Source organism: Epinephelus moara, chromosome 8 (assembly GCF_006386435.1).
Source record: "Epinephelus moara isolate mb chromosome 8, YSFRI_EMoa_1.0, whole genome shotgun sequence".
NCBI classification, from domain to species: domain Eukaryota; kingdom Metazoa; phylum Chordata; class Actinopteri; order Perciformes; family Serranidae; genus Epinephelus; species Epinephelus moara.
Window position 1 is genome coordinate 20,794,603 of NC_065513.1, and position 55,561 is coordinate 20,850,163.

General features: G+C 41.5%; 3 protein-coding genes across 6 annotated transcripts in view; 1 reads left to right on the plus strand and 2 right to left on the minus strand.

The window, feature by feature from the left end:
• The window catches only part of pole (polymerase (DNA directed), epsilon), a 24,270-nt gene extending 14,385 nt beyond the window's left edge, over positions 1–9,885 (minus strand). Inside the window, exons 1-26 of the mRNA XM_050050928.1 lie at positions 9,636–9,885; positions 9,376–9,511; positions 9,207–9,287; positions 9,063–9,107; positions 8,888–8,980; positions 8,190–8,344; positions 7,972–8,116; positions 7,809–7,889; positions 7,598–7,705; positions 7,084–7,194; positions 6,863–6,948; positions 6,641–6,760; positions 5,887–6,019; positions 5,673–5,786; positions 5,369–5,581; positions 5,172–5,279; positions 4,961–5,089; positions 4,774–4,876; positions 4,510–4,656; positions 4,257–4,402; positions 2,749–2,897; positions 2,527–2,619; positions 1,848–2,150; positions 1,510–1,705; positions 1,140–1,354; positions 482–533 (exon numbers count right to left, since the gene is read on the minus strand). Of these exons, the coding sequence (XP_049906885.1) occupies positions 482–533; positions 1,140–1,354; positions 1,510–1,705; positions 1,848–2,150; positions 2,527–2,619; positions 2,749–2,897; positions 4,257–4,402; positions 4,510–4,656; positions 4,774–4,876; positions 4,961–5,089; positions 5,172–5,279; positions 5,369–5,581; positions 5,673–5,786; positions 5,887–6,019; positions 6,641–6,760; positions 6,863–6,948; positions 7,084–7,194; positions 7,598–7,705; positions 7,809–7,889; positions 7,972–8,116; positions 8,190–8,344; positions 8,888–8,980; positions 9,063–9,107; positions 9,207–9,287; positions 9,376–9,511; positions 9,636–9,703 (3,330 nt within the window). The 5' untranslated portion in view covers positions 9,704–9,885. The remainder of the gene's footprint in view (positions 1–481; positions 534–1,139; positions 1,355–1,509; positions 1,706–1,847; positions 2,151–2,526; positions 2,620–2,748; positions 2,898–4,256; positions 4,403–4,509; positions 4,657–4,773; positions 4,877–4,960; positions 5,090–5,171; positions 5,280–5,368; positions 5,582–5,672; positions 5,787–5,886; positions 6,020–6,640; positions 6,761–6,862; positions 6,949–7,083; positions 7,195–7,597; positions 7,706–7,808; positions 7,890–7,971; positions 8,117–8,189; positions 8,345–8,887; positions 8,981–9,062; positions 9,108–9,206; positions 9,288–9,375; positions 9,512–9,635) is intronic.
• A 2,169-nt stretch (positions 9,886–12,054) lies between these two features.
• acacb (acetyl-CoA carboxylase beta) lies at positions 12,055–41,924 on the plus strand. Of its 3 annotated transcripts, XM_050050156.1 has the most exons (54): positions 12,055–12,329; positions 14,318–14,888; positions 18,037–18,169; positions 20,027–20,165; positions 20,315–20,424; positions 20,553–20,634; positions 20,717–20,815; positions 21,591–21,700; positions 21,825–21,935; positions 22,819–23,028; positions 23,134–23,304; positions 23,389–23,550; positions 23,646–23,809; positions 24,633–24,783; positions 25,236–25,339; positions 25,433–25,514; positions 25,597–25,742; positions 25,826–25,976; positions 26,339–26,473; positions 27,754–27,900; positions 27,982–28,170; positions 28,270–28,370; positions 28,468–28,556; positions 28,656–28,780; positions 28,874–28,987; positions 29,937–30,050; positions 30,137–30,226; positions 30,313–30,431; positions 30,961–30,984; positions 32,671–32,811; positions 32,929–33,028; positions 33,128–33,235; positions 33,330–33,386; positions 33,980–34,021; positions 34,135–34,350; positions 34,485–34,640; positions 34,744–34,947; positions 35,347–35,502; positions 35,588–35,710; positions 35,799–36,068; positions 36,189–36,286; positions 36,413–36,533; positions 36,616–36,726; positions 37,588–37,731; positions 37,830–37,950; positions 38,043–38,139; positions 38,226–38,322; positions 38,410–38,545; positions 38,638–38,815; positions 38,937–39,049; positions 39,181–39,335; positions 39,455–39,625; positions 40,430–40,566; positions 40,739–41,924. In XM_050050156.1, the coding sequence occupies exons 2-54, from the start codon at positions 14,338–14,340 to the stop codon at positions 40,863–40,865; spliced, it is 7,302 nt and encodes a 2,433-aa protein (XP_049906113.1). In that variant the 5' UTR covers positions 12,055–12,329; positions 14,318–14,337; the 3' UTR covers positions 40,866–41,924. The 3 variants fall into 3 exon arrangements, with proteins under 3 accessions (XP_049906113.1, XP_049906114.1, XP_049906115.1); XM_050050157.1 differs by lacking the exon at positions 30,961–30,984; XM_050050158.1 differs by lacking the exons at positions 12,055–12,329; positions 14,318–14,888 and adding an exon at positions 15,444–15,980.
• Positions 41,925–41,938: 14 nt separating this feature from the next.
• foxn4 (forkhead box N4) lies at positions 41,939–50,442 on the minus strand. Of its 2 annotated transcripts, none has more exons than XM_050050159.1 (10): positions 49,607–50,442; positions 48,917–49,017; positions 46,368–46,639; positions 44,958–45,073; positions 44,758–44,868; positions 44,477–44,604; positions 44,250–44,346; positions 43,946–44,153; positions 43,439–43,831; positions 41,939–42,877 (listed from the first exon to the last, which is right to left on the minus strand). In XM_050050159.1, exons 2-10 carry the CDS (start codon positions 48,994–48,996, stop codon positions 42,627–42,629), a joined length of 1,656 nt encoding a protein of 551 aa, XP_049906116.1. In that variant the 5' UTR covers positions 48,997–49,017; positions 49,607–50,442; the 3' UTR covers positions 41,939–42,626. The 2 variants fall into 2 exon arrangements, with proteins under 2 accessions (XP_049906116.1, XP_049906117.1); XM_050050160.1 differs by having other exon boundaries at positions 41,951–42,877; positions 46,473–46,639; positions 49,607–50,437.
• Between the last annotated feature and the right edge of the window lie 5,119 nt (positions 50,443–55,561).

Sequence of the window (55,561 nt, forward strand, 5' to 3'; positions counted from 1 at the left end):
ATGAAGGAAGAGGTTACACGAGGAGAGAAGTAGTAAATTTCACAGTTTGTTAGAAGCGATGGCGCCGGGTCTTACAGGAATGCCATGGGTCATTGCAAGATTGTGCAGGACACAGCATGCCAGGATGATCTTGCACACCTTCTCAGGGGTATAAAGTAGTTTGCCACCGGCTGTATCCGATCCAAACACATCCAACGGCCCTTAAGCACGCCAAAAGTGCGCTCTATGGCGCGTGTGGGCATGTATGTTATTATAGCGCACCTCTTGAGGTGTTTCAGGGTTTGCGTATGGTGTTATCAGCCATGTTTTAAGGCCATATCCCCAGTCACCCAAACAATATAACATTTTAGCATTAACAGAATAGAGACTTACTGAAAATACTAACCACAAACAATTGAAATAAAAGACTAGAACAAAAGATGCTCACCAACAAGCCATCCACTTCTCACAGCCCCTGCCTCCAAACGCATTCCCACTGTACTGTTTTACAAAGTAAATGAGTCGTGGGTGCCTCCTGGCCAGCGGGCCACAGCCTTAAGGATATGGCAGTCGGCATTACAGATCATCTGCACGTTGATGGAATGATAGTTTTTTCTGTTCATGTTGTTAATATTTTAATTGTCACAATGATGAGGGTGAATGTGTATCAATTTCATGGTTATTTAATACATTTGGCCAATATATAAGTAAATTAATGATTTTAAAAAATGTTAATTAAATCTCTTTTTAATGAATGTGGTTTTTTAGACTCTGCATGTACTTAAAAGGTATGTTTGCATTTTCTAAGTCAGTTCGGCCATCCTAATTTGTGCGTCCGCATGGTCTGAGGCAGTTCTAAATTTGTTCGCAGAGTAAGAACAAATTCGGGTAAGAAAATACTGATGAATCCCGGATTTGTGCATCAAACGATCGTACGCACAGTTTAAGCACAGATTTGTGCGTACGCACTGTTTGTGAATGAGGCCCAATGTCACTTTCATGTCATACTCTGCACCCCACGCGGCTCGGAACTTGACACAATGAAATGCCACTAAAGGTCAGAGTTCCCACTTGTAAACTCGGGGCAAATTGGAACAGGCCAGATCTGACCCCTCCACTGTCCCACTTATAAAAGTTTATTTTCAGAGACGTTGTCCTACCTCTCTGTGACAGGTGAACCCTCAGGTTTTCTGGAGATGACGTAGCGACAGCTCAGACCAGCATCTTTCACCATTTGGTCTCCCAGGAACTCAGCCAGTCTCTTAGCCGTGCTGATAGAAGTTGACTTCTGCTCTCCGTAGTCCTCCAGTTTTCTGGACATTGAACGATTTTCCGAAATCAGTTCGAACAGCTCCGTATCTGGCATGTTGGCAGCCTGGAAAACCAGTGAAATAAATCAATGAGCGCTTTGTAAAGAAGATCACTGAGCATTCTCTGCAAATGATAGTATTAAATCACGTCTGAAAGTATGATGTAAATATCTTGTCATACCAGAATTTAATTTAAAACTGTTTGATCACAGGTTTTTACCTTGCTGTACAGAACATCCAGCCAGTAGTCAGCCACTTTGGCCACAGAGGCATACACCTCCTCCAGAGAGGTACCTTTGAGAAAAGCCTCAAACACTGACGACTGAAAAATCTTAATGAGCTGGAGCTCTCCTCTTCTCTTCACTTCAAAACCCTTCAGCTCAGCCAGAGAGCCATCCTCATTGAACACAGCGTACCTAAAACGAACATGGAACGTCCAAGTCATCATCACAAACCCCTCACATTTTAATTTGAACCTTGCCCATTTACTAATGTTGGTAACAAATCTGTCCAATACCATATTTTATCACAGAAAAACAAAATCCTCTATTGCTGTACCTTTTCTTCAGTTTCTTCCCTTCCTCCTTGGAGGCGGGCAGGATCATGGCCAGGTACGGTCCGTCCACCTCAAAGAAGATACTGTTCTCCGACCTGATGTTGTAAGTGATGGATGCTGGGTCGACCAGCTCGTGGTACTGATCGTTGGTGAAGCCCTCCTTCACCATGATGTTCAGCATGGCCCCTGGGTAAGAGATGGTCACCTTGGGCTTCTTCTCATTGCTGGTTTTCACCACAAAGTTCTCAGGGAAGGTGTTGGGGAGGACACACCAGATACCATCAGTGTCCAACTCAAGGGGCCTCCTGAGTCGCAGAAAAGTAGACGTTTAAGATGTGATATGTGTGAAATGGAAATTTATTGCAGTGTTTTTTGGTTTACATAACACGTTGCTGTTCAAATCTTCAGTTATGTAACTATTATTCCGACCTGCAACGTAAACAATATTTGCTACTAAAATACAAGGGGTAGAAAAAAATAGTAAGTAAGTAAGTAAGATCAAAACAATGCTGCAGGAGCTGGAAACAAGCCCAAACATTGGCAAGAATCTGCTGATGAAACGTTGTTAAACAAGATAATGGATCACGTCCAGCTCCATTTCTCCTGACTTGGAGCTGACCTGGCACTGACCAGAAAGGTAATTCCTGTGATGAGGTATCTCATTGTCGATATGACACTCACCCTATTTGTTCGATGAGCTCTCTGGCTTGAGTGATTATGTTGGCTCCTGTGTAGCACACAATGCCAGCCATCTCCATGGAGTACCAGCGCGCCCTGATGGAAACACAAAGGCAGCACAGGCGACATCAGGTCCACAGCAGAGTAACGGTAATCACTACTCAGCAGCAGCAGCAACAGTTAGATTATGAGGATTGAATGATGACAACAGTAGTTGACTCCTACCCTTTCCTCATGACGTAGCCGTAGAAAGAGTTGAGAATACACTTGTGAGCCAACTGGAGAGAATCGTACAGGATCTCCATGTTTTTGCAGCGCTTCATCTCGGCAGCGTCTCCGCTGTCCTGAGCTGCCGATAGTTTCTTCTTCCACACCTAAAGCAAAGGTAGCACAGAAAGCAAGTACTTTACAGCAAGTCATTTTGATATGCAAGAGGAATCTCAAGTAGGCTACAGCAGCACATTTACTGCATTCATAGACTCAGAGCTTGTGGAGCCAGTAACCAGATTATTTTGCTGTTTTTTAAATTACTGATTAAGAGTGTCATGCTGTACTGCAGTACGGCCTGGCTTGGAAGCCTATTGGTGAAATTTATTACTAAGTTTAGTAATTTAAGCTAAGCTTTATATAATTAAATCCAAATTTGTACACCCCTTTCAAATGGCTCACAAGAAGAGCACACTCAGCCTCACTAACAGTATCTCTTCTGACTCCTTGCATGTTTTAAACGGAGAATACCAACTAGTTATAGTGAGTCATAGTCGAGCGAGTTATAGTCCGTCCTTTAAAACACAACAGGCTCAAGAATTCTTATATACACATCAGTCTAAATCAAAATCAGTGTGCAGCTAATCCATCCATCATCCGCTTATGCAGGGCCGGGTCTCAGGGGCAGCAGGCCAGGCAAAGCACCCCAGACATCTCTCTGCCCAGCCAAGCTTTCCAGCTCCTCCTGGCGAACCCCACAGTGTTCTCAAGCCAGATGAGATATGTAATCCCTCCAGCGTGTCCTGGGTCTACCCCGGGCCTCCTACCATTTGGAGTTATCCTGATCAGATGCCTGAACCACCTCAACTGACTCCTATCAACACCAAGGAGCAGCAGCTCTACTCCAAGCTCCCTCCAGATGTCTGAGCTCCTTACCCTATCTCTAAGGCTGAGCCCAGGCACCCCACAGAGGAAACTCAATTTGGCCGCTTGTATCAGAGATCTTATTCTTTCCGTCACTACCCAGAGCTCATGACCATAGGTGAGGGTTGGGACGTAGATGGACCAGTAAAACGAAGCTTCGCTTTCCGGCTCAGCTCCGTCTTCACCACAACGGTCCGGTGCAGCACCCCTATCACTGCAGACGCCGCACCAAACCGCCGATCCATCGCACGCTCCATTCTAGCCTCACTCCTGAACAAGACCCCGAGACACTTGAATTCCCCAACTTGAGGCAGTATCTCTATAATGTTATATGTATAATTGTCATGACTGTTTGATGTGTTCTGTGCATCTATAAAAAGTGTCACATGTGTAACTGTATGTTCAACCGCTGTGTAAATTTCTTGAACGGAGCTGCTGAAGGATCAAAATTAATTTCAGTGCAAACTAACAGTAAGTTATATGGTCATACAGCTTTAAGAAAAAAATAAGGAAGCAAATATATAGAAATATGTAACGAACTGAAAATAGGGTACTAAAAAGGCATGGTGTTTTTTTAAATTGCTGTATATACCAAAACTCACCTTGTGGAGTCCTTTGAACTCGTACCGCCGATCTCTGAAAGCTCTCACAGTGTCGACATAGAAGGAGTTTTCTCTCTGGCAGATGGTGGTGACTCGCTCCTCCAGCCTGGTGATGTGTGTCTTCTTATAGGCCCTCTTACAGTAGTCTGAGACGGACATAAGACAGGTCAAATGATGCTGTGGCAGCCAGTAATTTACAGTGCTTTTAACCAAAATCTAAGGAGTCAGAACAACAACAAAAAACATCAAGTACCTGCCAGACGTTTCTTCTCATGTTTGGCCTGCTCCTCCCTGTTGAGAGTATGAAAGGCCCGAGGTGGACCGTTGGGGAAAAACGGCGGGAACTTTTCAGACTCAAGTTGCTGCTGGATGCGATGGAACTCACTGCGGCTGGCAGGCACTGCACACAGAGGGGAAAGATTCAGCTTTTACAGCATTCAACCCCACATGAACCCTGCAGAGGCAATGTTGGCAGGTTTTGAGTCACATCGCAACACAATTATTCAAATTAACTCACTGATCTCCCCTCTCCATTGCCAGGTCATCCTCCTCTGGCAGGAGGCACCAGGCTTGTTAAAGTCACAGGCAGCACAAGTGGCCTCATCAACAATGGCGGATGGCTGTAAAAGTACAAAATAAAGCATTGAATTTCATGCTTTTTCTATATGTTTTATCCTGTGCCTAGTTCTTTTGATTTTTCTAACCTGCAGGCGGTTGGTGAGAATGATGTTGGGGTACATTGCCCCAACGTCCAGATGGTAGATAAGGGGGCATTCAATCCTGTTCGGGACCTCCTTTAGAGAAATCAGCTTCTTTTTGATCTCCTCACACACCTGTAAAAAAACAACACATTTTTAAACTTAATATTTTAGTAATAATAATATTTTAACTGAATAAAGAGAAAAGCCAACAAACCTCATTGAAATTTGTGACTTGCTCTAACGGAATCTTCTCCTCTTCCTCAATGGCATGTCGCATCGTCTTCTCAACTCTTTGCAACAGGAAGTCAAACGCAGCTGGGTTCTGTCAACACACCAGACCAAACTGTCACACTAAAAACATACAAAAAGTTGTAAAGCAAACAACCAGATGTAATTTGAACTGAGATGTACCATCTTGAAACGACAGGGGATGTCACTTCGAAACACTCCAGACTCCAGCGCCTCCACGTGGCCGCCCACGTAGGTCTCTGAGTCCATGACGTGGCCGTCGTCTGTGAGTTTGTTGAAGACCTGCTCCTGCTTGTTGGGAAAGATGATGTTTGCGTGGAAGGCCTGCACCATGAGCAGAGCTTCACACAGAGTCCCAGAACCTTTACGCAGCACCTGGAAGAAAGGACATGAATATTTAAAAAAAAAAGCATGTTGCGTTTTAGGGGTATTTCAGTCTTCTTTTACACACACACAATATACAAACCTCATCAGGCTCCATGGGGATGATGGTGCACAGAGCGAAGATAAAGGGGTGAACATATTTCATGTACAGGTAATACGTGGCCACGGCATCTGACACAGAGTAGGTGGCTAAAGTCTGACAGAGAAGTAGAAGGAAAAAGTCAATGAAATTGCAACTTTCAAAACATTTAATTCTTTATTTTCTGAGCTGTAAAAACTGATGTCCATTACTATACCTGTGGCTCCTCAGTTGCCATGCGGCACATCTCCTCTGGGTCCAGCTCCACCGGGTCATAGCCCAGTTTAGCCTTCGCGGCAGCCTTCAAATTATGACTTCCTACCGGCAGGTAGCTGTCTCTCTTTACCCACCTGACAGAGAGGAGTAACGGGTTGGAAAGATTAAAAAATGCCAATCCCAAAAAGTCAAAAAAAAAAAAAAAAAAAAAGTAAAACACAATTGAAGAGCTGTCAAGAGCATGCCAAACAAACAGGCGGCAATATTGCTTTTATTAATGTAACCCTAAGCCACGCAAAGAAGAAGATGATGTTGTCCACTCAAAGGCCTGGAAAAAAACAGGTATTACCAGAGGGCTACCTGGTGCAGTGAACAATGTAGCGCACTCTGACACCTCTGCTCCTCAATATATTGGGAAAGTAACTGTTCATTTTTGTGTAAACATATAAAAAGTTGGTCACGTCTGCCATTGCACAAAATATCGCCTCATTTGTGACGTCTCACAAAGGGAGTAATGACACACATTCTGCCTTTACAAACCAAAATCTCTAAACGTCAAACTGAGTTTCTGAAAGTCTTCTGCCTATACTGAGTTTTACAAAAGATCTGTTTTCAGTGCGCATGTGGACCAAAGGCCAAAACACATGGAAAAAGCTATGTTTTGAAAAATACCTGTGACCAGCTGGACAAGGCCTTAATCCAAAATGAACCCTTCCCTCTATGTGTATGTCTAGTAAACCAAAAGGTGTGCAAACCTCAAACAGTCCATGTGGATGGCTTGACTTGACTTATACTCTCCCTGGCTATCCTTCTGGAAACCGATCTCTCTGTGCATGCTCAGTCCATGCAAGGCGGCCCGAGTCTCAACAAAAGGCCTTGAAAGAGTGGAAACAAAAAGAGAGAGATTAAAGGTGAACATCATAGTGTATGAGTACTTAATGTAATAACTTTACAGAGTCAGCAAAAAAACAGCTCACCAGTCAAAGAAGTCTCCGTTGTAGGTTACAAAGATATTTGGCTTGGTTTCTTGAACGTGATCAAACCACCTCTGAATGAGAGCTGCCTGAAGCCAAAGTCAGGTTACCATGTTATAACACTGATGCAACCAAAGAGCGTTATATTTATATACTGAAAATTATTTTCAAGCATTCAATCTTTATTTGCACTGTAGTATATCTGCTGTTAGGCTGCTTTGTACCTCATCATCCTCATTAAAAACAGTGAAAGGCCCCTCATACTCGGGTTTGGGAGTGAACTCAAAATCTTCAATGTTCTCAGAGACGATCTCTCGGTTTGTGATTAAAAAGCCCTTTAAAAGGAAATGACAAAGTAAGTAAAACTGACACATATATGAAAAACAGAATAGTACAAGTTATAAATACAACTCTTAAGATTCCCACACCTTCTTAAGCATCAAATCCAATGCCTTTTCAAAGACTTTGCAGGCCCAATTCCCTCAAATTTAAGGCATAGTTTGAGACATGGATCAAGATTAGTTACTTATACAACACTAAGCATTTAAACAAACTAAAACCGTCATATCAGAAGGATGGAAACCAAAAAAGCATGACTGTAACAAGTCTGAGTCAAGTCTGTGCGTGAATTCTTGCTCAAAACATAGAAATTCAAGCACTTTAAATGACCCAATTCTATTTGTGTCTACATTTAAAAACTTCCAAGATTTCAAGGACACATAGGAACCTTAAACTCACCTGTCCATCAATCATGTAGGAGATCATCATTATCTGATCGCTCTGTGCGTCTGGGAACTTCAGCGGCAGTTTGGTGGTCTCTATGTCGAAAGCCAAAACAACAGGGTCCTAAAAAGAACAAGAAACAATGATTTACTAAAGTCACAGGAGATATGAGCCTGAAGAAACACATATTGCAAACATTGCAACATAATTAATAAAGTCCTCATACTGGTCGCTCCACAAGATCGTCCCTCCGTACAATCTCTGGTGGGTAAGCGCTGCCTCTGAATCGAACATTATACCAGTGAGCCTGAGAGATAAAGACAGTAAAGATCAGAACAGCGAGCACATGTATGTTTTAAAAACATTAGGACGCCAGGATCAATCCTCACCACATGGATCTTGAGGTCGATGGACAACCGCACATGATAGGGCACATCGTACTCTCTCATGTCCACTATGTTGTCCAACTGGTCTGAGATACTCTTTGCCATCCCCTCTTCATCTGCTGACGTCACGTTACCACCTGATAAGGCACTGTGAAACAAACAAAGGTGTCAGCAGAATATTAAACTGGAACCTTATTAGAAACTAATGGGACTGGTGGTACCTTGATAGCATTGAGGTGTAGGTGTCATTGGACTGCTCCCTCTCTCTGTTCTTGCGCACTGCCGGGGAGATCTCACGCTTGACCTTGATAAGGTCGTCCACAGTGTTGAATGACAGCTTGACGTAGCTTCGCTTCAGGCCAACTAGATGGTTCGGCTGAGGAGGACAGTGTTTGTCACTAAAATAGTACAGTAATGTGTTTTTCAAAGTGGCTGTTGTGTTGAAATCGTCTTTTCTGGAAGCTTTTATTCTTGTTATTCAATATGAAACACTTCAAGGAACAGTGTGAAGGATTTAGTGGCATCGGGTAGCGAGAATTGCAGACTAACTTCTCTTGCTTAATTCCTTCACTGCATATTGTTCAGGAAGTTTTTTACCAGGAGCTGCATTAGCTGCAGATGTCTTTACCTCTCCCACCCCAAAAAGTTAGACTGGTAGAACAATAAAGCAGTTTCATGTTACAAATCAGTGTTTCTGTGATGTTGTTTCAGCTGATCTCAGACAGGCCGCTTGCCCAGCACCTGCTAATTTCTGCTCTCCTTTTTTCTCAACAACTTAAGATCTAGTTTTCATTTTCGTTCCTTTATTTTCAGGGGAATATAAACTAAATCATACTCCATTTCTGCCAGTATAGCCCCCTAAATCCTACACACTGGACCTTTAATGCTGTCAAAGGACACTTAAAAACAAAACTCTCACCAGGTCCAGGTCCTCTTTGGGGATTACTTCAAGCTTTGCAACTTTTCCTTGAAACTTCCTCGACAAGTATGAGATGACTTCTCTCTCGCAGTTCTGAAATTGAAATTGTCTTTAAGCAAAGAGTTTTTGAATATGTTTACAGAGCTTAACAACTACACGACAGACACTGACTTACCTTTTTAGTGGCGATGTAAAAATATGGCTTGAATGGGAGGGCCACCTACAGACAGGATATATGTCAGCAGGGATATGTCACAGCAGTGGATGCACATGTTATTATTATTATGTTATTACAAAATTAATCCTCCCCAAAACACACCTTGAACCTGCTTCCATCCTCCTGTATGAAATAGTAGTCCACAGCACTGATCATCCTCTTGTCATCATCCAGGATCTCAGTCTAGAAGTGGTACAGTGTCACATTCATTATCACCTTTTCTCCTAGAGACAATCACAAAGGCCAGATGTTTTTCTGTGTACAGACTTACAGGGTGCATGTTGATCAGCCAGCCTGTTTTCTCCCCCGGCTCCTTCATCCTGTCGAAGCCGAAGCGAGCGTCCATCTCGTCGGTGAACTGGCTGCGCTCCAGCCGCTTGAGGGCGGACATGGCGGATCCATCGTCCCTGATACAAACACACATAACAGCCACATTAAGTTCATGCTTTACTTCTGTTATCTATCATGTACAGTATACTGGGGTATGTAGAGTCATTTTATTGGAAGCATGCAGTCTTTCTTTGAGCTCACTGGTTTTCCTGGTCTCCTCCACTTTGTCCCCGGTCCGCTCTGTACCGTCCACTGTTCTGCAGAACCATCTTCTATCCCCGTCTGTCGGCTTTAACACGGCGAAACAGATTAAATTCCCGCTCGGTCTGTACTCGTCTGTCGGTAAAGCCGCATTTGAAACGGACTTTTAATGTTATTTCAAAGTTTTGTCCTCTGCTTTCCTCTGTCGCTGTCACTGGCGGTTCCTGTGTTTTCTTATTTTGGCGCGTTCCTGCAGTTCCCGCGAGAGCAGCACTGAGCGGAAGAAGAACGAAGATCGTTTATTAAAAAGATGAATCACTCAGACCGAAAAATCCGCACCACTTTTACGTCTGTGGGGACCTAAACGCTACATTCATACATTCATGCTATCTGGGAGTTACTGTAATTACTAGTTTCTGATGTTAAAGGGAAAATTTGATATTTTTCTTTTTCTTAAAAGGTAATTTTCGGGGCTTTTTTGCCTTTAATGACAGGACAGTTGCAGGCTTGGGAGGGGGAGAGAGAGGGGGGACAACATGCAGCAAAGGGCCATGGGCCAAAGTTTAACTCATGGCCACTGTGGCAAGGATGCTGCCTTCACACATGGGTACCTGCTCTTCCCACCGAGCTACAGGGCACCCCAAGCTTTAGTTTATTTCAACCTGGACCCTGTTTTTCTATATTCCAAATTGGTTTTTTTTGTTTTTTTGTCAAAGTGACCCATAGGAATTTAGATATTGGTCCAGTAGGCTATTGAGCAAGAACACTGCAGCAAAATAGGTTGCAATCAAGTCTAATCCTTCAGGGCACAGTCAGTGTATGTCCACAAAAGTCCTTGTTTTTTTGCCACTGACAGGTTTAGTTGTTATTATTTGTGTTCAACAAATAAAATGTTTTTCTTTACCTTTTACTTGATTCAGTCTGTTTGTTATTGTGTCCATCCATCCATCCATCCATCCATCCATTTTAATTCACTTATCCAGGGCCAGTTTGTGGGGGCAGCAGGCCAAGCACAGCACCCCAGATGTCCCTCTCCCCAGCAACACTTTCCAGCTCCTCCTGGGGGACCCATTTCTAGGCCACGTGAGATGTGTAATTCCTCCAGTGTGTCCTGGGTCTACCACAGGGCCTCCTACCAGTGGGACGTGTGGAACGGGAGGCTTCCTGATCAGATGCCCGAACCACCTCAACTGACCCCTTTCATTGCAACACTGAGCTCCCTCCTTACCCTTGCTCTCTAAGGCTGAGACTCGACACCCTTTCGGTCACTACCCAGGGCTCATGACCATAGGTGAGGGTTGGGATGCAGATGGACCAGTAAATTGAAAGCTTCACCTTCCAGCTCAGGGTTAGGGTTAGGGGCTATGCTCAGGGTTAGGGTTAGCCCCATTCTCGGATCCCATCGGCTGTATTCGGTGTCTGACTTCAGGCAGACAGTGATACAGCCTCTGGAGGCAGACCCCCAATTTTTTGGCATTCCGGTTTGATTTGGGCAGAGTAGGCGAATTTCTGTTTCTGACTTCCGTTTATATATAAGTAAATATGCTGAACCATTGCAATGGATTCAGAGTTTGCAGTGACGCCAATTATGATCCGCCTCGTTAGTTCACCGCACAGGGCGTTTAACCTGGCAACAACTGCAGCCGGCTCAAACATGCTTGGTCAATATCACACGGACTACAAACAGCCCACAACCGGAAACCAGGGCTCTTCCGCTCTTCTTCCGGAGGCAAAATCTCCGGGGTTTGCCTATAGACTCTTCATTCATTGAATGTAGAGTCTGTATAGAGACTAGGGTTAGCCCTAACCCTCCAAAGCAGCACCTGCATCACTGCAGATGCTGCACCAAACCACCGATCCATCTCACACTCCATTCTAACTTCACTTGTAAATAAGACCCCGACATACTTGAGCTCCCTCACTTGAGGCAGTTACTCTCTCCCAAGTTTCGTTGTTAAAGTCTTGTGAGTTGAGTTGTTGTAGGAAGACAATGACAAACAGACCAGATTGAGCAAAAGGTACAGAAAATGTTTTATGTTTCTGTAAGATCCTTTCCATACTGTTGTCAGACACTAATTATAACAATCTGAGCCTGTCAGTGGCAAAAAAAAGCACTTTTAGTGGACATACAGAATGCTGATGTTGCCTTACTGCCCTGAAAGATTACATGGTTGCAGCGCCACTGTATAAATTGATGGAGATTTTTTTATACTGATAATACACCTTGGAGTCAGATCAATGTCTTGAATTGTGTGGCAATGTCCCCTCCCCCATTCATCCCATTTTACATGAACGCAGCAGAAGTCTATTTTTGCAGTACATGACATTCTAGTATATAGACGATCTTCGGAGGCTTTCCTCCTTTCTGGGCGGAGCTTAAGTCCCCCCCCCGCCCTGCACATGTTTACTATTCAGAGTAGAGGGGGTAGCGGAAGATAGTAGGGGGGCTGGACTGGTGGTTGGTAGTGGTGACATTTCCTTCTGCTGCTGAACGTTTTAACCGTAAAACCAGTAACAGCGGTGGTGCCCACAGTAAGAGTTCTCGGAGGACACAACCAGCCGGAGAAGAATGCAGTTAAATTAAAGAAAGTTGTTTAAAGTTATGAAGAATAACCAGTGGTGTGGGAGCTAACTGGTTAGCCTGGTGCAGCAATAACAACAACGACTGAGCAGTGTTGTCCCTCATCTGCAGTGGTGAGTGTAAACTGTGTTTTTACAGCAAAATACCACTTTTAAAAGTTTATTTTAGTCATTTACACTTGATGCTCATCGCTGTGACACAAGTGGACTTCATGTTGGATCTCATGAGGTAGGTGCATTTTCCTGATAGGTCGATTAGGGTCAGCATGTATGCAGCTGATCACACTATAACTACCTTTGCCCTGTTTTTATTATTTAATGGAACAGTTAAGTGTTAGATAAAATTATCAGTAGTGGGAGTAACTGTACTCATGTTTCCTGAGGAAAAATTAAAATGTTAAAAAAAAAAAAAAAAAGATACATGCAATAAAAAAAGTGATTATTTATTTGTTTATTTATATTTTTATTGATATTATTTATTCATTATTATCTATTTATCTATTCGTTTTGTTATTATTATTGATAATAATAGTAATATTAATATTAATAAATTAATTGATTACACTTTTTTGCTGAAGATATACTCTTGAATACTGTGCCTAATTTTGTAAGTGACGGCTCAGCCATCCCTTCATTTCTGTCAAAGTCAAAGTGGCTCCAGAGGACAAATGCCTCCTTGTGTCTGTCATCAAATGCCTCTTTTGCATTTTACAGACTCAAGCTGACATGAGAAAGCCATACTGTCTCACACAGATTTCATATTAATATACCCTTTTTCATTTTATGTATTTGGGTGCCTTTAAACGCTCATTAATGCTGTTTGTATGGATGGTTGTGCCTCCTCCTCCTCCTCCTCCTCACTATTCATTCCCTTGGTGCTGACCTTTACCCCATATGAAGCACTTGGCTCTCATGGCAGCTGTCACAGACACGCTGTTTATGGGACACTGGCTGGGAAACGGAGCCTGCGAGGCCTTGCTGGCACAGTTAAACTGCACAGCTATCTTAATTCATTGATTTATCGGGCTTAAAGGGTGGAGCTGGTATGAAAAGGACCCTTTCTACTTGTTTTGTGTACGTCTTTCAAAGTTGAGTCTCACCTATAGATCCTATCTCAAATTACCCAGCATGCCCCTGACCTGAGAGGGCTTTTGACCTCCTATCACTGCAGAAGAAATGTCCTAAGACTAGAATAGTACACAGACAGCAATGCTACAGAGCTTTTCTTTATGTCCTTTTGACAGAGGACTGAATGTCTCTTACTTATTGTGCAACTGATACTGCTTATTTGAGGCTGATAGATTATACATTGGCACAAACAACAACAAACATTTATGAGAAGGATCCCTTAAATAGGGTGGTTATGGAAATTTGATAAAGATGTGTACTGAGTGACACATTTTACTGTTGAAAAATCAACTTTAGATTTATTAGTCAGTAAATCTTAGGTACGTGTGTGATTAATCGACTAGTCGAGTGAACGCTGCTGCTTTCGCTGACCAGCACCAGGAATACTAGTCAGTTAAACTTATAATTAAACTATTATTACATTATATGATTGCGTTCACCCAGTGAAAATGTTGTTATAATCATCAGGCATGTTTCCTGAAGATTTATTTTCCGAGAGAATATTGTTTTCATTAAATGTTGTAATTTTTATTAAGCAAGTTGTCGTCATGTTTTGTAGGATAATATGAAATGTTCGTAACACATAGTGCAAAATGACACAGATTTCAGCAGTTTTTTTAAAGTAGGATTTGGTTATTGAAAAATGTGATTAATGATTTCAAATGGCTATTTTAATAGAAACATTTTTTTTCTGGACAGTGTCTACCCTCATACATTAAATTGATGAAGTCCTGACTGTTTTCATACTTTTAGAATTGTTGACTAGTCTCAGTTTCAACTTCTGTTTAAACATCAGGGAAATTAGCTGTTAGGTTCATCCCTAATCAATACTGCATTTTAATGCTACAACAGCTATTATGATGTGGGGTGACAGATTTCCCATGATGAGCTATTTAAGCTGGCTCACTTATGATGTGTAGATGTTACTGTTATCTGTTGTATGACTCATAATGTCCTCTCTGCTCTTGTTGCAGGCTCAGGAGAATGTCTGTGAATGCTCCCATTTGCAGTTTTGGGAATTATCCTATGGATATCGTTGCTACTGTGGAGGATTAATAAGAAGACGGCAGCGATGCCCGTGAAAGGAGAGGAATCCTCTTCTGGCTGTGGTCTGCCTGCAGCAAAGAAGGACGTGCCTGCTACAAAATCCTCTCATCCAGGCAAACGTTCTCAGTCAACAGCTCCTGCTACCTCAACACACAATGAGGATAACACTACTAAGGCCGGCAATGCCTCTGCGTCTGGTCCTGAATTTAATGCAGTGGACACTGAGCCTCTGCAGGCGTCCTCTGAGGTAAAGACAGGAAAGCCATCACTGCAAAAGACCCCCCAGAGACCTTCAAAAGCACCAATGCTCAGCTCGGGGCCTGAGGGGAGGGAACGCCTCAAGTTCATTCTCGGAGCATCGGAGGATAACTCTTCAGACGAGGAACCTCTGGTCACCAAACCTCCAAGTGGTGCATCTCAAACACAGACCTCCACCCAGAAATCCACTCCCCCGCGGGCGTCCTCTGCAGCGTCACACTCCAGCTCCTCAAGCATTAAGTAAGACTTTGTTTCTGTTTAAGTGAATTTAATGTCAGCAGCTCAGGGTCTGGTACGTTTTTATCACTCCATCATGTGACCACACACAGGTGAAAAGCCTGGGGTGGAACTCTGACATACAGTTCAAATATTAGTCTGAAGAACTCATAAATACTGGGTTAGTTTTGAGATAAAGCATTTTCTCAAAATGTGTGGGTCAAACACGTGGCCACACTGATGTGCCGTTATGCTCCTACAGCTCCACAATCTGTATCTTATCACCTGACCGCGGGGAGCTGACCTGTGTTATTGTCGCATGCCAAACACCCCCGGCTCTATTATTGGAACAAGAGCCCTGACCAAATGACTTTGAAACCTGTGGTGTGACTCTAGGTCACAACACAGCAAACAAAAACACGTTCAAATCCTCCATTAAAATGTTTATTTTTAACTTTAATTTTAATAGTCTGCATAGTGGAGAGTTATTTTTACACCCAGCGATGATATATGATATGAATCATATCATATGATCGTGGGTCGGAGGGGTTGTTTGGTGTACCTACCTATATGAACTTAACATGCTTAGTTGGATTGATCTATCCAAATGGATAAAGCTATGTGTGCTAGCAGGACTTGTGGGAAACATCATGGAGGGGTGGAAGGTAAGAGACTTTTCTCTACAGCACATTGAATCATCTTCCTGCAGTGTGAAGGAAAAGTTTTACAGCAGGAGGAGATGCACTTTTTAAAAATATTTGATGGAAACTAACTTTATTTGTAAAGTTAGTTTCAGCCTTTCCATGCCCAAAAGCCTGGATACTAGTTGCTTTCTTTCATAAATGAAGCATAACAAACACTTCAGTCTTGGTGGCAGCCTGGTCTCTTTGCATATTTAAAAGATACAGCCTGTGATCTGTCACAGGGGATCTGCTGATAATTTTGCTGCAGATGTGGGAGGGGAGAAGGGAGGAGGCACATGAGAGGAGGGATTTTGGGGAGGTTTCTTTGTTTTGGTCTCTCAAATCTAGTTTCACTGCCAAAGAGCAGCAAATTAGGCCACATAATGGGGGAAAATGACTGTCAGGGTCTCAACTTGTTCCCATATCTCCAAAGGTAAGCGCTATTAAAAGCTGGATACCGGTCTTTGTAATTTGATACTTTAGCTGCAGTGTTTACAGTGTAGACGTCAACACATGCCTTATGGTACAGCTGCAGAAATAGTGAGAACATGCACATTACTTTGCACAGAAGTAGAATAAACACTGTAGGAACTTCTACAGACATGTTTGTGAAAAGGGAGAATCACACGTGTGGCCATGGTGTTGTTACATAACTGTGCAGAGCTCGTCTTGGCAAATGTAAGAATGAGGAAATTAAAAAAAAAACTCCAACCCTTTGGAGGAGGGAAGTATCGGACAGACCAGGAAAACTCTGCCCTTATAAAGCACTACAGTAATGAGCTAACCCGTTCTACTTGTACTTATTCCCTAAGTCGTGACTGTAAATAGAAACCCATTGTTTGTTCAGTAAAGTGAATGAACTCCTGCCTGGTGTCCTGGAATAAGATCCCAAAGTGGATCAGAAGTGTGTGACACCGGGTTGGAAGAGGTTATCAAAAAAACAGCTCAGCAACAGAGTGCAACCGGTATATCCTGCATGAACAGTACAGTGAGTGAAGTTTAAAGTTCACAGCAGCTCAGACAAACTTCACAACATAGTTCACTGATGCAACACAGGCGTTTCTCAATGATATCTTAACATGGGGAAGACTTCTATAAAGCCACTTGTGGTGCAGTTGCAACGTGACTTTGGAATGAACAAGGTACGAGACAGCTGATAATCATGGTACGTGAAATTATCCACAGTTACTGCAGTATTTATTCATATTGTGTATTGAAATACACGAAGAAGTTTCTTTGCTTCTGTTGTCTTAATGTGAACAGTGTTTAAAATGTGTCTTATCCTGTGTTAAAGTACTGTGTAATAATAAACTAATTTACTGTGTGTAAATTGTTAAATATATATTAAGTATTTCGAACTGTGAAATCAGTTTTACTGCTTTTGCCTTTTTAATCTTGCAAGAATCTGCAGTCAAACAATAAATCACATGAGATGATCCACTTTTATAACATCAAATTGTAGCTTGTGATGCTAAAACCAAACTCGCCAACTGCTTCAGCTGCTTTAATATGTGATTAGATGACTACATTGACTCTGACAGCCAGATAGCTCTGTGGCTCCTGTCATTGATCACACATTATTGATTGTTAGAGGAAGGAAAGACCTGCAGACTATTAATGAATATTTATTATCACTACTTCATGAATATAATTAGTAGTAGTGAGTCCCACATATATGAAAATAATCTCAAATTAAATCTGAGTTTTGGTTTCACAATGCTGATCACAAATAATCAGACAGCTATAGACTGATAATGAGTATGGAGCAAGATTGAATCTCTTGTTTCTGTCAGCATACTAACTAAATTGCTACCAGGTGTCACTAAACCTCACATGGCTAGTACATTTTAAATGTTTTTGAATATGTGTTTCATCCATTGTTAGTGTTGCTGTAACGGTTGGAAACAGCCTTGCACACCTGACAGGGCTAAAGGTACAGTCTGTATGAATGCATCGGGCTGACAACACATTTACCCTTTTATTGTCCCTGATAATCACTGTACATCCGATAAAAAAAGGACACCGGGAGCGATAGCGTGGGCTTGTTTTCTGCAGCAAATATTTTTTTTTTAGATTGCACTCTTTCCATGGGTTGTTTTCCATGAAGAGCAGTTGTTAAGTTATGTCATTTTGAAGATAAGGTCAGAAATAAATGGGCTGATCCGCACAGCACGTCTTTGTCTGTTGAGAGGAGAGACTGAACTTTGATTTGATTTTCAGTGCTGTTGCTCTCTTATTGTTGTTATTATGTGGTTTGTTCACAGCCCCCGACTCACACTGTTAGGGAGCTGTTTATCACCACAGCTGCAGAGGAGGACTGTAGTCTGTTGTTTTTGTTTACCTGCTGACATGAAGGATGATATGCAGCCTGCAGCTCCCTGGATTATTTAATATATGTTTCAGCTGTAATACAGGACAGAATACATCTCTGTAATTGAGATTTGCTGTGTTATTGGAAAAGACATCTAACCACAAGCTCTCTGCTGTAGGCCTAGCATGTCTGGTCTTCACTTGGTGAAAAAAGGACGTGAACACAGAAAGATGGATCTGCAGAGGGACTTCACCGTGGCCTCTCCTGCTGAGTTTGTCACCAGATTTGGTGGCAACCGTGTAATTGAAAAAGTAAGTATGAAAGTCCATCCTGTATTTTTGAAACTCTACTTTTTCTGTACATTTTCTTTCTTTATTTGGTTTCCCAACATTCACACATTCATCTTTAGTTAGGTACTTTTACAGAGCAAACCATTCTTTTTGCAGATTTTTGCAATTTAGTATTAAAACACAAACATAGAACATGGGGTGTTTTTCATTTAAGATAAATTAATAGAAATAAATAAAATTAGGAAGTCGAATAAACAAATTCAAACAAATGAAGGGCGTTTTGGGGAAAGTGACATTTTCTTCCTCAAGCTTGAGTTCCTGAAGCCTCATTGAGAAGGAAATTACTTCCACAACAACGATTTGATAAACATTATCATCCCAGTTGTCTGTAGATGGGGTGTCTGGCTTAAGCCATTTCTTTGTAATTGCTTCTTTAGCAGCTACACTCAGTGCTCTAAATCAGTATTTTGTTTCAATATTTGTATATGTGAAAAGTGAAAGACCAAACAGGAATACATCCCATAACTTTCATCCCAAATATAATCACCAATTCTGTATAAATCTCTTGCCAAAAAGCATTTACTGTTGGTCAGGCACAAAACAAGTGGTAGTGGTGCCACAATTCCTCCACAGCAGCTGGGCGAGCCTCAGTGGTGAGACTTCTGAGCAGGTGTAATAAAATACCTACTAAGACTCTTCCAGCTGAATGCTCTTAGTACAGTCAAGCTTGATATCCTCCATTAAAAATCACAATATTTTGTTAAGATCTGGGATACAACTATTAGTTTCCTTCCCCCATTTTTTTATGCAGGTGGTTCTTACTATTTTAACCTGCTCAAGTTCCCTGTATAGACTTGAAATTACTGGAATCTCTACTTTTCCTTGCTTTAGAAGAGACACTACAGGTAAATTGGGCAAAACCAGTGGTGTAGTGGAGGGTATACACAGGTATACAGGGTATACCCACATCTTTTTACGGCCATTTACAGTATACCCACCTATCAGCCAAAAAGCCATTAGACTATATAGGAGAGTATGCCCACTTCTTCCTCTGTAACCTACCCATCTACCAAGTAGTACATCCCCCTCATCAGCTACCACTACACCACTGGGCAAAACCTTTAACTAATAGATTTCACCATGAAACTTCCCCAGTTGATCATCTTACATGAAGACAATTTTTCTTATATTGCAAACCTCCTAAAGCTGTCTGTTTTAAATATGCAAATAAGGCAGTATCTAAATAAATATGCTCTAAATTGCATACATTTACAGAACAGAAATCTGAACATTGGATAAAGTCAGGTTCATTTACACATCAGAGTCAAAGGACTTTACAGGGGGAATTTTGGATATCTCTTTATATCTATCATATATATATAAATCAGAAAACTCTCTCAAAAGCCATAAAAAATAAATTTTTGTCATGTTTTTCGGAATGAAATGTCATATAAATAAGGCAGTGCATGATATATTAACAAACCCTTCAGTAAAAACCTTCAGAATATAGACAGGATATAAAACTGAAAAGTTTGGTGTGTGTAAGTGCTGCTGAAGTGGAGATATTTGGCTCAGAGAATGAGAAAAACATCCATTTTGAGAACATCAATAAGACATGACAGCTGAATAGGGTAAACATTTTAACTAATAGATATCACACTGAAACTTCCCAAGTTGATTTCTTACATTAACTCATTTTTTGTGTGTGTTACATGTATGCAAATGAGGCATTATCTAATTAAAAATGCACTTTTTGCATACATTTCCAGAACAGAAATCTAGTCTGAAAGAAGACGTGAAGCAAAATGACTGACTGTTTTCATTGCAGCGTTTCTGTCTTTGTTAAGGCTACACATGCTGTCTCTGTTTCTGTTACAGGTGCTGATCGCTAACAACGGCATAGCTGCAGTCAAATGTATGCGTTCTATCCGTCGCTGGTCCTACGAAATGTTTCGCAATGAAAGGACCATCCGTTTTGTCGTCATGGTAACCCCTGAAGACTTGAAAGCTAATGCAGGTCAGTGTGAACTTCATACTTTTTATTACCCAGCAGTTATCTTGTTGAGTCAGCTGTGTTGTAGAGAGGGACTCCTTGAATGCCTGCACTGAATAATTAATTGTCAGAATTAATTATAACTTGTTATATGTTGCTGTTTTCCCTCACAGAATACATTAAAATGGCAGACCATTATGTGCCTGTACCCGGTGGGCCCAACAATAACAACTACGCCAATGTAGAGCTGATAGTGGACATTGCTAAAAGAATCCCAGTGCAGGTACTCTCCTTCATCGTTTATCTGAGCAACACTGCTCTGTCTGGCCTCTGAATTAAACCTTCTCTTGTTTGACCTTTTCTCTCAGTCGTGATAAATCATTACCTGTCTGTGTGTATCACCATCAACAGGCTGTGTGGGCTGGTTGGGGTCATGCCTCAGAAAATCCCAAACTGCCTGAGCTGCTGGACAAAGCAGGAATATCATTCTTAGGTGAGAATGTTCATTGTTTATTTTATCTCGTTTATTCGCACCTGTGTCGGATCTCATTGTGAAGTGATGTATTTTCTCTCAGGGCCATCCAGTAAGGCCATGTGGGCCCTCGGGGACAAGGTGGCTTCTTCCATTGTGGCTCAGAGTGCTGACATTCCCACTCTACCATGGAGTGGATCAGGTGAGGGTTTATCATCCATGTTGTAGACTTTGTAGCTTCTTTGCAGCAATATCCATATCTGAAGTCTATTGTCATGGCCACATATGAGTCTGGACACACAGAGATGTGAACTGTAACTGCAACTTGACTGTTTGGTGGAGGAGTTTGTTTTTTGTGTGTGTGTGTACAGTATGTAGTGTACAGGATAGGTAAAATACAGAGGACAATGTTTCAATGTGTGTCAGTGTCTGAGTACTGAGAAATGAAACTCATATGCTGTTTGTGCTTCTGTTTAAACAGCACTGTGTCAGGGGTTGACTCAGATTCTGAGTCTATTATCTGAGCTTGTATGGAGGTCTATAATTTATCCATGATGAGAAACATTTTCACAAGCTGCTATTATGTCACAAAAAGTGCTTAGATAGGACATTGTTCAACCAAAGCCCTCGGGACTACATTATGATAATGCTTTTATCAGCAAATAACAATACAAACAACAATGCTGTAGAATAATTGAATCCCTAAAAATTAATGCCTTTTATTAAATCAAAAGACGTGTTGCAGCGCTCAGCTGAGAACGAAAAGGTTTGGCAGAGTCCTTGAGTCATTTTTTGAGCACCGTTAATTACTATGGAAGCTCAAGGGCCCAAAAAGTTGAATTTGTGAGCCTTAATATATAGTAACACAAGCTGTACTCCGTGATGTGGTTAATGTTTAAGTTCATATTTATATTCATTTAAATGCCCATTGCAGTGTTTGTTTTAATGTTCTATCCCTGTGTTTCATGGTGCTCCAGGTCTGAGAGTTGGCTGGGATGAGGAGGACAAAATGCTGGGCAATGTAATCAGCGTTCCTTCAGAGATGTACACAGAAGGCTGTGTTCTCGATGTAGATGACGGGCTGGCAGTAAGCATATATAGGAAATTCATCATAATAATATCTTCACATTTGCTTCTTTTTCCCCCAGAATGAGTCCCCTCAGGGAAGTGTATTTTGCTAAGTTATGTTCTGTTTGGTGTTTTCTTTGCAGGGCGCTGAGAGGATTGGTTATCCGGTTGTTATCAAGGCCTCTGAGGGTGGAGGTGGGAAGGGTATCCGGAAAGTAGAAAGTTCTGAGGATTTCCCAAGTCTGTTTAGACAGGTTTGTGTTATTACATTTTATAGTGTCACCCCCCCCCCCCAAAGGGTTGTTTGTATATCAGTTACTGACCCTGTGTTACGTTGAATTAGTGAAGAAACTTCGTTTTTCTCGCATGTGTCCACACTAAATGAAGAATCCAAAAATGGATAAAATTCTTGATGAATTGAAGTCATAGGGGGCCACGTTTAACAACAGTAAAACTATATCAATCATCCATTACAAACTCTCACACACATTGTGCAGTATAATTCAAATCTCATTTATCCAGTCCTATGCGCAGTACTTCCCAAACAGACGGCCCTTTCTGACAGGAAGCTGAACTGAAAGTGAAACGTATCTGTACTCTGTTTAAAGTCAGACCTTATCGACAGAAACCGGTCATTTTAACTCATTGAACATGTAAGCTGCTGGTCTACCACTGCCTCCATCTGTTAGTTTATTTGTGTTATTGTGACTTTGGTGTTTTAAAGGATTAGTTTGGATTCAGCAAAGTCACACAACACAAATAAACTAACTGATCGAGGCAGTGGTGGACCAGCAGCTCCCGTGTTCAGCGAGGTAAAATTACTGCATTTGTTAATGGAGTCTGGGTTTGAAGAGAGCATAGACAAATTTCACTTTTAGTTCAGTTCTCTGTTGGAAAGGGCTGTGTGTTTGGGAACTACTGAGTATAGACCAGATAAATGAGACTGGGATTATGACTTCAATTCATCAAGAATTTTCTCAATTTTTGGTTTCTTCGTTCACCATAGAAGCAGGTGAAAAAGTATTGTGAGTGAAGTATTCCTATAATGCTTGATTTCTTTGTTATTTAGACCCCACTTTATACAGTTACATTTTAAGTGTAACTCATGCAGCTAAAATGTTTGTTTTTTGATTGCAGGTTCAGACAGAGGTACCCGGCTCGCCTATCTTCATCATGCAGCTGGCTCAGCATGCGAGACACCTTGAGGTCCAGATACTGGCTGATGAGTATGGAAACGCCATCTCTCTTTTTGGACGAGACTGCTCCATCCAGAGAAGGCACCAGAAGATCATAGAGGAGGCTCCTGCCACTATAGCTCCTCCCTCAACATTCGAGCAAATGGAACGGGTCAGTTTATATCGCAGCATGCGTTCATTTTCTCATCTTCATCTTCCTCATTAACTCAGCTTCTCTGGTTGACACTTGACATCTTGTCTCCTCCTTCTGGTCCAGTATGCTGTGCGACTGGCCAAGATGGTGGGCTATGTGAGTGCAGGTACTGTGGAATATCTCTTCTCTGAAGATGGAAGTTTCCATTTCCTGGAGCTGAATCCTCGCTTGCAGGTGGAACATCCCTGTACAGAGATGATTGGAGATGTAAACCTGCCAGCTGCTCAGCTTCAGGTGAAAGAAGAAGAAAAATTAATACAAAATACAAATAACACTATTGCCAGAGATCCAACCCTTTCAGTGTTTCTTCTCTGATAGATTGCGATGGGGATCCCTCTTCATAGAATAAAGGACATCCGCTTACTTTACGGAGAAGCTCCGTGGGGTGACACCGTCATTAACTTTGAGTCTCCAGAGTGTATGCCAAGTCCAAGAGGGCACGTCATAGCTGCTCGCATCACAAGTGAGAACCCTGATGAGGTAGAGCTCAATTTCATCACATTCAAAATCACACTGTTTTGTTCCACTGTTTTGAATTTGCACCACTGACATGACGTCCTTGTGCTCTCTCTCAGGGGTTCAAGCCGAGTTCTGGCACTGTGCAGGAGCTGAACTTCCGCAGCAGTAAAAACGTCTGGGGTTATTTCAGCGTGGGGGCGACTGGGGGCCTGCATGAATTTGCAGACTCCCAGTTTGGACACTGTTTCTCCTGGGGCGAGAACCGCGAAGAAGCCATTTCGTAAGACTCTTCTTTTGTTGTCTTTATGATGCAGTGATATCTGATCTTTAGTAATTAAAGACTATCGGGTGTCTGCTCCAAGTCAACAGCCAGTTATGTAATGTCTGGCCTAATGCTGTAACTGTCCATGATGTAATAAAACAATGTGGAAAATGCAATGACCTGCCAATCAAAATTAAAGTCCTAGAAGGCAGTCGTGTACTTCTGCAACTAATGCTTTAGAGCAAATCCTGGTGGACTTCTTTCACAATGCAAAATGTATAATATAATCAGTAGGTGATTTGAGGGGGACTCACCATCCCCCTTGTTAGCAAAATAACCAAAATGCGTCTCATTTGTTAACCTGCCATCCCTATCAATTCCCCTGGCATTTAACCAATAAATTACTGACAATTATAAAATTTTGATAAAGAGTCTCTATTTTAAACAGCACAGCATTTCCAGCACTAATTTGGCAGACCAGGAAACAGACCAGTAGCTTGCATTAAAAGTCATATGTGATGCTACTAAGCTAACAAATGTGTGCATTCCAGTAAGCATTGCAACTTGAGTGAGTGAGATATACACACACACACAGGAAAGGCGAGACGAGAGACAGCAGTCGAAGAAATGAGAGTCAGAGAAAAGTAATTTTGCGTGTTGAAAACAGAGCTTCAATCAAGAATGGGCAGACTCTTACATGTTCATTCATTCTTTCCACTCCCCCTGATAAATGTTAACAAACCGCTTACTGAATGTACTAATACTTGATGTTAAAACATAAGAAATTAAAAATCACATAGGATACATGTGTTTATTGGGTGTCATATTTCATGTGCCTTAGGAACATGGTGGTGGCTATGAAGGAGCTGAGCATCAGAGGCGACTTCAGGACCACAGTTGAATACCTCATTAAGTTACTGGAGACAGAAAGCTTCAGAAATAATGACATCGACACTGGCTGGCTGGATCATCTCATTGCAGAGAAAGTGCAGGTTGGTGACTGAAGACGTTGTGCCGTAAATCAGTTCTCGACTGGGTACTCGGTCACTGAATTTGTGTGTAGTTTCTTTGTGTCATGAAGCCACATGCTCTTTTTACTAAGGATGAAATGGTGACCGGTTTCACAATAAACCGCGGTAAAATTCCCTGTCGTGTAGTATTACGGCTTCAGATTTTACTTATCACTAAAACTGTGTTTGATTGCTGTGCTTTGAAATACTCATGGCACATACTGTTCAGCATCAACCAAAGTTAGCAACACTCACCCGTCAACAGTGCACATAAAAATATAAAACATGGTGAAGTTGTTTCAGTGTGTGTGTGTCAGTACTTTGAACGTTTTCAACACATTTATTGATACCATGATATCACTGATACCCATTCATTTTGCTCACTCTAATCATGATACAAAATTTTCATACTGTTTCATATCCACCACCTGCAGGCGGAGAGACCAGATACCATGCTGGGTATTGTTTGCGGGGCTTTGCATGTTGCTGATGCTAGTTTCCGAAAGAGCATGTCTGACTTCCTACATTCACTGGAGAGGTCAGTAGATGCATTATACTTTTATTATTAATTTCTCACTATAATTCTTAGTTTATGTTTATATAATTGACTAAAAAACGACTGCGTCTACAGAGGCCAGGTACTTCCTGCAGCCAGTCTCCTCAACTCTGTCAGCGTGGACTTAATATATGAAGGAGTCAAGTATTGCCTTAAGGTACCTGCTTATTCCCTTCACTTGTTCCCTGTTTGACTTTTAAGTTTTTTAATCAATAAGTGGTCTCTTCTGCTGCCTGAAGGTTGCTCGCCAGTCCCCAACAACTTATGTCATCATGATGAACGGCTCCAATGTTGAAATAGATGTCCACAGGCTGAGTGACGGTGGCCTTCTGCTGTCCTATAACGGCAGCAGCCACACCACCTACATGAAGGAGGAAGTGGACAGGTAAGAGCTCTTGAATCTGTAAATCTGGATTAATTTGTTTGTTAGTTTTACTTATTTTTTTCTGAATTACTTTATCCACACAGCTACCGCATCACTGTTGGCAACAAGACCTGTGTATTTGAGAAGGAGAAGGATCCCACAGTGCTGAGGTCGCCCTCTGCTGGTAAACTGCTGCAGTACCTCATTGATGATGCGGGCCATATTTGTGCAGGAGAGACCTTTGCAGAGATTGAGGTGAGCGTGACAGATTTTGGTAGAAATTTATTCCAGAGACATGTTGTCGATGACCGCTGGTCCTGTAGCAACTGAAAGCAGGTGTCTTTCTTGTGTGCATACTTTCGTAATTTTTAGAGGACACTCTAAAAATGAAAATTTGAATTCCTACCCACTGGATGGAGATTTAGACTGCCAAAGGCCTGATCCAACAGGCTCAATAATTCCCATTTAACTACTACGGACTGAAGATACTCTACTGTAGGTTTCCTGTCACTTGATGTATTCATGTTTTTTATGTTTTTGCTCCTGAGTATGTGAGTATATTTCCCCTCAGGGACAACAAAGCTGAAGTTGACTGGCTGTTTGCGCTATGGTTTCAGGTGATGAAGATGGTGATGACATTGAGTGTGCAGCAGTCAGGTTGCGTCCACTTTATAAAGAGACCTGGAGCTGTTCTGGAGCCTGGCTGCGTGATGGCACGTATGGCCCTGGATGACCCCAGCAGTATACTTCGGGTAAATTAATGAAAATGGAATACTTATAGACAGCACATGAATTGTTCTCTTAATTGTGCCTTATCATTTATACCAACAGTATTCTGATGTTCAAGCCATTTTGGGTTGAGTATGTCAAGATTTACTCATTAAAATGGTATATTGAAAGTGTTAAGTGTTGGTTGTTTAAGGGGACAGTTCACCCCATAATCAAAATACATATTTTTCCTCTTACCTTATGGTTTGGTGTGAGTTGCTGAGTGTTGGAGGTATCAGCCGTAGAGATGTCTGCCTTCTCTTGAATATAATTTAACTAGATGGCACTCAGCTTGTGGTGCTCAAAGTGCCAAATAAAAACATTTGAAAAATTCAACAGCAGTGTCTCTTTCCAGAAATCATGTCCTGGTTACTCAAGATAATCTTCACACTTTGTTTTGTACAGTTTCATGTAGAAACTATTTTCTTTCTACTGAACTAGATCCTTCAACTATATCATTGCACAGAAGGAAGCATGCAACTACTCATGGACATGAGGTTCGTACTCATGACAGCACAAGATGTGTACATTAACGGCGTCCTCCTCAGCTGAGCCATAACATTAGCTAGCTCAGCCAGTGTTGTACTCAAGACCAAGATCAGACCAGTGCTAGTCCCACACACCTACGATAAAATATGAAAAATGCAAACCATAGACACTCCTCAAATTGATCTGAAAGATTCCCATAAAAACACCCTGATAACAGATCTCTTTTTTCTTTTCCAGAGATTAATTTTATGTATCAGAATTTTCCTTGTTTTCTATGAGCAAACACAAACAAACACTAAACAGATGACATCTACTTAACCACTTTTATTTAACACTCCTTTTTCGCACAGGCAATTTAGTGATATCCCCACAGCTGTGGTCTTAACTGGTCTTCAAATAAAATTCTGAGTCCTCTTTGTCAGAAATCGAGAGATTTTTCTGTGCGTTGATATGGTTGGCAGGTGTAGTTCAGTAGAAAGAAAACAGTTCCTACATGAAACTGCTCACAACAAGGTCTGTGGATTATCATGCATAACCAGGTCATGATTTACAGGAAAAGACATTGCTTTTGAGAATTTCAAATGTATTTTTTGGCACTTTGAGCACCACATGCACCACAATACCCTTGGCAACTCACACCAAAACAATCTAGACTGATAAATAACACTACAGGTAAGGGGAAAAATATGTATTTTTGATTTTGGGGTGATTGATTTCTGTGTACCATGTTTTAATTTTTTAATTTGTTCTTCTCTGCTTTCACCTCCTGTCATAGGTGGAGCTTAACACAGCCATACTGCCACCCCAGCAACCACTGCCCATTGTTGGGGAAAAGCTTCACCAGGTGTTTCACTGTGTGCTGGAAAACTTGGTTAAAGTCATGGACGGCTACTGCCTCGAAGAGCCCTTTTTCAGCAGCAAGGTACACAGCAGGCTTCCTGCCACAACAGAGAATTATATCAACAGTTCAATTAATTATATGTGTGTGTGTTCATGTCTGCAGCTGAAACAGTGGGTGGCTACACTGATGAAGACCTTAAGGGACCCCTCGCTGCCACTGTTGGAACTCCAGGAGATCATGACGAGCGTGGCAGGTCGCATTCCTCCCAGCGTGGAGAAAGATATCCGTAAAGTCATGGCCCAGTATGCGAGCAACATCACATCTGTCCTCTGCCAGTTCCCGAGCCAAAGGGTGAGAGATGCATACTGCTGGTTTCAGGTGTGCATGTTCTTTCAATATAAATGATCACTCCTGTAAATATAATCAAATGTTTCTCTTTGTTAATTCCAGATCGCAAATATCCTAGACAGCCATGCAGCGACCCTGCAGAGGAAGGCTGATCGAGAGGTGTTCTTCATGAACACTCAGAGTATTGTTCAGTTGGTACAGAGGTCAGTCTTTTCCCTTTTTTGTCAGATGCAGATTGACTAGCAGTAATACTAGGAATGGAATGGAATATTGCATTGATTGACACGTTGTCTGGTCCAGGTACCGCAGTGGAATCCGTGGTTACATGAAGTCTGTGGTTCTCGATCTGCTGAAGCGATACCTGCAAGTAGAGATGCAGTTTCAGCAAGGTGACATTGATACACTAAACTCTAGATGACGCATTTCCCTCAAGAGCTGTGGTTTGTTTGTCACAGCTACCATCATTTTACTCTCGTTCTCACCAACAGCTCACTATGACAAGTGTGTTATCCACCTGAGAGAGCAGCACAAACCTGACATGAGTCCTGTACTGGACTACATCTTCTCTCATGCACAGGTCTCCAAGAAGAACATCCTAGTCACAATGCTCATAGTAAGGGATTCATCAACCTCAACACTGGCATGCATGATTCAAACAATCTTCCAACACTAAGTTTTAGTGAATGACACTTTGTACTCTGTGTAGGACCAACTGTGTGGAAGGGATCCCACGCTAGCAGATGAGCTGATGGCCATTCTGAATGAGCTCACGCAGCTGAGCAAGATGGAGAACTCGAAGGTGGCCCTGAGAGCCAGACAGGTAACATCTAAGACTGCCTGTTACGTGTCAGTTAAACACTATTGTATCGGAATATTTTAATCAAAGTAATCTGGCAGACAGAATACCTCAAGTTTAGGTCAAGATGTATATTTTTTGTGACCATCAGTCTTGCTCGGAAGCCCTGAGAGGCAGTGAGAGAGAAGAGAAAGATATAAATTGGTTTCCTTCCTGTGTTTGTCACATAAAAACAGGTGGAAAAAGGTTTTGCCAGGTAAAAAAATATTTCACTATCTTCAAGAACATAGTTGTTGGATATAATCAGTGTTGGCCAGTAAGGCGTTGTAGTAATAATATTATTTTTACCAGTGACAAGTTTTGTAATGAATTACTAATAAGATTTCAGTAATAAGATTACAGTTCCCCCAAAATAAATACCTTGTTACATGCTTACTTTTGTTGTCACCCCCACTGATTTGAAATTCAATGATGAATCACATCCCTGAATTCATTGTCGTGATTGTCGTGCATGTACTGTAAGTCACAAAGCAGCAAGCTAGCTCGGAAGATGAAAACGTTTACATTCAGCGGCTGTAAATATTCCCATGACTTTGATTTTGTTGGACAGAAAGATGTCAAGAACATTGTTGTTGTAGAAAGTGGTACTAAGACTTTTACCACCATGAAAAACAGGACCTTAAACCTCCTAAAACATTTGCTACAACAGACAGGACAAAAACATGAACCAAAACTGATCCAAAAATTTTAATGGAACCTTTTCACCTGCTTTAAAGTCATAAACACAGGAGAGAAAACAGTTTAGATCAGACTTAGGAGATGGATGACCAGAATTTTTCTATTCACTTCCCCTCAGGGCTTCCGTAGTCTTGTCTAAAATGCCTGAAATGTCAGGAAATAAGGCACCCTTTTTTTTACAATCAGGTTATTTCATATATATAGACATGATATTATGTTAACAAATGTGTCACAGGTCTTGATTGCCTCCCATTTACCATCATACGAACTGAGGCACAACCAGGTGGAGTCCATCTTTCTGTCAGCCATCGACATGTACGGCCACCAGTTTTGTCCAGAAAACTTGAAGGTTAGCCTTTTGTGGAGAAATTTCATTATAATCATCGTTTTTTAACTGCTGTAATATTGAATGAATTTTTTTTTTCTTTGGCACAGAAACTCATTCTCTCTGAAACTTCCATTTTTGATGTTTTGCCCAATTTCTTCTATCACGCCAATCAAGTTGTCTGCATGGCTGCTTTGGAGGTATGGTCAGTAGATTTGCACCTTCTTTCTCATGCATTTCTATTCCATAATTAGCGATAATCACTTGTTCTGGTTTTCACTTTTAGGTGTATGTGCGCAGAGCTTACATCGCCTATGAGCTGAATAGCATCCAGCATCATCAGCTGCAGGATGGAACGTGTGCCGTAGACTTCCAGTTTATGCTGCCAACATCACATCCGAACAGGTAACAGGTTTCCTTCACTAAGCTCCGCTGAGAAGAAATAACACATTGTTACTTGAATTACTGTTTAATCACCACCACTTCCAGAATTGTACAGGTATTGCCTCAAGACAGTAATGTTGGCTGTCATGTTGTCTTCCACTGATCGAGCAGGATTTCCTCAAACCAAATAAAAATGTTTTCATAGAAAAATACCTAATTTTGTGGCTGTTTCTGAACAAATCCAGGCTTTACAAAACATCCTTTAAGTTTCTCCCAGCCTTCACTAGTCTTCTTTATGACATTGATCTGATAGATCAATAAGCATAACTCTATAAAATAGATATCCTGTACCCAGTGGTGCAGGCGGAGAGCCTATAAGCTGCTGCTGTAACTGCTTATGGCTAACACTGAATGCAGAATGCTTTTACCCACTGAACATTAATGTGATTGTGCACCACGTCTTGTTAAGTGCTTTAATCTAATTATAACACCTTGAGGTAGAGTTTGATCATCCACTGCTGATATTCACATGTCAATCATCTGATTTCAGAGGGAGCAACCCTACTCTGAACAGGTAGTGTACAGCTCCTCCCAACCAGCCAAACCACCTGATCATGTGCATGTCTTACAGCAACGCATGCAGAATGCACTGTGTTGCTTCTTTCCTTCTGTCCTATGAAACCAGAAATATCTGCTGCAGGACTCCTCTAACAAGTCCTTCTTAATTCACTTTTTAGCTGAGCTTCTCTTTACATTCACGATACACTTACCAGCCACTTTATTAGGCACACCTTGCTATTATTGTGTTGGACCCCCCTTTTGCTTTCAGAACTGCCTTAATTCTTCGTGGCATAGACTCAACAAGGAGCTGGAAACATTCCTCAGAGGTTTTGGTCCATATTGACATGACAGCATCACAAAGTTGCTGCAGGCTGGATTGAGATCTGGTGACTGTGGAGGCCATTGGAGTACAGTGAACTCATTGTCATGTTCAAGAAACCAGTTTGAGATGATTTGAGCTTTGTGACAGGGTGTGTTATCCTGCTGGAAGTAGCCATCAGAAGATGGGTACACTGTGGTCATAAAGGGATGGACACGGTCAGCAACAATACTCAGGCAGGCTGTGGTGTTTAAACCATGCTCAGTTGGTACTAAGGGGCCCAAAGTGTGCCAAGAAAATCTCCCCCACACCATTACACCACCACCAGCAGCCTGAACCATTGACACAAGGCAGGATGGATCCATGCTTTCGTGTTGTTTACACCAAATTCTGACCCGACCATCTGCAGAAATCAAGACTTATCAGACCAAGTTTTTCCAATCTTCTATTGTCCAATTTTGGTAAGCTTGTGCAAAGTGTGTGGCATTCTGCTGCTGTAGCCCATCTGCTTCATGGTTTGACATACCTTGGTTGTAACGAGTGGTTATGTGAGTTACTGCTGTCTGTCTATCACCTTGAACCAGTCCAGCCATTCTCCTCTGACCTCAACAAGGCATTTTCACCCAGAGAACTGCCACTCACTTTCTCGGACCATCCTTTGTAAACCCCAGAGATGGTTGTGCGTAAAAATCCCAGTAGATCAGCACTTTGTGAAATACTCAGACCAGCTCACCTGGCACCAACAACCATGCCACATTCAAAGTCACTTAAATCACCTTTCTTCCCCATTCTGATGCTCGGTTTGAACTTCAGTAGGTCATATTGACCATGTCTACATGCCTAAATGCATTGAGTTGCTGCAATGTGATTGGCTGATTAGCAATTTGTGTTGACAGGCAGTTGAACAGGTGTACCTAATAAAGTGGCCGGTGAGTGTATGTTTGCTTCTCTGAATCTGTAAAGCAATACTGAGCTTTTTAAGTGGTACATTATTAATTCCATGTTCCTCCTAAAAACCTCAAGCCTGGGATTTTGTTGACTGCTACCAAACGGGGAGCCTGTATTCTCCAGCATCAAACTTTGACTCCTGATTTGCTCTCAATTAGATATGGTAATTGCTCTTGATAACAACAATTCATAATCATATTCGAATTCAGTACGTTAAATGTACCTGCCAACTCTATGTAATTATAATTGGATATGAGGGTGATCATACCTGCTTTTGTCACATAAATGAGAACATCCAGACTTGCTTTAATTGCTCTTTGTACGAATATTTGTACTCTGGCTGTTTAGTGTTTTTCGCTAAAGCAAACCTCTCTATGTAATCATTCAGTGGTTCTGTCTCTCTGTCACTGTCTGTGTATGTCTCTTTTTCAGGGTTCCTGTGCCAGTGAGTGGATCGAGCCCTTTTAAAATGAGGCGGCCGAGCAGTGACCTCTGCCTGGAGGGAGCGTTGTCTCCACCCTGCCAGCGAATGGGAGCCATGGTGGCTTTCCAGTGTTTTGACGACTTTAAAAGGTCACTTTTAACTGAATGATAATATTCATTTTCCCTTCTATTTATTTATGATAAAGGTATGTAGCTCAAAGTAAAAGCAAGTTATCACATTATGATGTGTTTCTGTTTGTTTTTCAGGGATTTTGATGAAGTTCTCTCCAGTTTTGCAGAACTACTCTTGGAGTGTGCTCCGTACTCAGACTCTTGCTCCAGTCTCTATGAGGAGGACAATTTCAAGGTGAGTGCTGTGGGTGTATAAGAGTCCCTGGTTCATCAATAAAAAGGCTGTTTTCATTTGTATGTCAATGGCCACCAATTTCTCCTCCATCACCTACAGAACACGAGGGAGAACCCAATCCACATCATCAACGTGTCCATAAAAACAGCAGACACAGAAGATGACGATGCCTTGGTTACAGCCTTCACTGCCTTCACCCAGTTAAAGGTCAGATAGCCTCTTAACACATGACTGATGTGAGATATTGTTTCAGTTTTTTTGTGATATTGAAAATGGTGATGTGTTGTTGTTTTTTTTACAGAGAGCTGTCCTCTTTGAGTATGGAATCAGGAGAATCACATTTTTGATTGCACAGAAGGTAAATCAACAACAGTCTCAGCAAGTTCACTATTTTTATTGGGCCAGCTTTATAATTTGTATATATTCATATATACTATTATTTTAGTGCTGCATATGGCATAAATGGTTCTTGACTCTTTGCAGTTGTTGACCAACAAGTTTGACTTTCTGTCAAAGATGATAGATAAATGCACACAACTTACCCATTACAGGGCTAAAATTGGCAGCTGATTCATTGATGAAAGGTGTGAAGACGCAAATAAGTGAATAATGTTCATATTTAATACTTAAAATTATCATTTTTTCCGTTCTATATGATGTTACCTCCATTACATTTATAATTCTGCTTGGCTTCTCTTTTAATAAAAACTGAACGCAGTATCTAACATGATAATGTAGATTAACCAACAATCCTGCACAGTATACCTTTAAGCTACAGGTAACACAGTGTAGTGTGGCAGTTCATACTAGACTAAAATATGATGAAGTTCCTGCCTCACTGTAGCCACACTAATGTTGTTAGTATAGCAGCTTTGGACAAGTACACATTTACTCTGAAAATCCCCCTGCATTGTATCTGATTATTATTATTTTGACATATCCTTTCAACAGAGAGAATTCCCCAAGTTCTTCACTTTCAGAGCCAGAGATGGGGTACGTTTTTCCTGATAGAACTTAATAAGAACCTGTAATTGTAGAACTGCTAATTAGATTGCAGTTATTTAATGAGTTGATATGCTACCCCTCCAATCTGTGCTTGTCCCCAGTTCCATGAGGATCGTATTTACCGTAATCTGGAGCCGGCCTTAGCGTTCCAACTGGAGCTCAACCGCATGAGGAACTTTGACCTGACAGCCGTTCCCTGTGCCAACCACAAGATGCACCTGTACCTGGGTGCTGCTCGTGTTCAGGAGGGCGCTGAAGTGACAGACTACCGCTTCTTCATCCGAGCTATTATCCGCCACTCAGACCTCATTACAAAGGTAAGTTCAGCTCATTGATTCTTAAAAATAACATCATTGGTAATTGTTATGTATTTTTCATAGAAATGTTTTTTCCCAAGATGAAAGGCTTATGGTTAAAGAAATCTTTGTAACACTCTTTTTGTATACGACAGGAAGCCTCATTTGAATACCTTCAAAATGAGGGAGAGCGTCTTCTGTTGGAAGCCATGGATGAGCTGGAGGTTGCCTTCAGTAACACCTCTGTTCGCACAGACTGCAACCACATCTTCCTCAACTTTGTCCCCACTGTCATTATGGATCCCTCTAAAGTTAGTGTACATTATGTATATGCCATCATAGTTCTGTATTACAAGTGTTAATATCTTTTACTTTGGTCTTTTAACATCCTTTTCCTCTTCTTGGGACGGTCAGATAGAGGAGTCTGTTCGCTCCATGGTGATGCGCTACGGCAGCCGGCTTTGGAAGCTGCGGGTCCTGCAGGCTGAGTTGAAGATCAACATCCGTCTGACTCCAACTGGGAATGCCATTCCCATCCGCCTGTTTCTCACTAATGAGTCTGGCTATTACTTGGACATCAGCCTGTACAAGGAGGTCACTAACCCAAATTCTGGACAGGTAAGGACAGTGCACTGAGGTGCTTCGTGCACTTTGTGAAATGCAATGTGAACCAAAATATGTGGTCCCTGGCAAAAGGTTTTGTTTTGTGAGGGTGTCGCATTTTCATGGTCAAATGAATCACTCATTTCTAGGGTTGTCATGGTTTCAATTCTAATGTAGCCTATCTTTTTAAAGATGAATTTGAAAATGTAAATGACAGTTGTGCAGTTGGGCATGAAACCTATGATCTGTTGATTCTAACAAACCAAGACTCGATAGTCTAACAATGGCGTAGCCATCAGTGCTAAGAAACAAGCTGAAATCGAAAACTGAATCTAATCCTGACCTTAAAATCGATTTTCAAATTGAATCATAGATTTGGAGAATCTTGACAACTCTACTAATTTCCCTTTTCAGATCTTGTTCCAGTCATATGGCGATAAGCAGGGTCCCCTGCAGGGCATGCTGATCAACACTCCATATGTGACCAAAGACCTGCTGCAGGCCAAGCGCTTTCAGGCTCAAACTCTGGGGACCACATACGTCTTTGATTTCCCTGAGATGTTCAGACAGGTACTTCTAACTCACTGGATATATAGTTTATTCTGTTTTTTGTGGTTCTATAGATGTCTGGCTCATACTGAACACTTTCCTGTAGGCACTGTTTAAGCTCTGGGGTCCAGGGGACAAATGCCCTAAAGACGTGCTGATGTGCACCGAGCTGGTTCTGGACCCTCAAGGTCGACTTGTGCAGATGAACCGCCTGCCTGGAGACAATGATGTAGGACTCTTTATAAAGCATTTATATCAGTTTGTGCTCCCTATTATTATGATGATACTGATAATCACTATGACCCACTCTTGACCAGGTGGGAATGGTTGCCTTCAGGATGAAGATGAAGACTCCAGAGTACCCAGAGGGCAGAGACATCATCGTCATCTGTAATGATATCACTCACATGATCGGTTCATTTGGTCCTCAAGAGGATGAGCTGTTCCTCAAGGCGTCTGAATTGGCTCGTGCTGAGGGCATCCCCCGCATTTACATAGCAGCCAACAGTGGGGCACGCATTGGCCTCGCTGAAGAGATCAAACACATGTTCCAGGTGGCCTGGATTGACCCCGCTGACCCCTATAAGGTGACCGCTGTAATGTGTTTTTCCTATTATTTGCACTATACGGTAGTTGAGGAAATGAGCATAGCAAATACTGTAGCAATGTGTATGTGTGGTTTGACAGTTATTTCCATTCTTCTGTAGGGTTTCAAGTACCTTTACCTGACACCGCAGGACTACACACGTATCAGCTCCACCAACTCTGTTCACTGTCACCATGTAGAGGAAGGTGGAGAGTCAAGGTACACCAAGTCATAAGTTGTCCTCATAAAGTGGCAAATGCAGCTGATTTAAATATTTGAAACTTTAACGTGTGTCTGTGGGATAATAGAGATTTGATCCTTCTTGGTCTTAATCATCGGTTACAGGTACATCATCACTGACATCATTGGGCAGGATGAAGGTCTCGGGGTTGAGAACCTGCGAGGTTCTGGCACCATTGCTGGAGAATCCTCTCAGGCCTATGAGGAGATTATTACAATTAGCATGGTGAGACCTGATTTCTGTGAGTAACAGAAGCCCATGTGATTCTCTGGGATGTTTTCCTGAGTCATTTTTTATGCTCTTGCAGGTGACATGTCGTGCTATTGGAATCGGAGCCTATCTGGTGCGTTTGGGACAGAGAGTGATTCAGGTGGAAAACTCTCACATTATCCTGACTGGAGCAGGAGCTCTTAACAAGGTTTGTTGGTTTAACAAATGCCCGTTATGGATGAATAGAAAATATTCAAAGTAGGCTTGGGTGCTATATATTTTTTCATACCTTCATACCATCCTGACATTTCACTGGGGTAAATGGTATATGATGGTATTTGTGGAAAAAAAAAGAAGTCATATCTGCTGTATCCAAAATATTGCCAGATGGCTGACATGTTTGTTTTTTTCCTCTGGCATTCACACTTCCGTCTGCACTCATCTCGTCAGGCTTTTTTCCTTCAACCATGCAGAGTAGTACAGCAGCACTTGTCTTATAAACCCCACTCGCATGCAGGCAGATTCAGACCAATCAGAGGATAACTAACAGCAAGTTCTCTGTCTGATTGGCCGGAGAGTTAACAGCATGGTGCGTATCAGACAAAATAGAGCCTACAGATAGAAGGTAATTAATAAGTTGGTACTATATTCAAAGTGCAATATTGCAGTTTTTCTAGATGTGTTTGTCATGCAGGTTGAACAACAACAAAAAAGTGTGCAGCCCTAAAATAATGGCGAACAAAACAGAGAAAAACGTAAGACAAAAAGTAGATTAATTTGAGGAATGATTAGACAAAATTTGCTGTCAACAAAGCCTTAAACACCTTTAACATCTGCTGTGGGCTTAATGGATACAGGTGACTTCAGGTTAGGGGTTGTTTTAAGATAGCAACTTGAGGAACCTAGGATGGAGACCACCTGAGAGGGAGAGTGAGGAGGACCGGACAAACTATACTGTATCTGTATTTGTCCCTTTAACACTTAACACAGTGTTAAATGAAATGTTTCGGGCTGATATAAACTTTCCCATTTTGTAGTCATTGGTCATGAAGTTTCTGTTTCTGTGCAGGTTTTGGGCAGAGAGGTCTATACCTCCAACAACCAGCTGGGAGGGATCCAGATCATGCACAATAATGGAGTCACTCACACCACTGTGACGGATGACTTTGAGGGCGTCTTCACCATCCTCCAGTGGCTCTCCTATATGCCAAAGGTCACTGAATGTGGGAAAGTTCATGTAGTGTGGCTTCAGGCTCTATGAAATAACTGAACCCTTCAAATCACTAACTAAAGTTCTTTCTCTCTTCACAGAACAAACACTCCCCCGTGCCGGTCATGCCAACTAAAGACCCAGTAGACAGAGAGATAGAATTCACTCCTACAAAAGCACCGTATGACCCTCGCTGGCTGCTGGCTGGAAGACCTCATCCCAGTGAGTGTCAAGATGCAATATAAACTCTGAAAGCGTTTTATATCAGTGATCAACCTTTTTAATTTCCTTTATGTCTGCATTTGTGTCATTAGCGGTGAAAGGTGCCTGGCAGAGTGGATTCTTCGACCACGGCTCTTTCATGGAGATCATGGAGTCTTGGGCTCAGACAGTGGTAGTGGGCAGGGCACGGTAAATCTGTTAATACTCAATGTACACACACATGAAATGTATTGTATGCCTGAAACCTTACACTCAACAACAACAAATGACAACAGGTTAGGAGGAATTCCCCTTGGTGTCATTGCCGTTGAAACACGCACAGTTGAGTTCACAGTCCCAGCAGATCCAGCAAACCTGGATTCAGAATCTAAAGTGAGTAAATGTCACCATGTGTTTATGTTTAAACATGTTGTATGGCAGTATGTCACCTCTGCCCATGTTTATGTGTGTTTATGTCAGGTGCTGCAGCAGGCTGGCCAGGTGTGGTTCCCGGATTCAGCCTTTAAAACAGCTCAGGCCATTTCTGACTTCAACCGTGAACGCCTGCCTCTCATGGTGTTTGCAAACTGGAGGGGCTTCTCTGGTGGAATGAAAGGTAGAGAATAAATGCTAAACTTTGCAGAGAGACTGAATTAGAGTTTTTGTTAAGAGACAAAAAAATCTGTTATTGCCTGTTTTTTTTTTCAGATATGTATGACCAGATACTTAAGTTTGGGGCCTACATTGTGGATGCCCTGCGTGGTTTCAATCAGCCAGTGCTCGTGTACATCCCACCACACGCTGAGCTCAGAGGAGGGTCATGGGTGGTGATAGACCCCACCATCAACCCATTGTGTATGGAGCTCTATGCAGACAGGGAGAGCAGGTACATGGAGGCATGATGTTTGTTAATGGGTACTCGATGGTGTTCCAAACTTAAGCAACAGGTGTGTGTAACAATAATAAGCTCATTTCTTTTGTGTTGTGTCCCTGCTTTCTGTGTCCAGAGGTGGTGTGCTGGAGGCTGAGGGTACAGTGGAGATCAAATTCAGGAGGAAGGACCTGCTGAAGGCCATGAAAAGACTAGATTCAGTCTATGCCAGTCTGGTTGAGCAGCTTGGTAAAGGCCATTTCTTTCTCAACTCATCAAACCACTTCCTTTTATTTTCTGTTTAATCACCATATGACTGGGATATTCACAACCTTACTGGCAAGTCTTCGAGTCACTCACAGGACTTCTGTTTTCATCAGCTTCCCCAGAGCTGTCTGACAAACAGTGCAAAGAGCTGGAGTCAAAGCTCAAAGCCAGGGAGGAATTCCTAGCGCCCATTTACCACCAGGTGGCAGTGCAGTTTGTAGATCTCCACGACACCCCGGGGAGGATGCAGGAGAAGGGTGTCATCACTGTGAGTGTGCACATTAACAACACTCCGATGTTGTGTCTGGCATCAGAAGCAAAAAGTAAATTTGTATTTAGAAACAATTAATGTTTTTAAACCTTATTTTGCTTTGATACTCCTGACAGGATATCTTGGATTGGAAGAATGTGCGGACCTTTTTCTACTGGCGTCTGCGTCGGCTCCTGTTGGAGCAGGTGGTGAAGTGTGAGATTCTGCAGGCCAACAAGGACCTCAGTGACGGACACATGCAGTCCATGCTGCGACGCTGGTTTGTTGAAACAGAGGGAACAGTCAAGGTATGTCATGACTGTCAGAGATTACTGGCACTTGAAGTAGGGCTCAAATTATGCCAAAAACCATTTTAGTTTTTTAAAGGAATGCTTCACCCCCCAGATGACCATTTGAGTATCAATTACTCACCCTGTGTTGAGTTGAATTCCTTAAGAAAGTGTTTTCTCACGTGCCTTCACAGTGACACATTGCTTTTTGTATGTGAGATGGTGTCGGACTTCAAAGTTTTCTAGTGAATGATAAGCATTAATCACTTATGATGCAGCAGAGATTCTTTTAGATTCATGAAAATACATCACTCTTAGCACCAACAATGAAACATTATGATGAAGCATGCATTATTATAGACGCATCAATATGTACGCCACTTAACTTAACACATACAATGATACCTTATGATACTGCGTTACTACAGTTGACTGTTGAGGTGTGTTTAGGTGACTACAGGTATTCATAATGCATTATAAGCCCTATCACTCAACCTCTAGTTTATGATAACTAGTCAAGGACATCCATAAGACATTTAACACATATCTCATTATAAGTCACTCTTTTTTTTCTTTTTCTTTTTTCTTTTTTAAACAAATCCAAAATAACACAGGGTGGGTAATTGATATACGAAAGGTAATTTGGGGGTTTAAGTATTCCTTTAATTTTAGAGGCATGGGAGAATAGTTGTGAGACATATAGAGGGATGATTTACCCCTGTTAATTACTGTGAACACTATCAACACTAGCATACTAAGTCTTAAAAGCTAATACCTGGTTGTTGCATGTCTACTTGCATGTGCTCCTGTCTGCTTGTCCAGGCCTACCTCTGGGATAATAACCAAGCAGTAGTTGAGTGGCTTGAGAAGCATTTGACTAACGAGGATGGAACTCGATCAGGCATCCGAGAAAACATCAAGTACCTGAAAAGAGAGAACACTTTGAAACACATCCGCAGGTATGCAGACACACTTACACAAATTCTGTGACCTATTAATGTGGTCGGTTATTTTCATCGCCATCAGCTTATCAATGTCAAAAAGCCACGTGTCGCAAAGTAGTAAATCTTAAAATAATTTTAGCTGTGAAATGTCCGCTTATACACTACTAATTTTCCTCTTGTGTTCCAGCCTTGTGCAGGCCAACCCGGACATAGCCATGGACTGCATCATCCAAATGAGCCAAAACATCACTCCATCCCAAAGGGCCAACCTCTCCCATCTATTCGCAACTATGGACAGCACCAGCACCAGTTGAGCTAAATCTTTATCAGGTTATGCTATTTAAAAGAACAAAAAGCTCTGTATAAGTTAATGGTACTGTACAGGTAAAGAGGATTAAAGTTGGGGCAATTCTTTGCAGTAACGCTCACATGCACAAAGTGACTTACTCAACGGTGATCACCAAACCACTAGAGCGCTCTGTCTGTTATAAACATTGCTGTTAAATGGCATCTTTGCAGGGACGTCGTAATCCGTTCCACTTTTGACTGACAGGCAGAAAGTTTCACATTTGTGAGGTAAGCCGTCAGTCATTTTCAGCCACTCCGTCCAGGACCCTTTTCATAAACTACAACTGTAATGCACATTTCACTGAGCTGTATTTGCACATAATAGTGTGTCAGTGTTAAATTTGCCTCGGTAGGCTCTGCACAGTCTATTGAGGCCACCGTCATACAAGATTCATGAAGTCAAAAACTTCATATTCAGGTTCTGGTTGTTAAGGATATTAAGTAGAGAGTTTGTGTTAATTTTGATATGTAGCTCATACAACTGATCAATTCTTTGATCAATTTAAGAAAAAAAAAAATCTAATTTCTGAACCAGAAAATGATGAAATTGTTTAATTCTGTTTCATTTCTACACAGAGTAAAAATATGACATTTTTACCAGAATTGTAATGCAGAAATGCAAATTAAGACGCAGAATATGTTTTTTTTTTTGTAACAAGTAGTACTACGACGTCTTTTCATTTCATTCTTTTGTCACTGATGTGTATCTCTGCTGTAGTCTTTTGTGCGCCAAGACAATGGTATGAATGATAGGAGATGTTGCAACACTGTATGTGATACTTATAAGCTTTTCTGTCATTTATGTGGGAATATCTTTAATATAATGCAGTAATTCTTAAAACTCAGGTTTGACAGTAATCGCTAAAGTGGTCCCACAGGTGAGACTTAAATTGCCTCACAATTGTTTGAAATATAAGCCATGACATTTCATTTAAATGTATTAATATAAACTCCGTCCTGTGTCTTGTGCTCTGCCACAGACTGTTTGTTAATAAATGTCATTGATATTTTTTTGGCAAAACAAACTTCTTTTATTCACCCATTTGATTTTTATTATGATCAAGTTATTGAACATAATATACATCTGACTTTGAGACATGTTAATCACACTGTGTAAAAGAATAATGTGTAAAGTCTGGATTACTCAAAGTGTTGGCACACGTCGGCATTTTGGAATGAAGTGGGTAAATACAGTCGAAAGAAAGCTTTTCTGTTGCGAACATTCAAATATATACAGCAAAAGATTGATAGAGTCATCACCTTCTCCAGCTGCCTTTTTTATAAATATAAATAAAACATCACAGCAATTATGTCTAGCACAATACAACAGACAAGAGACAGGGAGCTACAGTATGGTGGGGCTTTAAAACGCAGAGTGAACAGTAGGAAAACTGGCAGATGCTAACTTACATCTCCACACAGAGTCTTTGTACCCATACAGGCTTTGAGTCTTTGCTTGGCAAAGCTAGATATTTTAAGTCTTACATACTTTTTTCTTACAGCCACTTCTTTTTTTATCAGCAGTTTTAGTTCTTAATGAGCAGTTTTCATGTGGACTGTAAGTTAAATGATTTCCACATCCTTCTCCGAGAAGTTCCCAGCTGACTGCAGGAAAGCAGCGTGATTTGTATCAGACTTTGACCTCAGTCTTCTACAGTTGGCGTCCACAGACGTCCACAGACAGCTGAATGAATCAGGTCGACTCTGCTGGGGACAGATCAGCTGCTTTATAACAGGGCAATGGGCTTGCTGTTGGCTGGGGCACCCATGTACTGGGAAGACAGGGGATCCTGGGAAGTGTAGGAGGTGTAGAGGCCCGTTACTTGCACGTCTGACAACGGCAGGTTCGCTCCAGTGGAGACAGGTGTCAGGTTGGCTGTTCCCAAGTCACAGTCTGATAGTCGCAGGGGTGAGTTACTGAAGGTACCCAAAGCATCCAGGTTAAAGCTGTCGTCCTTCATTTCCTCCCAGAGATTACCTGAGCAGATAAAAAGAGAAGTTAAGAGTGGCAGAAGAAGTACTCAGATCTTTTACTTAAAGCTCCAGTGTGTAGGATTTAGTGGCATCTAGAGGTAGTGTTGCTGAACTGAAACTTCTCCTGTATGCTAGGAACAACATGTTGGAAGAGTACCTGCTCCATAAGCAGATATAAAAGGCTCATTCTAAGGTAACGAAAACACAATTCTTACTTTCAGGTGATTATACATTGAAGAAAATGTCCTTATGAATTTTAGATAACATTTCTGCGAATTGGTGGCCCTAAATTCTACCCACTGGACCTTTAAGTAAATAAATACTAAAAAACATAAGTACTCATTTTGCAGAATAACCCATTTCTGAATGATATGCATTATATTATTGCATTATAATTATTGATTTATTAAAGCGTTCATCACTTTAACATTGCAGCTGGTAAAGGTGGAGCTCATTTCAACTACTATATATACTTAATTTTTGTTACTTAGCACTGGACGTTAGTGAACCGATGCATTATCTCTTCAGTTATCGTGCATGGCGGACACTTTAAAAACATCTTTACCTTGAAGGGCAAAGTCCATGATGCTGGGGTCCAGTGCATCCACCTCTGTGTGCGTATCACCGTGCATGCTGTAGAAATCGTCAGGTGGCTTGCTTGGATGCTGGGTGAGTGGACTGTGGGAAAGGTCAGGGACCGTGTGCAGGGGAGGTGTCTGGGCCGGAGCAGGGGACATGGGGGCCAGGCGAGCCTGAGCGTGGAGCTGGGCCTGAAGCTGGTGGTGTTGGTGCATGGGTAAACAGGGCAGGGACAGTGTGACTATTGGCTGAGGCTGCATCTGGGCTGGGACGGGCAATGGGAGGCCAGTTGGGCAGCCGGGCAGACGGGTCATGCCAGGCTCTAAAGCCTTACGTCTGCAGTTCTCTGGGCGGTCTGTGATCAGTTTGTCCAACTCATCTGCAGGGAGAAACAATGATTATCAGACTATGTGACAGCATGACATACGATTTTGATGACTTATTGCCTTTTTGAGCAGTAGACCTTTTACATTTAACAAAATAAACTTCTAACCAGGGTTAGCCATGCTGCGGCGAATGGCTGGGAGGTCCTTGCGTTTCCACTTCTGCATCTCTTCCTCCATCTTGTCAATTTTGGCAGGGTTCAGCGCCCACAGACAGCCCTTACGGGATGAGCTGCTTGTCTTGTTCTCCACTTTCTCAAAGCATTTGTTTAAGGACAGGTTGTGTCTGACTGAGTTCTTCCATCCATCAGGTGCAGTCTGCAGGGAGAAAAGTGTTGTATAATGAGTCACTTTCCTTATCTACATGCGCCTTCTCTTTCAGTCCTCTTCTGTAATATTTATGGGCTGTCATACCTTGAAATAAGGAAAGTGTTCTTTCATAAAGCTATAGATCTCACTGACTGGGAGGCTGCCAGTTTTGCTGTTCTTCAGAGCCATGGCAATCAAACAGCTGAAAAAACAATCACCAGGAAAAGAAACTTTATTTGAATGAAGCTCATAGCTGAGAGGTGAAATGTACAAAAAAAATCAGGAGTTGTGGTGGATATTATTATAATTTAGGTAAAAAAAATAGGTCTGACCTGTAGGAGTAGATTGGCTTGGGGAAAGACTTGGGCTGCAGCTCCTGTTCTTGTGGAGCCAGGCGAGGTTGTGTAAATAAACTTTGGTTGTTGAAGGAGACATTGCTATAAAGCCCACCAGTTGAACACTACGAGGAATAGGAAGACATTAATGAGGAACTTCATCATTTACATTTATTCACTGTGACCAATTTTGTTTTTATGAAGAGGTCCTTGAAGGCAATTCACACAAGAAGCACAAGAAAACCAAAACTAGTACTGAACTTATTAGCTTATAGTACCTGTTGTCCAGTTTGGGTTAGAGAGTACACCTGCTGGGGGGCAGGCTGGTAGACTGAGGTAGGGCACTGGTATCCTGGAGAGGGCAGCCCATTCATGGAGAATGGAGACATCTGTGGAGTAGATAACGAGGCTATTTGACATTCAATCCTTTAAAACATAATACTTTTTTTTTTTTTTTGCAATGGTAATTAAAACTCACACTTCCGCTGTGGGTGTTGATGATACTGATTCCCAGAGGGCTGTGCTGCATGTTGCTCTGGAGGTGGAGCATGGAACCTTGACCTGCTGTCATCGCAGTCATATTGCTCAGCTGAGCTGTGAGAGGGAGCAGCCAAACTCATATTAGATTAAAGGAAAGTTCACAGAAAACTATTTTCTTGACCCATATAGGTCTAATCTACTTTCTGGGGTTTGGCAATGTTAACAATTACAGTAGGGTCAGACATAATGGTAGTTCGTTTGTAATGCTCATTGCACCAACAAATACATAAGAAGCTTCTACTTATAGACATTTACAGACTTAAAAGTTTTAATTAAACTGTTCAATATAGTTTTTCTCAAGTGTAATTGTTTACACTTTGACCTGTTGATAACAACTTTAAGGCAAGAAAAGGCCAAAACTTTCCAAATGGATTAATCTCCGAGGTTCCTTATATTTTTAGTGTAAGCCTGGGCGGTATCATGGTACTACAGTATACCAGGGTATTTAGAAAACTTGACAGTATGGTTTTAACTTATTTATCCTGTTACAGGGTCGTGGGGGGGCTGAAACCTATCCCAGCTGACTTTGGGTGAGAGGCAGGAAACACTCTGGACAGGTCGCCAAACCATCACAGGGTTGACACACAGAGACAGACAACCATTCCTTCTTACGTTCACATACAGTTTAGAGTTGGTATGAATTTCAATACCGTCAAAAATACAGATGTTCCTCTTTCTATCAAACTCATACGGAGGTGCTGTATTGAAGATGTACAGTATGCAGTGCACATCACGTGCCACCAGAGGTCAGTCTCTACTGTTAGAACAGGCAGTTGAGCTGAGAAAGATGGTGACTGAGGGTGGTTGGGATAACGTTGCATTATTTTTACGTTTAACTCTGTGGTTTAAAGGTTTATTTCAACCAAACCAGAGTTGGCGGTTGTTGGAACAATGGACTAACTAACTAAATGACCAGTGAGACTTTATATTTTCTGCCAAGTTTAAGTTTTACACTGTTAACAGTTAATAATGCAATTAAGCTGGTCTTAGTTTGGTGAAAGAGAGAAACTTAAATTCAGAAGGTGTACGGTTGTATTTTTCTGTTCAATAAGGAAGATGAGTGTACCATTCTTGACATTTTGTGAGTTTATATTGTTTTTTATTAGATAGAGAAAACAAAGAGAACTCGCGGAACAAAGCAAATGCGCAGGTTGTGGGTGGGTAGTTAATGTGGTACACAAATGCCGTCATATACCAAATACCCTGGTGAAATTTTAGGAAGGTATGAAGGTATGAAAAAATATATATTGCCCATGCCTATTTATGTAGAACAATTTCCAATGGCAAAAACAAAAATCTTGTATTTTCATTTGTGTTTCAGGATAGATTTATAAAACTGTGTTTATACCTGCAGAGGCCAAAAAGTTCAGAAGAATCCAGCAGTCCTTATTTATCCAATCACAGAGATGATTCAGTGTTTGAATGTTGCACTGTCCCCTCCCTGTCACCTCACCTGTCTGTTGCTCCAACAAGCTGCCATGGGAGGGCCCGTTACTGTGGCCTCGGCTATCAGCCATCTGCTGTAGTCGGGGCACATCGACAGAGGTGAGCCATGACAGAGACTGCAGGTCCCCAGGGAGGTCCTCCTCCCTCAGCTGGGAGGGGTCCGTGGTCAGAAGCCTTCAAGAGAGAAGGAGGAGGGGTTTGAGGGGGGGTTAACACGGCTGTCGGCTCAGACGCACACAAGTGGAATTTAAATCTAAACACTTGATAGAACATTTTGTCCTTCAAAGTCAGGACCACTGTAATGAGTCTGGATGTGGGCAAACAGAGATGAAAGCTGCTCAGCGAGGCCGTGTGTTCGCCATGCCATCCAGGATTTACCATAAGTAGATTAACTACAAGTGTTATTTAGCGGTGACAGTTTTAATCAACAATGAGGGAGTTAAACAAGCTTTCCATTCAGAGTAAATGATCTGTTTATTTTTTTCTGAGAGTGGCACGCTGATCTTTGTTTTTCTCATAGTTAATACTTGTCTGCTTTTTTGATGTTGATCAAAACAGGGTTTTTTTTAAAATAAAATAGATGCAAAATTTCATGTAGTATTTTATGTCTAACCTAAGAATATTTTCTCAACCCCTAATTTTATAAATTCTGTCCTATAATATGGATTAAATTAGGATTTCTGTTTAACCAGTGCCTTGCCAGTACCAATCAGCTTTCAGTCATTACATCTTTTATGTGGCGAGTCTCAAAGAGAAAGAAAAGAAAAGAGAGGAATCCTCTTGAATCCTCTCCAGTCTTCTCTGCACACACGCACTTACTGTGCAAGGGTTTAGTAATTGGGGTCGCTATGACAACACGCACTATTCAGTTAGGGTCTGCGGACAGTGTAGGGGTACCCCCCCCCCATGCACATACACACACACACCAAATCTCCTAATAAAAAAATCAACCCTGTGTCAGGTGACCATGGTCTCGCCTTACACCATTGGCTGAATCATAAGTAAACAACGCATGAGATCGTTTGAAACATGGGACAGCAGCACATGTTGCCTGCAACAGTTGGCCTTGTCTATTGAAAAATGATCACCTATTGTGTCCCAAACGACAAATCTGCCCAGTGGCACGTGGCTCTATTGTCTTCCCCAGACCCTTCCTTGATTGTCTCTGTCGTTTCTTTTCTTTACACAGCCCCTTGCATTAATCTGTTGGAATGACAGCCCTCACATAAGAGGACAAATAGGATGCCATCTGCTTCCCTGTCCCTTTCCAGCCTCTATCCTCACTGCCACCCCCCAACCCCCTCCCTAAATGGGGAAATCAACGGAGCCTCGGGGCCAGAGAGGGTGCAAATGTAGTTTGAGGTCAGGGCTCTGTGTCTGCCGTCTGAATAAGTGACATCATTGCAGCCAGGAATCAGCAGCACACGTCCTGAAACACCTTGCATGCGCCACTAAATGATTTAGAGTGATGGTCCTTTTGCAGCAGGTGGCATTGTGAAGTTTAACACTCTGTGAAGCGTCACAATATCTCAGCTAGAGCTTTGATGTTTAGTGTACCTTTTGTGTACTGGCTGAATGTTTTTTTCTCTTTTCTTTTTCTTTGCTTTGCTGCTGACAAAATGAAGAAAGTCTGACTGAATGTTGAAGAGGATTTTTTTTCTTTTTGTTCTGTATTTAAAAAGAGCACTCAAAGTGAATCAAAAGTATGTACAATATTTTCTATAGCTGGTCTTCTACACTTTTGTCTTACAAATTTACTCAGGGTTGCAATTTTTCATTATGAGTGCCCAGTACAAACTGATAAAACTACAGAATAGATGACACATGGGGGGTATTCGCACCTCCCCTCCTCTCTCCACCAGCAGCATAGAAATTGTTCACTGATGCAAAACATGTTGAGCTGGTGTCTCCATGTATCATCCGAGCCTTCCCAGAGGTTCAACAACACTAAATATTGCACCTCCTCCTCCCCTGCCTCCCTCCCTTCCTCCCTCCTTTTCTAATTGGGAGCCACTTGTGCATACTGGTGACCCAGTGCGCCCGTTTCCCCCTGAGCCGGCAGGCCAAGAGGCTCAGGCTCTCCGTGTGCCGACAGCGGGAGTGTAAACAGAGCTGATGGTTTCTGACAGATCCATTCAGACTGAAAATCATTTATTCTTCAGGATTTTTTTCCCTCTTTCTCCTTTTTCATGAACCCCCCCACCCATGCACAAAAAGAGCTGTCCATCTACCTTTAGATTAAACATAGTGGGGTTAGACAGTTTGTTCCATGACCAGTTGGGAAACACCTTAAAGGCTTTGATTCATAAAAATATGCCTTTTATCTATTGAGGTGTCACAGATTTGATTCTGAGTGTTTTTGACAATATGCATCAAAAATAATATGTTGTTAAGTGGTAGAAGAATCTGTAACTAGGGTCCTCATATGACAGAACATATTTTAATTCTTACCTGTAGTCCTGTGGAGACGGATGATGCCCAGCATTTTCAATGATTCCCGACATCCTGGATGTAATTCCACCTTCTATCATTTCCTGGGATATGTGGTACCACTGCAATGCAATAAATAAAATGAGCACACTTTAGGTTGAGTCTTCAAACTGAGATAAACAAGCTATGTAGAAGACATTATCACGATATAATGATAATGCTTCAAATTGTGTCTCCTTCAGTAAATAAACATGGTGGAAACACATGTTATATTTCTGAAAATCTAACATTGCTCCACAAAAAGCAAATATTTTAAACTCAACCTTAAGGTTCAATGAACATTTAACACAAGAATAAAGATATTTAAAAATAAATTAATAGTTGAATATAAAAATTCTATGTGGTATCAGTGTGGCTTTGTTGAAGCCACAGCTCATTTTACAGTTTGAATGCTTTTTGTTCTCCTTACTCTCCCTGATTAAATTGCATAAAAATACATAGAATAATATATCTTGTATTTAATAGCCTATGTAGGCCTATTCAGTTCAAATGTTTACATAACAGTTTGGTCACATTAGCTCACGATTCTCATCCTGCCTTCAGAGAAATAAAGGTTAAAGTCTAAAAGTCATTAAATTGTCAGTAATCTCATCAAAACCAACAATCCGACAAAGACTATGATGCTAAGAGAGAGAAATAGTAAACAATCACCTGTTTTGGATGATATTGAAGAATGTGTGAGCCGGTCGCGAGCCCCTGTACTGTATTTCTCTGTGTTGCACTTGATTCTCCAAAAACCGTTTTTAAATTTCCCTCTCTGGAGCTGTCCAGCGCTCTGACATGCGCAGTGGAGACTTCAGCAGAGCTCCCAGTCGCCCGGGGGGCAGGAGGGTCCCATGAGTTTGACAGCTGCTGTTCATGCAGTGCCTGTTAACAGTCCCAGCAGCATCCACACTTCCAACAGCAATGCAGAAGTGGCGATGATGTGATTTTATTTTTCTCTCAGTTTTGGGGGGACTTTGTGTCACAGTGCGGTCGTGGTGCACTCCTCCACCTCAGCAGTTTGTTGCGTTAAAAGTCAGGTCGTACTCCGTCCAGACATTGTAGTCCTCTTATTAGATGAGCATTTAGGAGATAAGATGATATATTTAAAGGAAGTTGCCTGTTTGTCTTACAACGTCCTGTGCGCTTGTTCCTCCAGTGGCGCACAGGTGAGTCTTAGCAAAACGCAAAATACACAAGTTAAGGCCTAAATCCTGTTGACGTTATTAACACTATTAAAAATGTATAGTATGTTAAAAGTATGAATCAGATTAAGCGCAATAGAGGCAACAGAAAAAACACCCGAGTTAAACAAAAAAAATAGAAGAATAAACATTAAATATCCATTTTGCGCCACTATATCCTCCTGTCAGGTTATTCCCAGTGAGCTCCCTCCATCAGGTCTAAGACGATGTGAGTCTCTACTTGTGGTGGCATCTGTGTATGTGAGTGTGAAGTTTTTTTTTTAAGGAAGTGCTTGTAGATAATTTGCTTCCCGCCGCTGTGGCCGCGTCCTGCTCCTCTCAGCAGTGGGAAAAAGAGCCGGGGAGGCGCGTAGGGAGGGTCGGGGGCCGGGTGGGCTGCTGCAGGAGGCGGCAAAGGCACACACTCGTCTAGAGAGCAGGTCTCCCTCAGAATAAAAAACGGTGGCATGAAACTGTTGGGTTGGCAACGCATTGCAGAACACTTAGCAATCCTGGTAATAAGAAATTGCTCTGTTGCCACCTCCACGCTTAAGATGAAGTGTAAGAAAACAAGCAACTGCAGTTCCAGCAGCCGATTTTCATTATAAATAAGCATGCCACTGACTTGTATGCGCACTGGAAATTCATTTATATTACACATGAAAAAAAAACCAAACACAGTATCTTTACCTTTATTGAAGAAATTGGTGAACGTTTCTGATTTTTCTGGAAAGTCTAATAAACTTCTGGTGGTTGAAGGTCTGATAGGATTCATTCCTAACTCTGTCTAAAAAGGGCAAAGCAGCGAAAAAGAGTTCTTGCAGCTCTAGCAGTTTAATTATTTTTCCCACAATTTCTAAGAAAAATACCCTTTAAAAACAGCCCCACATTAGTAGGCTATCTGATCGCCGGCATTCATGAACCCCAGGGGTCCTTATGGGGACTCCAGGGGGTCTCCAACAAAGGAAAAGTTACATTTTCCATTGTTTGATTCGCGACACATTTAATAGGTTGTCTTCCAAATTAAATATCAAACTTTTAATTGTTTCATGATCCAATAGGACATCAAGAAGTACAAACATCTATCCATGATGTGGGTGGAAAAAGTCTGAGTCGCTGATTGAGATAACACCAGCAGGTATATGGTCTTTTAATAGCAGACTTAAATGTGAAACCTGTTGGAGATTAAAATTTGCGGCCGGAAATTAAAGGGGAATTCCTTAAAGTCTGTAGGGAGACTGCAGTGACAGCAGCAGTATCAGCCCCATGGGACCCTACAGATGGTAAATCGGCCTGTCACAATAGGCACAATCAATGATTACATGCATGAACGTAACGGACAAAAACAAGACCATCCTCAAAGAGCAGATCCTGAAGGTCCTAAAGCCCGTGGGGTTATGATCTGGAAACAGTGTGGGGCAGAGTGTGCTCATACTGTGTGAGCTACTGTAGGTTGAGACCTGATGATGATGATGATGATGATGATGATATAATCTGGGTAGAAGGATGTACACTGCATGTAAATGCCACAGGCTCACATCAGCCAAAGTGACTTTCAATAGTTGATTACTAAATTACTTAAAGTGCCAGCTGCAGGGGTTGGACAAGAAAACCAGAAGCATCTTATTAGAGCTGATGCATGTAGTCAACAGAAAAAAATAATCAGCAGCAGCTCTGATTAGTAATGTCACTAGCAAAAAATGCAAAACATTCCCATAGTTGGATCATCTTTTTGACTGTTTTTATTTGTCTTATGTGCTGGTGAAGTGAAGATCTTTGGGTTGAGTGTTGGTCTGAAAAAATCAAGCAGTTTGATGACATCACCTCAGACTTTAGGAAGTAATGTCCTTTAAAAACAATTAATTGATTGATGGAGAAAATATTTGGAGGATTGATCATTGGAGCCCTCTGGGAAATACAATGTAGCAGCACTGCAATCAGAACCAATTTAGTATTTACTGTCTGTTTTTGTAGAGATATTTAGGGGATTTTCATTCCACTTGATTGCCATTTTTGTTGTTAAGTGTTGTTAAGTAAATATAATGTACATAACAGGGCTGGGAAAAAAATAAACAAATATCACAATATTTTTGAACAAATACCTTTATATAGATATGGTAACAATAGTGTAGTGTTGACTACACAAAATATTTACACAATGAGATTTAAGTTCAGAAAACTGCATCATTTCACTGTAATTCAGCCTTTAAAACCAGGAAAAGACAAGACTTACAATATTACGATATCCAAAATCTAAAATGATATCTAGTCTCATATCACAATATCGATATAATATCAATATATTGCCTGGCCCTATTGCATATTTTTGGTCAGGTGTGTTTCTATTGTATCGTTATTATTATTCACCTGCTCTTTACTGAATTAGATATCAGGCTTAACTCCACACCAGTTCTGCAATGTTTTGCAAGTGATGCACCACTTAGTTCAGGCAGCAATTTTGTCTGAACTGTGTCCGACCTTGTCATGTAACATTGCCTCAAATACTCACCCATAAAAATGATAATTGTCAGACCTACTGTACGTTTGAACCCACACTTAGTGCTAATTAATTTCTAACTTCATAGGACGCTGTTGTGTGGCTGTGTGTGTATTTGTATTTCACACTTTGCATCTTGAATTGTTGGTGCCGCAGTCTTTAAGTTCAGTCAAAAATATGTAATGTAGCAAAGGAAAAGACAAAAATCACAACAGTATATGGAGAAAAACAAGAAAACAAAAAAATAACTGTGGTCACAAGTACACTGACATCAACAAGACTTTTAACTGGATATCTACTCAATAACATCTCAAAGTGCAGCTGTAGTGGTGGTGGCATTTCTAAAATACAGGTATCTGCCCATGAATACATTTCTTGATAATTCTGTAATCATGCTGTAACAATGCTGACATTTACTGCAGGTGTGCACAGCTGGTGGGACACAATCACACAAACACCTGATAAAAAATGAAAAAAAAGAGACCTTAAATGAGGAAAAAGTCCCAGAGATGCTTCGTCAGGTCAGTGGTCATTTCAGCAGCTGCAGCTGGTGTCGGTAAGCAAATATTTATTGTCTGCAAGGGTCCTGCAGTTAATGTTAATGGAGATTTACTGTACCCATGTCTGTTGTTTCTCTTTGTCAGTGAATTTATCTTGAGTCTTCTCTTTAATGCATTACATTTCTTATGCAATGGAAAAGCAACATTATGAGCTTTTAAAAATGATTGTAATTGCTCAATTGTAATGTATTTTTGTTATTCAATTCTGTCCCTGTGTAGCTTTGCATGCTTTACGTAAATGTCAGCATAATGGTTATATTAAATTGTAAAAAGCACTTTAACACAACTGAAGTAAGCTACTGGTGCTGGCCTGACTATCAGGAGTAACTCGGGGCTCAGTGTCTTGCCCAAGGACACTTCAACATGTGGACAGGAGGAGCCAGGGTTTAAGACACCACCCCTGTGATTAGTGGACAGTCTGCTCCTCTCCTGGGCCACAGTTGTTCCATTTATATGATAAAATATTTATATATGGTTAGTTAGTGACATGTTCATGGCAATGACTGTAAGAGCCTGTCAAGCCGTGTGTGATGCACTCAGGAAAGAGCATGAGGACTCCCTGCAGCTCAGGAGCACACAGTGACGGCCCTCCTCACTCATGCCTGTTTAGGAGTAATGGGGAAACAATGGGATCACCGCCTGAGGGTTGGCCTGTGTTTGTAGCCTGTGTTTTTGTACTTTTGCACCAAGTGTTTACTCAAAACACATCAGCCCCTCTGAGAACGAGGTCAGCTCGCTCCCTCTAATCTCCTCTGCAGGCAGAGACACAGTGTCCCCCCAGAACAACATGTCACCCAGGGTGACCCTCTGGCCACACAGAGGAAGCTGCTGTCAGCCATGCTTAGCTGAAGTGCAGCATCAGTGTCCTGCTAAAGACTTTGTGTTTTCGGTGAAGCTTCAACCTGGACAGAGCAGGGTGTCTAGACTGTCAGGCCTCAGGTTGCCCTGTCAAAGGTCAGGCAGTCAGAGACGACTTACAACACGTTTCGGAGTACTTACACCTTCACACAGGGAAGACATGACAAAACAATGATTAAATTTCACAACAACAGCAACATTAATCACTTAATATTGCATCACATGTTGATTTATATGTACCCTTTACATCTTTATAGCCAATAGAGAATTGCAGTTTTTCTATATTATAATAATAGAAGTGTAAAAGTGAACAATCAAATCATTTCAGTGCAGCTCAACACTGTTGTAGTTATGATATAAGCTTGTATTAAAGGGAAAGTTCACCCAAATAGCACACAAATGAGATAATATATAATCCCTAGCTAGCAGCATTTAGCCATATGGGCATTTTTAGTTTTATTTGGTGACGTTTTCAGATGATTCAGTGCAGTTTACACTTATGTCATGGCATTGCTACTTAATACATGTACAGCAGAGGTGAACGTGTAGTGCTCAACACATTACAAAATTACATTTGACAAAGTTATTTATCCTTTATATTTGTATTACATTTACAGGGGGCATTTTTTTACATTATGAATACTTCTGTTATTGATGCTCTAGGTATGTTTTGCTATGAACTGTTTTGTACTTTTGCTTAGGTAATATTTTCAATGCAGGGTTTTTGCTTTTAATTGAATATTTTCACTGTGTCTCATTGCAATATTACATTAGATTCATTCTTTGACATTTGCACAGGAAAGTATATAGTTACGCTTCGATTCTTGTGCTTATCTCTTAAAAAAGCTTTGTTAAAAAAAGGCAAAGAAAGGCAATTTAAAGAGCAGCATAAATCAGAAGACAAACACTTTATTTAAAACACACACACACACACACACACACACACACACACACACACACACTATGAATGATAGAAAAATACACACTATGAATTACTGCACAAATATAACAAACCTAAATATTACTTTATCCACTGCCAGACTTCAAAGCCATGCATTTTCAGAGGATTGGTCAAGCAAAAATGCCCCAGCAGGTCCCATCACGCCGATCTCTTTCCTCCATGGCAGGCGACTTCTCTGGACAGACTGCTGGACTTCACAATCCTTTTGTCCTGCATGATCACAGAAAAACATTTCTTGAAGGTTTAGAGAGGTCAATGGTGTTGACCTTTGAGTGACCTGTGTCAACACCAAAGCCTCCGTTCTGAGGCGAGGTCAGTCCTTTTCAGTGCCCTAAAGGGTAAAGATGGAGCAAAAGTCTTCTTCTTTTTCCACATCCTACTGAGTGCAAAAGAGCCTCGTTTCGAAAAGAGGTCTCGCTAACTTTTTTATGTGTCACAGCAGGGATATGATGTCCCCTAGGGATGGCACTTTGACACCCCTATGTCAAGTTGTCCGAATTACTGTGCATTTAGTTTTTGCAGTGACCTTTAAGAGGTTATCCAAACTGACAAATATTTAATTCC

Excerpts from the sequence above, each read along its gene's own strand:
- acacb (XM_050050156.1), top strand. The coding sequence starts at position 14,338 with ATGCTCCCATTTGCAGTTTTGGGAATTATCCTATGGATATCGTTGCTA. Across the intron at positions 25,743-25,825 it reads ATGAAGGAGGAAGTGGACAG|CTACCGCATCACTGTTGGCA; the intron begins GTAAGAGCTCTT and ends TTATCCACACAG. Across the intron at positions 39,626-40,429 it reads AAACAGAGGGAACAGTCAAG|GCCTACCTCTGGGATAATAA; the intron begins GTATGTCATGAC and ends CTGCTTGTCCAG.
- foxn4 (XM_050050159.1), bottom strand. The coding sequence starts at position 48,996 with ATGATAGAAGGTGGAATTACATCCAGGATGTCGGGAATCATTGAAAAT. Across the intron at positions 44,154-44,249 it reads AACACTTTCCTTATTTCAAG|ACTGCACCTGATGGATGGAA; the intron begins GTATGACAGCCC and ends TTCTCCCTGCAG. Across the intron at positions 43,832-43,945 it reads CCGCAGCATGGCTAACCCTG|ATGAGTTGGACAAACTGATC; the intron begins GTTAGAAGTTTA and ends TTCTCCCTGCAG.